General features: G+C 35.7%; 2 protein-coding genes, 2 long non-coding RNA genes and 2 other non-coding genes across 6 annotated transcripts; 4 read left to right on the forward strand and 2 right to left on the reverse strand.

Moving 5' to 3' along the window:
- Window positions 1-22,631: 22,631 nt before the first annotated feature.
- Window positions 22,632-24,951, forward strand: LOC132638680 (protein VASCULATURE COMPLEXITY AND CONNECTIVITY-like). The gene is made up of 3 exons (XM_060355481.1): window positions 22,632-22,903; window positions 23,258-23,466; window positions 24,590-24,951. The coding sequence occupies exons 1-3, from the start codon at window positions 22,805-22,807 to the stop codon at window positions 24,765-24,767; spliced, it is 486 nt and encodes a 161-aa protein (XP_060211464.1). The 5' UTR covers window positions 22,632-22,804; the 3' UTR covers window positions 24,768-24,951.
- A 413-nt stretch (window positions 24,952-25,364) lies between these two features.
- On the forward strand, window positions 25,365-25,437 carry TRNAA-AGC (transfer RNA alanine (anticodon AGC)). The gene has a single exon. It is a non-coding gene; the product is annotated as a tRNA-Ala (tRNA).
- Window positions 25,438-30,022: 4,585 nt separating this feature from the next.
- Window positions 30,023-33,654, forward strand: LOC132636623 (uncharacterized). Its single transcript, XR_009581351.1, has 2 exons — window positions 30,023-30,545; window positions 31,417-33,654. It is a non-coding gene; the product is annotated as an uncharacterized LOC132636623 (long non-coding RNA).
- Window positions 33,655-44,837: 11,183 nt separating this feature from the next.
- Window positions 44,838-47,692, reverse strand: LOC132638681 (uncharacterized). The gene is made up of 3 exons (XR_009581851.1): window positions 47,510-47,692; window positions 46,523-46,572; window positions 44,838-45,150 (listed from the first exon to the last, which is right to left on the reverse strand). It is a non-coding gene; the product is annotated as an uncharacterized LOC132638681 (long non-coding RNA).
- Window positions 47,693-51,323: 3,631 nt separating this feature from the next.
- TRNAA-AGC (transfer RNA alanine (anticodon AGC)) lies at window positions 51,324-51,396 on the forward strand. Its single transcript has one exon. It is a non-coding gene; the product is annotated as a tRNA-Ala (tRNA).
- Window positions 51,397-53,825: 2,429 nt separating this feature from the next.
- LOC132638682 (uclacyanin 1) lies at window positions 53,826-55,340 on the reverse strand. The gene is made up of 2 exons (XM_060355482.1): window positions 55,114-55,340; window positions 53,826-54,479 (listed from the first exon to the last, which is right to left on the reverse strand). The coding sequence occupies exons 1-2, from the start codon at window positions 55,277-55,279 to the stop codon at window positions 53,965-53,967; spliced, it is 681 nt and encodes a 226-aa protein (XP_060211465.1). The 5' UTR covers window positions 55,280-55,340; the 3' UTR covers window positions 53,826-53,964.
- Between the last annotated feature and the right edge of the window lie 16,749 nt (window positions 55,341-72,089).

Below are 72,089 nucleotides of genomic sequence, written 5' to 3' on the forward strand. Positions count from 1 at the left end.
AAAGAAGATAATTCGTCTTATATTAATTGTTGTCTCTAGTTTCTTTGAAATAGGGTTCTAGATCACAATTTTTATCTAAGTTCTTGAATTGACTCCATTAGTATCATAATTAGCTTTAATCCACTAATTTTGAATACTAAGATCAATTAGGATTCTTAGCACCTAATCTAGAAATATGGGGATTTTATTCTCGAATTTCGCGTATCTTTAAATTCTGTCGTTAATCTTCTTATTTCGATTTCGCATTATTTTTTTGTTTTTATTCAAGTAACCAGATTCTTATAAAGATTCTTCACAGTCTACCCAAACAATACATGTGTAACACATTTGTGTTTGATATTGGATATGTTCCCTCTTCATCCTTGGAAATTTTTCTCTTAATTTGGTTAGCATAACCTCCACTAGTAGTAGACATTTGTAGTACATGAACACATCGTTCAGAGTTTTGAACCTTATTTTCCCCAACATAAAAGTGAAATACACTTCAGACCGCCCCAACTTTGCAACTGTATTATCCACATGGGCAAATAGTCTAGGCTCATCGCATCTGTGAAAGGGAAATTCTAGAATCTGTGGATTGGCTTTTTCTTCTTGCTTCCGAAAAAACATTTAATCCATTTAACTACTTCATGAACCTGTGTATCAGCTATGTCTCCTACAACAAGGGATGTGCCAATTTATGTAGAACTCCTTTACAACAACTGTTAATAAACCTTGTACTGATTCCCTTGTGCTACGAGTAGATTTAGCATACTTTGTTCCTCTATATAACCGTGAATTTAAAGCCTGCTAACAAATACTATCTTTATCTTGGGAGCAAGAAGAAATTATCTCTACTAAAATTTCTTTTGCCCATTCTAATGTAGCTCCAATAAAAGTTAACTCTCGAGTAATTTTAGCCATTAGAGAATTACTTTTCCCGCGTCCTTAATGTTCTTGACTGAGAAACTATAAGTAGTGTCATCATAACTTGTGATAGAATGCTCGTGAGTGTCAATCACGGGAAGAAAAGCTAGATGTTCTATGAGGCACGCAGCACCATGTTCTTCATCACATTCACATAAGACCCTGCCTTCACAATCAGCTTTAAATCTATCACCCTTTTTTTAAGGGAAAAGGTAAGAATCATTACTTTGTTATAAGGGAAAATATAAAGTTTTAAGTTTGCAACAAACATCTCATAGTTATGTTATTATTTATATTGGGGAGGGGTAATTCAAATTAATAAAATGCTAGCCATGTGCTTGCAATATATTACCTTAAATTTTGTTGTAAAGAACTTTATTTACTAATATGAAGATTTTATACTTTTGTTCTTTTTTTTTTTATTACAAACTTTCATATTTTTTAAGCAAAAATAAAATCATAATTTCATATTAAAAATACACTGGGGGCAAAAATTTTGAGGGCCTAAAGGAAAGACTTTACTAACTTTATTATTGAGTCACCCTCGTCGTAAATTTCCTGTTTAGAAAAAAGAATGGCAACTGGTGAGGTAGCGAGGCAGCAACACAACGGGCTAGAAAGCTTTACTAGTTCTATGACTTTATTATTAGTTTATTACAATGGACTTACTACTAAATTGGAAATATTATACTTCAGCTAGAAAGCCATTTTCAACATGTTAGCATTGTTATTGTTCATAATCTAATTTGATTAGCTATATAGAGTAGTACGACAATTTTAACTCATCTATATTTAAGAAATGAGTTCTTTATAATCTGAAGAGATACAGGATTCTCACTATGCATTTGACGTGATTTTGATATAAAACGAATTGATATAACATAACTGAGTATATTTAACATCATATATATATATATATACCGCGCATCTCCATCTATTTTTTGCACCTGATATTGAGCGATATTTTTTGTGGAGAAATAAATAACTCTTCCTTCTCATATCATGTGACTTACTTTTCTTTTTTAGTTTTTTGCAAAAGGAATGATCCATCTTTTGAAATAATTTATTTTTAGTATCCCCATTTACTCTTAGTTAGATATATAATGTGTGGTAGTTTAGATATGTAATGAGAACATTGGATAGTTAAAGGATGAAACTCGTAAAAGTTTTAAAGTTTAGGTGTGTTTTAACCTATTCACTCTTGCTAAATCACGTGGAAACTTTTCTACAATTCAAATTTTAGTTTGTCAGAATCAAACCTAAGAAAGAAAACAGTCACAAATTACCCCAACCTGCCCTCCTAAGGAGGAGCCGACTCAAAATCAGTGAGGCTCACCCTTAGGGGGGCGATAATCCTTTGATGGAAAAAGTGCTGAAAATTCAAAATAGAAAGTTTGTACTAATAATAGGGTATATTACAAATTTTGTATTCTTTTTTAAATAGGTGGAATATTTTTCGTAATATGTAAATACATAACTTCTATTTTTTTTTTAAAATAAAATAAAAAGCATCAATGTCGAAATTGCATTAACATTCAAGTGCAATTTCAATTGCAGTGCAGCATATTAAAGAGAGTAGTCAAAGAGAATTACAAATAAAGGTTGGGTGTGAAAAATCGAAATAGGAAGAGCATAAGTGCATAACAGTAATTGACCTGCGGGGTCGGGTTATATTTTTAACCCAGTTGGACCTATTTTGACCCAATACAGTCATGGGTCTAATTGGGTTCAACTCATTCTTACCCATTAGCTCTTGTGGTAAGAACCCAACCCATTTAAATTTGGAGGGGTTAGGCGGGTTACGCAACATTAGATTGTTTTTGGGGCAATTCTGCGAATTGCCATTCTTTTGGGGTGGTTTTTAAATTTTGCGTCTCATATTTGAAATCTTTAAGTTTTGCCCTTCGGCTAAACCCCATGGATTTCAGGTTCGAACCCCCACACAGTTAAAATTTTTAAAAAAAAATTCACAAGGCAGAGTTTAAATTCGCTATGCGCCCACCGGCATACACTTGTGAAGGATTACCAAAGTTATGCTGGACCCGGCATACTTATGCCTTATGGGCAGACTTGGCATAAGTATGCCGGGTCCGGCATAACTTTGATAATTCCTTCACAAGTTTATGACGGATCCGGCATAAAAGTTTGCCCATTAAAAGTATGCCCCCAACGGCATAAACTTGTTAAGGAATTACCAAACTTATGTCGGGACCTGCATAAATTCGGTAATTCCTTCACAAGTTTATACCGGGTCCAGCATCAAAGTTTGCCCATTAAAAGTATGCCCCCACCGAATGAGGGTACCTAGGAAGAATTTCATTGTCCTCCTTCCAATATTATTACAGAACTAAAGGCTTCATGGTAAAAACTTTGTGTGTGGCCTCTTCCACTCATCGTCATCCAAATGATGTCAACAATTATCATCGTGTTAATACTCATGAAAAACTAGGCTTAGATATAATGGAGCAAAATCACGACAACTACTCTTTTCTAACACTGCCCCATAATATATTAACAAGAGCAGTTATTGTCACACCCCATTTTCACCCGGAGGTTAAAATTAGAAGTACGACATATTGGAGATTCCTGTTTTGTTGTTTTTAAGGAGTCGCCACCTAATTATTTATGGTGAATTAGGACACCTAAAGTTTATTAAAGTTATGTTTAAAGTTAACTCTGTTTAAGGTCTGCGAAACTTAAGATTCTAGGTAAGGGTTCAATTAGTCTAAAGGGAAGGTATTATGCACCCTTTAAGACCCATTAACAATGGTTAACCGACCGGACTTATGATTAGTTAGGCTAAATGTAAATATAATATTATAGAAAAAGAAAGTAATTTTGTAAATATGGCTAAAGTTATAGATAAATATGTAAGAATACTATTTAAAATAGAACTTGTAAAAAATAATAATAATTTGTACAAAAGAGTATTTTTAATGCTATTTTGAAATACGACTTATAAACGTTGTTAAAATTTTAAACGAGAGTATAAATGTATTGTTTAAAATAATACTTGTGAAAAAGTAATAGTTGCATAAAAGAGTTTAGTCAAAAATGAACTAAAAGAAAGCGGGACATGTAACGTTTATATGTGGAGGAAATGACAAAAATTTAAAAGAGTTATTTAATAAAGTTTTAAAAGTTGTTCTAGATAAATATGTATTTCAATATGTTGGAAAAGGATTAAAGTGAAAAGCTATTCGTTAAAACTAATTTGCTTTTTATTTCTTAAAATAAGCTAACGTTAGTGTAAGATTTGTGATGTTTTAAACTTCTAAGATAGTAAGAGTGAGTCATGATTCCTTTTGCTCAAAATATGTAGTCGCTATTTTTGAAAATCAATTGAAATAACGATATAGGTATTATAAGTAGTTTTATCATAAAAAAGTGGAAATGAAATTTATGGAGTTAATCGTTGGTTCTCCTTAAATTAACTACCCATGACTTCTAAAACTATCCATACTAATTTCCTACAATTCATCTAAGCTAAGGAAAAACAAAGTAAAAGGAAGTGTTAGTCAAACAATCAAATACATTGAGATAATAGAATGGCGGAAATAGAACGGATTTCAAATGGGTTTGTCCCATTTTGGGATGTTGCCGCCTGCTATTGTTGCTATGGGTTTCAGCTTCACCACTGTCGTATTAGACTCCGTTTACGCACAAAAGAATGCTGGACTAAGCCATGTCCAGTAGGCAATAGATGAAGATTGTGTGAGCAATGCAGGTTGTGGCCTTGAGTCCTAATAGAGGGACTCCTTGCGGCTCCATACGCCATGTGAACAAAGAAAATAAAACAGGAAAAAGCATTAGAGAAGCAATCTGATCGTCAAACACGAAAAAGAAAAATGTAAACTAAAGCAAATTAAGACTGATATGAGTCTTCAACTACCACATATATGTACTGACAATACGTAAACAGGCAGAAAGTCGAGCAGTTTCTTCTCATCCAAGTCGAAACAAACATTCTGCAAGAAAAAGCATACCATTCCAATTCGTGCAATGTCCTCACGTGCACAAACAGATTCAAATTTACCAAGAAACAATCATATAGAATGCGATTAATTTATTTGCTATTTAGGGAACATCACATGACTTTATTTCTTTTGACCTATCCAGATGATAACACACAAAGCAAACTTAATTTTCTCTAAAACAGCCCCAAACACGTATTAAGCTATGCTACAAACATGTACCTTTTGCAAGATTCATAAACATTCTTGTGATAAGGAACAAAGAAAACTCAAGCCACGAATTCGTTATATTCTTTACTACAACAATGAAACAAAGAATAACTGTCTAAATACCAATCTTCCATTTTTTTACAGGTGAAGAAGTTGAAGGTTGCAGACAAACAGGACAGCATTCAGTAGCCTAGTTCACACGATCTAAACAATTTATGTGTTATCGAAGAAATTGTTCTAAAGAATCGACGAGCATCCATAAGTTCGTGTCCAGATCTTGACCTCTAAGGAAATATTTAGACCCGTAAATTCATATTCTTCACATGGAAATTGTATTGTATAATCTGTTTTCATAATTTCGCGTATAGACAGGACTGACCAGGTAGGAACATGCGAGGATGCAAAACAGATTTGATTAATCTTTATTTCACAAAGCAAAAGAAAACACTAAGATTTAATCATCATTTCTTAGTTCACATTTTATAATCAGTTTCTCACTTATCATGAAAATGTAAAGAGGGAAACAAAGCATTGATTCACAGTCATAAGTTCATAACACAGACAGGCAGAGTAGCAGTTGACTGAAAAAAAAAAAGATCTCGACATGTCATTTCCAGCTTAGATTATGATCACAATTACAACAACCAAGCCAAATGATGTGTCTTTTATTAAAATTGAATCAGGCTAAGTGTAGTATAATTCTTCAGCCAAGATTGGCAAAGGTAAGTAGATTGGCAACCATATCAAACATGATGCAAACAAAGTAGGATAATGTCTTCACACAGTAAGGATGCAAAGGTAAATACTCTCAGGTATGGGGAGGCACAGCACATTCATGCAGGCAATACAGGGGTAAAGTTTTGGTCATAGCATGCATGATCAGATGCAGGTCACAATACTAAACAAGTTGAGATACCTTGGAGGCCATGTGGTTACACAGAACAAGCATATAGAGTGTTTTAGCTAGGACAAGAAGCAGGGGAGGAGAGAACACATAGGGAAACAAGTTAAAGAAAAATAGAAAATAAGCAGGAATGCAGAAATCAGAAGGAAACAGTGACACAAAGTGTTCTGGGTATGCAGCAGCCATGATGAAGAAAGCATGTAGGCTACAGTATATTTGAAGGGCAGGAATTATGGAAGACAAGAAGAAAGTAAAAGCTAGAGAATAGTGCACTTAGACAAACAAACCAAAAAACTTACACATATTATGATAACAAGAGACATAAATGCATTGACCTTTACTAACTGAAAGGGTCTTAACTGGTGTCCTTAGATTAGAGTTAAAATATTTACATTCTAAATTCGAGTAGCATCAAAATAATGTTATGAAAACAAATCAAAAGAAAAGCATATTAGAAAGGATTATGACTTCAACTAAACGCGAAAGTTAATGAAAGACTCACACCAAACTAACAAGGCCCAAAGGTTTATACCAAACAAGTGATTCACTTCACAACAACTATCTCAAACAGAGCATTTAAAATTATAAAGAGCCCTGTTAGGTAAAGAAAGTCCCTACAGCACAATTTATAAAACATTGAGAGTTCTAAGTTCTACATATTTAAGAAGTTCACAGAAGCCATTTAAGAGATAGGCTACGAATGATATACACAATATTCAGAAATAAAAGCCAGCAGAAGCAGTTATATGTGCAAGATCTCCTTGACAAGTTTAACAGGTACAGAGAAGGGTTTCCTAATCAAATTTTAAAGAATGCTATGCTATGGAGAATAGGAAACCAACAATTAAGTCAAGATTCTTTGGCAAAGGGGGGGAAATAACGAGCAGTCTATTTAACTGAAGACAAGAACAGACTCAAATGTAAACAGAAATGCGAAGCTAAATACGTATGCATTCGAAGGCTAAATCACATTACCTAACAGCCCACACTTTGAATATCTTTTCAAACTAAGTCATTTATGAACAGATGGAAAGAACACTAAAAGCTATAAATGATTCATGCTTCCAAATTTGCATACCAAAACTGCGTCATACTAATATGCTTATAAAATCAAATCGACCAAACCATGTCGCACTTTAAACAAATAGCAAGCAAAGCTAAAATTTAATTGAAATTATCTAGATGGCAGCAGAACTCTGAAATTTAAATAAGCAGAAAGCAACAGCAAACCTAGTACATGATTTCTAAAAAAATGAATTCAGTCCAAATGATGCAGGTGTCGACAAAAGCAAAGCTCATGTCTACTTTCACAATACACCAATATAACAGATATTCGATATCAACACAAGCACCACATATATGACATTAACACATTCCGAAGGCATGATTTTTACACTAGAAACTCTAATTTCATTTCAAACAGACAGATTCCTCGGTGAAAGAAAAAAAAAGAAAAATGTTAAAGCTTAGGATTCACCGACCTTTTGTGGGTGCAGTGAAGTGGGTATGAGTCTCGGATTCGTACTCGAACTCGAAGAAATCGATTAAAGTAACAAAGTTTCCAACCAAAAATTAGAGTAATCGTTGGCTGATCTTTTCCAGTAATCTTTGATGGTTAAAACTTATATTTGTAGGGTATTCGGCGGTTTCGGCTCCTTGTTCATTCCGGTTTTCGATCTTTTTTCTCCTCTTCTTATAGGATTGCGATTGTTTTTTTTTTAAAAAAATGGAAGGGGAGCGTATGAGAGAGAGGAAGCGGGGAACAGGCGTGGTGGGAGTGTCAGGGAAGATGGCAGAGGCGTGGGTGTGGGGAGAACGTGAGGAGAGAGACGAAGGCGTGGGGGGACAAGGAGATATGGAAGTGCAGAGAGAGAACGTGGACGTGAAAAAATGGAGATGGCGATGAAGGAAGGAGAAAGGGAGGCGGGTGAGATGGAGGAGAAAATTAGGGAAAAGGGAGAGGGAACATGGAGAGAGGACAGAGGAGGCGGAGAAGATGAGAGGAAAGAAAGGGGGAGAGAGCAGCGGCGGTGATGAAGTTTTTTTAGGGAAAGGAGTGAAATGGGTTAGTTTTAGGGTAAAGGAGAAGAGGAAAAGAAGTGGACCGGGTCGGGCAAAGGTATGGGCTGGACTGAAATTAAAATGGTAGTGGGCTGGTCCGTTTGGGCTGAAAATGTGGGTTGTTTATTTGGGTAGGAAAATAATATTGTATTTGTATTTCGGGTCATTAATTTGGCTGAAAATTGTTGATCCTTCCTCCGCTATTTTAATTATTTTCGGGCTTCTAATTTAATAACTAGTACAATATTTATTATGTGAAGACAATTAATAATTAATATGTAGAAAAATAAAGATTTTACAAAGTGTTGTCTTGTAATTAATTTAACGAATCCGAACCTGAAACGAAAACGATGACTAACCGTCTAAAATTTGTGATAAAGTAATGCTCATAATGTTAAAAATAAAAGTAGTGATATTAACAGCAGTAGCAATAAAATATTATAAAAAAATAAAGTATTTAGCTCGTCAGTAAATTTAGAAAGCCTGAGTAAATTAAAATAAAGGAGGGACAAAATTGGGTGTCAACAGTTATAATATATCCAATACAGGAAATGTAGCAAAGAAAGTCTTTAGGCCACATTGACACAAAAACCACTTGAATTTTAATAGAGCATTTTGATGTCACAACATCTGTAAAAAGTTGACATGAGATCTCAAAGTTATGTCGGACCCGACATAAACTTATGAAGGAATTACCAAAGTTATGTCGGACCCGACATACTTATACCAAGTCTGCCCATAAGGCATGAGTATGCCGGGTCCGGCATAACTTTGGTAATTCCTTCATAAGTGTATGCCGGTTCCGGCATACACGCGATCCAAACCTTGCCTTGCAGTTTTCCTTTTTAATTTATGCTTGAGCGGGGGTTCGAACTCAGAACCTCATGATTTCTGCGTGAACGCTCAGTGTTGCAATGCGAAGGACAAAAATTAAAGACCAGCAATATGAGAGGCATAATTTAAAGACCACAAATATGAGGGGCAAAATTTAAAGACCACCCCAAAAGAAGGGCAATCCGCGCAAAAAAATTTTGTTTTTGCCACCCCTAATTCCCTTATATCAATAGAAGTTGAATATAGATCCATTTATCAAGTAAGTTTCATTATTATGATTTTAATTGCGAACATGGCTAAATTGTATGGATTCTCCAAGATGCTCGTCAGTTAATCGAGTGAGGGTAGTCACGGGCGGAACTAAAGTGTCGGATGCGAGTTTTTTTTTTCTAAGTTGCAATTGCGCCATATAGTAGAGCTGGGCATAAAACACCGAAAACCAAATTACCGAACCAAACCTGGGATTTCGGTAATTCGATATTCGGTATTTTGGTTTTCGGTTCGGTTTTCGGTAATAAACTTTAAAAAAATCGGTATTCGGTTTCGGATTCGGTATGCAATAAAAATACCGTTCGGTAATTCGCTACTACCAATACCGAATTACCGAAATACAGACTAAATAAAGGCTCATTAATTTAGTCCAGCCCAATCCTAATCCCATTACAATAGCATTTAGCAATTACCCATTGCCATCAGTTCAGTCCATTATGGCAAATCTTTCGTTCCCTACTCCCAGCGTCATTAACAATTAGCAATCGTGGGACCATCAGACGATAGGATCAGTAGGAGTGAGGAATTTCATCCTCTGTAAGAAGCAAAAACAGCTACCGATGACAGAAGGGCGGGCACATGGGATTTCTCATAATGGAAAAGGAGGCTGGAAGGCTTGGCTAACTAAGTCCTTTAACTTCAAAATTTATCCCCATTGAATCACTTCCGTGTGTCTTTGTTAATTGTGGTTCCATCAAGCCTGTAATCAAAAAATGTGTGTATATGAAGGCTTCAACCTAATCAATTTCTTGTTTGACACCTTAAGCAGTGAAGTTCCTGTGATGTAATACAGTGGACTTCGACTTCAATATGGTATTATCGAATACCGTACCGAACCGAAGTTTGATTTACCTATTAACGAATTACCGAAATGAAGTTTGAAAGTTCGATATTTGGTATCTATTTTCAATTACCGATTATCGAATTATCGATCCCGAACTTCAAAAATACCGAACTGAATACCGAACGCCCACCCTTACCATATAGTAGCGTCTCCCATTTATTATATCAAAAAGCGGATGTGGATTTCAATAGAACGTTATATATGCCTTAAGAAATTTATTCTATATGTACGAATTATTCATTTAGAACCGAGTAACTCAAATTACTTAAAATCCAAACCCATACAGTACTTCAAATACTGGTTCTGTTTCTTAGAGTAGTCTTGATTAAAATGCTTAGACAAACGAGTGAGATTTGTTCCATTTGTAGACTACCTCTACTACCAACGGATTCATTGAATTAGATTCAAGTAACTCGAAAGGTTAGTGAGAACACTATTGATTCTCCTAAAAAGACAAAAATAAATAAATTAAACCATGAGTTTTCTGACACATTTGGATCTCTCGTTCTCTAACTAGTACTAACTACGTATTAACTCTTACTAATACCTTGTAGGTATGTGAAACAGGGGTGATTTTTTTCAGCGTCACCACTGCTCGGCAGTTAACGTCACAGCCAACTTCAGCCTTCGTACACACACTTACTTTTGACACTTAGATTTAATTTCGGGTCAAACACAATGAAAGGAACACACAACGTTTACAGGCAATGTCCAACCTTTTTATTATCTCTCAGATATACAAAAGGACTCACGAATATGGAGGCTTACAAAACTGAATCATGCCTTAGCCAAATTCTGTCTACTTTACGACCCTACCAGGAGCAGTTACAAGGGGAGGGGCGTGCATGGCATGTGCCAGCAGTTACATTGGGATAATGGCATACAGATTCTAGGCCTAGTATTTCGTCCATGTGGGCAAAGCCTTCAAAAATCGACCTTAACCGTCGCACATGCCGCGCACACTGCGTAACCGACGTATGTGTCGTGCGCATGGGCCTTCTACATGTGTCGAGCGCATGCCTCGCTCATGTGCCTCGAGCGTGCCTTAGCCTGATTTTCGCCTCATAGCTTCGCCCAACACTTAGAATATTTTTCGCCCATCTTCATGCCAATGTCATGCCAACACCATGCCAACCCTTTACCTTGCCCATTTGCCTTGGCCCCAGCCAGCCCATGTAAATGCCTATGTCTGCCTGTGCCAACCTACTGCCTGCACGCATGCCCGTCTGGTGCCATGCGCCTGTCCGTGCCACTGACATTCGTCAAGCTGCTTTGCCAACACCCAAACACCTTGACTTAGCTGCACACAATGCCATAGGCATGCAACCCCGCACATTGCCTTCAACCATCATATAGGCCCATGTCAAGGGGCAATGTACAAGCCCTTGACACTGCCCTCGCCCGCATGCGTCTAAGTCCGAACTTTGGGGTCTAACACCTTGTACTAACTACGTATTAACTCTTACTAATACCTTGTAGGTATGCCTCAACTCAGGGTCTTCCAGCAATATGTTATCAAGTACCTGTATTTCATGAAGAATAATGGAATTAATTTGGTGATCATTGGTAGGAAATTTATAGTCTTTCGCAATCTCTAATGGTTGATAATTGTTGTCTCGAATGACGCCCCCTAACCCTCCTTTCCCCGGATTTTTCAGAGCCGAGCCATCAATATTGAGTTTGTAGTGATCATGTTTCAGAGATCCGCACTTGACATTAATTGTGATAGTATCCGTTTCCTTTCTGTTGGCATTGGTAAGCCAATAGAATATCATATAGCGGTCAACACGTTGTGACAAAAATGTTTCTTAACAGATAATGGTCAAAAACACACTTTAAGTATCAACATTTTGTGAGGTTTCTATCTGAACTATTAGGTGTTTGTGTTTTCTACTTAAACTATCACCAACTATTCATCAAAACACACGTCGACTAGTACATGATGATGTGTGGTGTACATTTTTTTCTGTTTGTTTAAAAATGGCGTCAAATGACACTCCACACATATGATTAAAGGAATTAATTGGAAATTAAGAAAATTTAAGAGATAATGGTCGGGAACACATATGAAGATACTAGTTGAGGTTTGGTTTGATAAATATATAGTTGGTGATAGTTCAGATAGGAAACGCAAACACTTAATAGTTCAGGTGTGTTTTGATAAATAGTTGGTGATATTTCAGGTGGATAACGCAAACACCTGATAGTCCAAATAAAAAACTCACAAAAAAGTAATACTTCAACTGCGTTTTTTACCATTATCTCTTTTTTTATTACTCCATTTCTAAATTGATTTTTATTTCTGGTTAACCAAAAATTTCAAAGGGCAAAAGACATGATGTCCGCCCGCCCATTGTAAAACGTTGTTGTCAGGGTACTAATTTTATTTTTCAACAACTTAACTCTAGTTCTAAAACGTTGCCTACACTATAATTTCTTTGGTTATCTAAAATCTGCTTGAAACCTTGTTTGAGCCCGCACCTTCAAGATGGCAACTATTAATAGTTATAGACGGATACTAAATTTAAACTCTGTAATTTCAACTTTTAAGGTTTTTAAGATTAAACTTATTACTCGTTCATATCTAATTTTAGTTATGTTGCAATTTTAATAAATTTTTATATATAAATTATGCATCACGTGAAAAGTACATAGTCACCTAAACCCGGTAATTAAAGCTACACTTACGGTCCTAACATAACATGTTTTTCTCATTCCTTTTATTACTATCAAACATGTTATGTTAGGACCGGATGCTAGCTTTAATTACCGGGTTTAGGTGACTATGTACTTTTTACGTGATGCATAATTTATATATAAAAATTTATTAAAATTGCAACATAACTAAAGTTAGATATGAACTAGTAATAAGTTCAAATTTAAACACCTTAAAGTTGAAATCACAGAGTTTAAATTTACTATCAAAAGTTCTATGTGTTATTATGATTTTGCTAATAATATTCATTAATGTTTCCTTACATTGCTCTACTTAATACACATCAAAATATTAAATTTAGAGCCCGTGTCTAATGCAATATTGTCAAATAAAATGAAACATATAGAGTATATTGGAAGAGGCAATTCGCAGGAATGCCCTTATTTTGGAGTGGTCTTTAATTTTTGGCTTTCATTAGAACCCCATGGTTTCGGGTTCGAATCCCCCCCCCCCCCCCCTCCCTCAATCAAAAATTAAAAAAAAAAAATCGCAAGACAGAAGTTTAGATTCGTAAGACAGAGTGTTACTCAAAACTTAAAGTAAAGTTAAAACTCTACCGTAAGGCAGAATTTCAGGCAAAATTATGCTTTAAGATAGTTTTGAAGGTAAAATTCTGCCTTGCGAAATTCCTTCTTTTTTTTACTGAGCTGGAATTCGAACCCAGAATCTCAAGATATTTGGCGAAGGGTAAAAATTAAAGACCACCAATTTGAGGGGGAAAATTAAAGACCACCCCAAAAGAAGGGCAATCCGCGCCAAAATGAAAGGTAATATGGTTCCGCATTTTAGAGCCCGTGTGTAATGCAATATTGTCAAATTGATTTAATTGTTTCTCTGCGCATTATTATTATTGGGCCCGTGCTTGCACATGCACTAGCTACCTAGTTACATAATAAACAGACCAGATAACGAATCTAAGGTATATGTAAGATCCCAATAAATTACGACACTTTTTCAAAATTTACACTAAAGTCAGATTTTTAATAGGGAAAATGGGTAAATATACCTCGCTATTTTAGTTTATTTGTCAACTTTGTTCTTCCATTAGTCAAATTAGTCCCCCCAAGAAAAAAGAAATGCGGTACAGGTTGTGATCACACGCTGGACACAACTCCGTCATTCTTATGCTTCAGCTTAAACGGGACAAAAGTAGCTAGCTGGCACACTAGGGAGTCCTCAAAGGATGAGTCCATACACTTGCTAGCTAAGACCGGCAAAATATATACATACACTCCTGAGCAAATAGAAACCTCAAATCGGTTAAAATTAACCATTTAACTAAAATTACTCGTGTCCCATAAGTTAGACCTGACCCGACCCGACCCAAAAACCATCATTTTAAACTGCCTGACTGTTTTCTTTCTTGTTTCATAGCTACTTAACTTTCCCTAGCAATCTAACAATCACCTTTCGTAGCTTGATACTGGAGGCCTTCCACAGAAATTTCTAAAGGCACGTGAGAATTGGTTAACCAAGATGTCATGAAGTACCCAAACAGCTGAAAGGATTAGGAGAAAGAAATATTATCTTCTTCACAAATTAATCAAACTCTGTGATTTTTCCTTCACACAAGGCATTATGAGGTTGTGAACAAGAGAACATTGGAGGAGAGCAACGTTGATTTAATATTTTCTTTATTTTCTGAATGCTATTCCATTTTAATTGTTCAATTTGTTATTTCTTAATTTCATTGTACTTTATCAAAGTTCCAAGTGTTTTTAGGTGACATTTCACGTCAAGGGCTTTTAACTTGTTAACAACTCGATTCGGTTCTAAATGTGAAATAGATCATTTCTGCACAGTTTCAGTTTGTCAAGATGTAGTATTACGACAAAAATGGCGACTGCATTCTAATATTTGGTTTCTTATTGCAGAGTGACAACATCAAAGTAAGTGAGCGAAGGATCCAGCTAGATGCATCCTTAAACCACAAGTTATTTTTTGGGTAGGGTCGGATCTAATTTACGGGGCATGAGTAATTTTAGTTAAATGATTAATTTGGACTGATTTGAGAATTAGGGCATAAGTGTATATTTTGGCTAGCGGAGGAATATATTTGACTACTTTGACTAACAGAATATAGGGATATATGTGACCCTTTCCCCTTTTTAATACTCCCTATGTTTCAATTTATGTGAAGTTTTTTATTATTTGGGGAGTCTACGAGGTGGTTCATTGATCGCGCTTTCCTTATATTTTTTCTAAATTATTTTCATGACTCATAGTAATTTTAATGTAGTTTCTAAATATATAAATTTTATTTTTATAAATTTGAAAAATTTATGTCAAAATTTAAGATCAAAGTTATATAGATTGACCTTCATACTCTGAAAAGATTCACATAAATGGAAACGGAGGAAATATTACACAACAGCAAATTTACTGCCACCGGATATCGTCAGGCTGAATTCATTTGTAGCATGAAAGTCTAGGATTACGGCCCCCCATTCACACTCCATTAAATGCCAAATAAAATGAGAAAAGATGTCGCTAGCATGTTGTAATGTCTAGTACCGTCAGTAACTAGTTCTTGAGTTGCATGGAAGCTTGTAACTTTTAATATTAATGGTTTGATGTTTAAAATTCACTGAATCGATTAATTTAAATTTGCGCATCATATAAGGCTCATTTAAAGGAGGAAAACTCCCTATCAGCAGAACATTTTTATTCTGGAAAAAAATTATTAGTATCGGATGTTTACACGAAATGATCAATGGATACATGAAATGTGTTTAAACATACATGTACACTTATCAATTAATCGTGGTCAGTTAACGTATATTATCATTTAAATAAATCACTTAATCATGGTAAGTTGAATTGGTATGGTGTAAGCACCAGGTCCGAATAAGCATTTACCATAGGAGGTTTCAAGATTTTAAATTTATGGGCACCGAACCATAACTTTTTTCGTTTACTGGATCTGAATAAATTATTCATACATATTAGGTGAATCTTTTACTATTAGAAACATAAGGTTTGAGTCAAAGATACTGATTATCCCAAACTCGTACATAACCTCTATTATGGATCTGTCCATTGTATATTTACTCTTCATTCTTAGAGTTAAACTTGAAACATTTAATTAAGGATAAAAATCTTATTCATTTTACCACATTCTTTAATCATCCATGAAGCCTTTATCTTCGCGGGTGTAATTACTTGAGAAATTGCACTTCTTAATTAGAGACAACATGCAATCTTCTGAAATTGAACCAGCACTTAAAGATAGTAAGATGTTAGGAGCTAAAATAAAACAAATTCACACTTCTATTTTTCTTCCTTTTTACTGGGGACACGTAGGGGTGTTCATGGTTCGGTTTGGGTCGGTTATTGATTAAAACCATAACCAAATCAATTTAGTCAGTTTTTAAATGTCTAAAACCATAACCAAACCAAATAAAATAATAACCACCGGTTTGGTTGGATTTTTCAGTTTATGACTAGCAGCCATGAGACTTATCAGTAAAACATTAAAAAATTGAAAAAGACATGTCTTTTTTTTTTGTTCAACCGATATCTTTTATTTATCGTTTAAGGTGGAACATACATTATAGAAATATTTTCTCTATTAGTGATAGTGTCATACTCAAGTTACCCAACGTTGCTAAACTATTACATATAGAGCTAAAAACTAATTAAGTAGTGGTTGCACTATTTTTGTCATCTTAATACACATACCTGGAAATAAAGTAGAGCATAGGAGCTTTTAGTTGTTGTTACAAACATACATATTAATTAAACATAAAGACTACCTAAAATTAAAATGAAAATATATGAAATAAAAAAACTTTGTGTAATGATCCCAAACTTTGGGGCAATACTTGCATTTTGTCCTCAATTCTCCCATTTATTAAAAACACTTTTTGTAATGATCCCAAACTTCAGATGTTTTTCTATCATTATCCCCAAGGCTAGACTCTCGACTACAAAGAGTTGTTCTTTTCTGCCTTTTAGGAGGATTACCCACGGAAGAAGTATTAGGGCATTACCATGTGCTTGAGTTGCAGCAAATGCTGATGTTACTGAAGTATCTTCTATATGAACCTCCAAATCTACACCCTCTGTCCTTTTCATATGAAAAATATTAGAAGTTTAGGACCCATTCAGACAAGAAAAAAGAAAGGTATAATTCGGGGGGGAAAAAAAGAAACAACCTAAAATCAAATGGCTGACAAAGAAAGGCTAAAAATTTAAGTTAAAGACATTACACTCTAACGTGAGCTTATGTTAGTAGGTTTACACTTAACACTTAAAGAGTTAAAAGACTTAAAGACATGGGCTTGGATATATTCTTAAAAACATGAGCCTTAAACAATCATGTGAAATAAGTAGACCAAAAATCAAATTAATGATTAAAAAGTATAAAATATTTATAATTATTTATGAAAAAATAATATTATACATATAAATAATTATAAACTTTATGTATATAATTTATCGGTTTGGTTCGGTTCGGTTATTTATTCGGTTATTTTTTAATATAATCATAACCAAACCAAATATTATCGGTTTTAAAATTTAAAATCAAATCAAACCAAACCAAACTAAATGTCAATTTTTTTATTCGATTTAATTAAATTTTCGATTTGATTTTGATTTTAACCAAAATCGTGATCAGCCCTAGGGACATGTACTATTATCGAAGCTGCCGAGATGTGGGTCACACTGCAATTTGCAATTTGGACACCATTATAGTTTCACTTGAAATATTCTTCAAATTAGTTTCTCAACTTTGAATTCTTTATGTCAATTGAAAATGAAATAACCAATGAAATGTTGAAACGAACATTAATTTGCAAACACTATTTTAGTATTTTCAAATAATTCTATTTTCTCTCTGTCAATTTATGTGATATAGTTTGAGTTGACACCATTATTTTAAAAGGCAGTGTCAGGACTCGCCCCGGGGCTCGCCTCGGGGCAGGGCAGTGGCAAAACGCCCTGGGGCTAACGTGCAGGGCTTAGTTCCTATGAGGCTTACGCCCTAAGCGCCCAACCGTACGCCCTAAACACGCCCAACGCCCAGGGCTCACCTAACAGTTCTTACACAAATTATATTTTAAATTCCTTAATTAAAATCATTCACCCTCATAATTGTTTAACAAAATAATGATATTTAATAGTTTTTCATCTATAGAAATAGAAGATTGGGTGTAACTCATTTAACAAGTTGTAGTATTGGATATTTACTATTTGAGAACGTCGTGAGGGTGAATATCACTTAATTTTTTTTTAAAAAAAACACATAGCGGAATTGTACATTTTCACTTGTCATTGGTCATAAGTCCTATGTATCAGAATTATCATATAATTTTATTTTTTGTTCATGAAGAAGTTATGTTTTAATTGTAATATTGATAAATTTTATTGATTATTTGCTTATAGGGAGATAAAATGAATAGTATGATAGTAATAGTGTTTTAAGAAACTGTGTTTTTTTCCGTGTTTGAAAGTTAAAATGTTAGAATTGTTTTGCATTTCATAATAGCTTTTATTTCATTGTATTGTTTATACTTGTAAAATTATGTTATATATAATTACAAGTTATAAGAGTGTGTAATGGATTGCTTTGATCATTTTTTTTGTGAGGATCAAGCTCGCGCGCGCGCTCACACACACACACACATAGACATACATACATACATATATATATATATATATTTTTTTTTTATTATTATTATTATTTTTTATTTTCATTTATTTACAGTTTTCTTTTATTTTTTATGTAATTTTACCTATTTAAAAATATTTATTGTAATTATATTATTTTAAGAAATACTAAAAATTAAATACCCATGGGGCTTACGCCCCGTGCCTCGAGGCTTATGTAAAACGCCCCGCCTTACGCCCCCGCCTTTTAAAACACTGGTTGACACAAAATTATTAATAAAAAAATGAAGATATTTTCCTAATATATAAAAGAGTCCTGAAGCTGCTGACTAAACTTCAAAAGTGTTACCGCACTCGTATCGAATTCTCTAAAAATACACTACTTTTGAAGGATCCGACAGCACCCGATGACATTTTAGGAGAGTCAGAGTAACTTAGGCGGCTGAAGGTCGTCATGTATGCTTGCTGATGAGGGGTAATTTTGACATTTTTAAATTTTTGTGGTTAAAAGATATTGTACTTAGGTGTTATATGTGTGTACTTTTTCTTCATTTGACAATAAAGTGCATAAGTTACTTTGCTAAAAGATGGGTCCACACTAGAATTTCTACGCTACACGATGCATCTACAGCTTTTTCAAATGACTCTGTCAAAAAATGTGGGCCCCACCTTAAACTTTTATCTGCAGGTTTTACTTGTCCATCTCTCCACAAGTTTTTTAGTAAAAAATATCGTACATATGTAGCTTTTTAGTGTCTTAAATAAACAGAGAAAGGTGGGCAGGGATTCATTTTATCAACGGAAAAGACTCAAATATGCCATCGAACTATCAGAAATGGCTCATTTATGCCACTCGTTGAAAGTTTGGCTCAAATATGCCACTGCCGTTACCTTTTTGGCTCATCCATGCCATTATTCACTAACGGTGGTTTTAAAATACCAGATATGCCACGTGGCAAAAATTTATTGGTCCACGTCACTTAAATGAAAACCAGCCAAAAATAAATTCTAATTAAACCAACGGAAAAGGCTCAAATATGCCATCGAACTATCAGAAATGGCTCATTTATGTCACTCGTTGAAAGTTTGGCTCAAATATGCCACTGCCGTTACCTTTTTGACACTCCGCTTATTTATGCCACTGCTCAAATAGCTCAACTGTTTGCACCTTCATCATTGTTGGCCGTGTCCAAATTAAAGCACTATAAAATAATCGTTCAAACAAATAATTGTTGACAAACTTCTACATTTTCCAGTTACGACGAATTTTTAGAGCCACTTTGTGCCTTGTTATTTTCAAATTACGTTATACTGGTTGTTTACTTTTTAAAAAAAAAAAAAAAATCATATGATCATATGATTGAATCATTTTTTAATGTCATATAACTGAAGAAGGACATTTTTGAGTCATTTCGAATACATATAAGGACATTTTTGATCGGTGGAAGATAGGGCAAATTTGATCCAATAAATAAAAGGAGGACATTTTGAGTCATTTCTAATGTGTTAAGAACATTTTTTAAACCTTTTTCCGTAGGTAAAAAGTTATTATAGAGTGAAAAATATAACATAAAATTTGAATTCGATAATAAATTGATATTTATAGTGAGTTGTTATATAAAAATGATATTATAGCGAGGTCTGACTATATATATGAAGTACTAAATTTAGGAGTTTAAAATCAAGTAAAATTTTAATTACCTTATATATATCGTTCATAGATATATTTGAGCAATATAACATAATTGTAATCTCGTCAATGTTGATTTGTCAAAAAGCAAATTTAAAGTAATAAGGCTGATGAAATGATTGAAGATAAAATGCATTCTAAGTGGCACTCAAGCGTGTCAGTCTAGTGGTCAATGAAGCATGAGATCTCAGGTTCAAATTTTAGCAAAGGCAAAAATACTAGGTGATTTCTTTCCATCTGGCCGGACACCATGGTTGTAAAAAAAATGTATTCTAACTGAATTTTGTATTATTATTATTATTATTATTTTTATTATTATTATTATTATTATTATTATTATTATTATTATTATTATTATTATTATTATTATTATTATTATTATTATTATTATTATTATTTGAGTGTCAAAAAGGTAACGGCAGTGGCATATTTGAGCCAAACTTTCAACGAGTGGCATAAATGAGCCATTTCTGATAGTTCGATGGCATATTTGAGCCTTTTCCGTTGGTTTAATTAGGATTTATTTTGGCTGGTTTTCATTTAAGTGACGTGGACCAATAAATTTTTGCCACGTGGCATATCTGGTATTTTAAAACCACCGTTAGTGAATAATGGCATGGATGAGCCAAAAAGGTAACGGCAGTGGCATATTTGAGCCAAACTTTCAACGAGTGGCATAAATGAGCCATTTCTGATAGTTCGATGGCATATTTGAGCCTTTTCCGTTTTATCAAAATTATTTTTTTAACTAAGAAACGCCACTAGCTGTAATTTTGTGATCAAATTAATTAAATATGTTTACAATTTGATTGCAATGTTTAATATTCTAACAAGAAATTAAGATAAATATTACATTATCAAAAAGGCATATTCCAATGTATTAAGTTTCTAATTATGAAGCATCAAAATAGCCAAAATAATTTATTAGTAAAGACATAATTATGATAGTAGTTCAAGTGAAAATAAGGATAGAAGGAGTATTTTATATCACCTTTCCCATGTTATATGACACCATAGACTCATATAATTACCCTATATATGAGACATTCAGTTATAATAAATACCTAGAGATTGAATTGTATATTTGAAATTTTGTTAACAATTTTTGGAGTATGCACCGTGTTAATATTGTTTCTATGAATATTTTATGTAGTCCTTGTATTTCAAGTTATGCATATATGTGAAGTTTATTGATTTTCATGTTTTAATTTAGGAGTATGATTGTTCAAATGATGTTCTCGGATTAAAAAAAAGTAATTAAAGTTCAATTAGTTTTGAAATGTTAGTCAAGGTTTGATTAGCAGTTTAAAAAATGATTATTAACATATTTCTTTCAAAAATAATAATTAGAAATTTCATTATTTGAAATAAATAGATACACCATAACATAAATTGTTAAATCTCTGCTCTCAAAACTTATAATTTTTCACATGTAACTTTAAAAAAAAATCATACAATATGTCGAAAGATTCTTATAATTGCATAGAGATAAAATTATTAATATATGTTGATCCCCGGCATGAGTTTCGATATCTAGTGAGACATATATGATCTAAAAAGTCTAAAATTGATTATTTAACAATATAACATTTATTCTCTATTAGACATTAGACATATATTAAAAGGATAATTGTACTATCTCATAAACTCGATCGGGGTGAGGGAGTGTGTGGTTTTGAAGTTATGTCAGTATTAACTTCAAACTAAAGGACATTTTTTTGTCACTCACCGATTTACCTTTTTGACTGTGATTGATGACTTTCGCCACACAATTTCTTAGCTGGTTTAGAGCCAACTTTTCTTGGTTCCCCACTAAAAGGAATCCTAGATAAGATAAAAGAAAAGTGGACGAAAAGGCCAAACCGAAACTAGAATCATATGGACAAATTTCCCTAGAATTAATCAGCTATCATCGAATTGTCTCCTATAAAGCTATAAATATCCAATGTACGGGTACTGATTCTGTAGGATCACTAATTATAAAAAAATTGTTCGCATCCAGTATTCTACGATTAAACCTCTCTAGGAAAACATGTTTGTCAGAATATTTTTGATTACTACAGTTGAATATTGTTATAGAAAATATATAACATAACATTAAAAGATAGTTTTAAAAAACATTTAATCGTTATAGTGAAATGTTACATTATTATTGAGACATCTGACAGTACTAATCTACTAATTACTAAATGAAACGATACATATCTTCGGACACACTTTTATCACTATAAATCATAGGTAATTAGTACTTCCTCCGTTTACTTTTATTTGTCAGTATTCTAAAAATAAATTTTTATTTTTAGTTATCATTTTTAGCATATTAAGAGAAGATAATTTTTTTTCTATTTTATCCATAGTAATAATTATTCACTTCAAATTATTTTTCAAATCTAATAAAAATATGCATTAATTAATAAGAGTATATTGGTAAATTATTTACTCTATTTATTATTTCTTAAATAGCATGAAAAATTTAAAGTGAACAAGTAAATGTCATCTTAATTTGTGACTCAACTATAGTGATCAATATAATTTGATGTAGGGCCGGGGACGGATAGTTTTTTTTTTTTTTTTCCTTTAACCTAACTTAAAATCGTTTCTCAATTACGCTCGCTACTTGTAGTGTAGTCTGTAGGCCATCTCATTTAACTATCCACCTTGTGCTATCTTTTGCTTTTACATTTTTTCACACGAGAGACATAGAGTGGAGGGCTGGTTATTGAAAACCTTAGTCAGTTTATTTCTTCTTCCTCTTGGAAGGATCTTTGAAGTTCAAGAAAAAATGGCAAAGATTTTTGGGATATTTGCATGCTTAGTTATTGTGGCTTTAGATGCTGTAGCTGGGCTTCTTGGAATTAAAGCTGAAGCAGCTCAAAACCAGGTAATATCTCATGGCAATCTCATTATTGTACCAAAAATTGCAACACTAGGAAAAAAAATATAGTGAGGCTTCCTTCTACTTCTACCTACAAGTTCGGCAAAATTCAATAGTGTTGGTCCAAGTCCTGTATTTTTGCTTAAAAGTACACTTAATATGTAAAAATAATTTACAAAGAACTTAGTAAGCTAGTACTTTTTAAAAAATTCAAATTCATAAGCTCAAAGTATTTTTTACGAATTCGGCAGAATTCAATAGCTTTTTATAAAAATGAAATCATTTATCTTATTATATGTCAAACTCGTGTTTATGACAGAACTTAATCAAATTCTTTCTTTATCTTTTGTGGTATTGAAGGAAAAACACTTGAAGCTATGGTTTTTCGAGTGTAAAGAGCCAAGCCATGATGCATTTATTCTAGGTTTAGCTGCTGCTGGTCTTCTATTAGCTGCTCATATTCTTGCTAACCTTGTTGGAGGTTGCAACTACTGTTACTGCACTGGTGATGACATTCAAAAAGCACCTCCAAGTAGACAATTATCACTTGCTTGTCTTCTTTTCACATGGTACGTGATTAATTAGTTGTTCAATCTTTCATTTCGAAAATCAAACTTGAATGTGACGGACTTTCTCACTTTTTGTTTTACATTTTTTTAAATTTTAGCAGTTCCATATTAAACTTTCTCTATTGCTCATAATTTCACATGTGGTGATTAATTTTATCAGTTATTAGGAAAGTCACAATTTTTTATTTTATTTTATTATAAAAAAATTAAAAAATATTATTATCTCATTAAGATTACTGAACTATGTGTTGATTGTCCAGAAATACAACTCATCGGAAAATCAATTTTTCTTCACCGAAAAATGAAACGGCAACAACTTTTTCTTTTTAAAAAATATTCAAGTGTAAATTTAACTTGTATTGTCTCGTTCCTGATTTCTCCAGGCTAAAATATTTAAGTAAATCTAAAGTTATATGTTTTGTATCAAGATTATTTTCGATTTTTTTTTTAAAAAAAATCGATAAAATCGAATAACCCGAAAAATTCGAAGTTGAAAAATCCGAATTTCTTGGTTTGATTTGATGTATAAATTTAAAAATTTGACACAATTAATTTGATTTGATATTTAAAAAATTCGAATCAATCCGATCCAGTTACACCCCTACCGCCAACTAATTAAAAGTCAGACACTATAGAGACCTTTTACCTCTTCGAGCCCCACACTACATTGGGGATGGGATAAAGGAACTTGCTCTAATCAAGATGTTTTACCGTGATTTGAGGCAATTGCTGGTATAACCCAAAATTGAGAAAACAAAAAGTAAAGATATTACTACTCTCTAATTCATTTTAATGGATGTGAAAATTAAAAATTATACTATCATTACGGATCAAAAAGAAAAGCAAGACACATTTTAAAATGAGAGTAAAAACATGTAATAGTAAAACCATTTATGGGGAGGACGTAATTGACATGCTAAGTTCAGTTGAGATTTCAACCGATTACCAAAGGGTTCACTCAATGGGGAGAATAGGTCGACTGCCAATCACGTCCCAGTCCATTTTAGGGGCGTGACACATATAGGTGAGGAAACGTAATTGTCTTATATCTTCGTTTTCGTTAAGTAATATGAGTCTATATCATGATGATTTGCTAATGTGTTTGAATTACTGGGTTGATCAGGATCATAATGGCAGTAGGAATGGGAATGCTTGTTATTGGGACAATGGCAAACAACAAATCAAGAGCTTCATGTGGATTATCACATCATCATTTCTTCTCAATTGGTGGAGTTTTGTGTTTTGCGCATGCCATCTTTTCCATAGCATTCTATGCCACATCTACTGTCACACTTGCATAGTGTCACATTTTCCTAATTTAGTTTACTTTACAACGCTTTTTATTTTATTTTACTTCCGTTTTTATTTGTTTGATCTTTAAAAGATTGGTGATGTATGTGCTGATAACTATCGCTTTACATCAAAGTTGTAAGAATTAGTTTTGGAGACGATGACTGATCCAGGGCGTTTGTTTGATGTTTTAAACTAATGGCAATTGCATAATTATTTTTTGAGCAGCATATTGCATGTCTATGTCTATGTGCAGGGGAGGAGGTAAAACTATAACTACGGGTTCGTCCGAATCCATTAATATTTTCTCAAACAATTCTTTTGTATTAATAAATTTGTTAAATATGTACACACATAAAATTTAGAATCCAGTTATTAGTACTGAAGTCGTACGTAGTTCTAAAATTCAGAACTCATAAAATTGAAATTAACTCTTGCTCTGCCTCCACCCCTGCATGTGTGTTACCCATCGTACAAGTGTGAGTTAATTTCACGTACGATTAATGAACTTTATCCACTAAATATATAGTACTAAAGTCATACAATTATTTTTTGTTTATATTATAGTAATTGAATGTTATCTATTATAATAGTAAAATAACTAATAGGGGGATGTAGCTCAGATGGTAGAGCGCTCGCTTAGCATGCGAGAGTTACGGGGATCGATACCCCGCATCTCCACTTCTTTGTCTGTTATTTTTTTTCTGTTATGAATAGATTTCTCTTTGTGGAGAAATAAATTACTCCTCCTCATTTTATTTATGTGACCCTTTATTCTCATAGTTTGTTACATTTTTTGATACAATCTAACTTAAATATTCTCATTTTATTCTTAATTAGATTCTTTATAACTATATATTATTTATGTTTTGTTCTAGACCATGCATTTCAACTTCTTGTTTTTTTTTTCCTTAAAAATTGTTCCATATCAAATTGTGACACACAAACTAAATAAATTGAGACGGATAGAGTACAAATTTTGTGAGGTTTGATGACCTACTTACACTCTCAGATTGCTGAAGAAATCTATACACTGAGTTTTTATGTTTGCTTTCATTAAGAAATAATGCTCAATAATGTGAAACATCGGGCAATCAAGTCCTTGAACGAAAAATCTTGCCTTAAAAAGCTGAGGTGGATATACAGTGCAATAAAGAAGTTTCATTATGTAAACAAGTTATCTGATGTTTGTTTCAGACTAATGAATGCAAAACATGTCGTTAATTTGTAAATTTTAACGCTAATGGTAAGGTCAGATAAGTGTTTTGGACTTTAATCATTCACTTAATATAAACTAGATTAAAATTACAAACACACTTTGCATCATAATATATGTTCAGGCAGTTAGCATGCATAATGCTAAAGAGTCCAACCCAAAATAACATATACAACAGAACATTCAAACTTGCGGGCCCAAATTAAAGTAATAATGACCAAGAGCTGCCGCCCAAACAGAGTTAAACAACAAAATAAAAGCAAAGCCCAATAACAAAACATAGAGAGAGGTAAGCCCAAACCTCTAAAAATACAGGGATTTGTGACTTTGGGCCCACTTGGATATATATTACCTTTATACTAAATATACGGGTTCGTATATACCAAAAATATACAGGCACTGCATATACCTAGTATATTTGGTTATATCATCTGTATATTCAACCTTTTTGTAAGCAAGAAATCAATATTTTTTCAGTTCAGAGGCAAGTACTACTCTATTTAGCTTATTGTTACCATTTAAAGGGATACAAAAGCAATTTCAAGACATAACACTAGTGATATACCTCATGTATGCCTTAATGTACAGATCCTTGTATCCCAAAGCCATACAAGGACTGTATATTTTAGATATACCTGAGTATATCCCCCACATATTCAGGTGTAGACTCTTATCTAGACATAAGCAGCATGATATTTCAGTTTATTAGACATATTTTATAAGGCTAAAACAGTATTTCACAAAACAAAAAAAAGGGGCACAATACTCAGCAATAATATCAATCAAAATATGTACACAAAGGATCCTTATTTAACATGGTAATGTACCAGATGCTTAGACATATAGGACCACATAGACATATCATGAGTTTTGACACAGCCAAACTGAATGCAAACAGCCCAAGAGGCAAAAAATCAGATTTTTCATGGTTTACTTTGACTACATGCATTAAGAATAGTTTTCCTTTGCTCACGGTGTGTCATGACCATAGAGAAACAACAAACATGAATTTTATACACAAGCAGTAGTAGTCATGCAGGGCATTCTTATTATTTTTTGGACTTAGACCAAACTTCACAAAAAAAAAAAAAAAAAAAAAGCATAGTAGGTTCATGATGTGATCAGGACAGGTTACATATTATTCATAGGAGTTAGAGGATGAAGAGCATGCTCAAGTATGCAAACAAAACACTAAGCTATCAAGTACTAAGCCTCAGACAAACAACACAGAGCTTTGGAGATCACATATTGAACCAAGCATACCACCTTTTAAGCTCATTACACATAAGATGCTAACTGATGAACAATAGGGATTAGATGCTCATTTGAAGTCCCAAACAAAGAGAAGCAGTGTACAAGATGCAGGGTACTCAAGCAACAATACATTTAAACAGGGGGTTGAGAAAGGTAACAAAAAAAATCTCCAAACTCCAACAAAACAGTGACACTGCATATGAAGTTCCTTTTAAACCAACAAAAAAGCATTTATCAAACTTAAGGATCTATATCACTTTTAACAAATTAGGCTCGTCATATTTTGCACAGTTTAACACATAGGTGAGTTCCTTATGCAATACTTTCAAAATTTAAACCAGCACATACTCTTTTTAAACATTACTTATCCAAACTAATGTGGGAAGATACCCCACTAGGCCTAGAGTTACTTAAGTCTCATTTTTTTTATAGCCTAGATATGAGTGTATGCAGTTTCAAGGGCATTAAACATGCTTATTCATTGTGTCTTATGAGTGATAAACTATTATTCAACAAATAGGTGAGACAATGTAACTAATCAACTTCACATAAACCAAAACAACAAACCAAACCAATTATACTTACTTATCAACTAACAGATCTCAAATTCTAACCTCTAAATCAGACACAGATTCCTTTGTATGAATAAAAAGATACATTATGCTTAACAGGATACCATAGTTATCTAGCTAAATCACATTAACTACTAAGAAACACAAATTTAAACCATACCAAATACATAATAGCTAGTTTCAGGAATTAAGTAAGTCATGCTAGCTTAAAACATCCCAAAACAAAACAATATCAAGATATCAGGTCATAAAACTCAAATAAATTCACAAACCAACATGATCAGACTAAAATGGAACATAATTGAACTACTACAATCCTAGATTAACACATGACTAACATCATAACTTACTTAAGCAACTAATAAATCTAAACCAACAAAAAAAACTAAGCATATATTACCTAAACAAACAAATACTAGCTTAACTAATCAAACTGAGCACATAAACATTTAAACTCTAAAAATATACAGAGAAAAGGAAGCATATTAACTTTTTCTTGTGCAGCCCTGATCGAGAATGAACTTGGATGGCCTCCTTTGCTCCTTACTCTCAATACTCAGCCACAAAAACAAGAAGAAACAATGATTTAAAACTTTAAATTGAATAATTAAAGGTCTCAGCAAAATGCTAAAACCCTAGGTAATTCAAGTTTTTGGTGAATGTGTATGATATTTGTTGACATCCCAATTTTGACCCTCCTTTCTGTTTAATTAATTTCACTATGCTTCTCAGTCGTGAAAATTCCCCAATAAATGATTTTGGAATATTTTCGCTAATTATTACACTATTTTTCGAGATATACTTCTCTAAAATTAAGAACACTTTTATTGTTTCTTAAAAATTACCAAACATCATAGTTTATAATTAAAAATTACTAAGCATCATACTTTATAATTAAAAATTACTAAACATCATACTTTATAATTAAAATGACTCAAAAATAATGTTGATATTTTTATATCAATATTGGTGTTGACATTTTTCCTTTAATCCTACTTATTACTATGTTAATCATCTTTTACTCTATTTTTAAACTAAATACGTATATTAAATTACTTGTATTGTAATTTATATAGGTGTATATTTTTTTGGGAATTATTTAGGACAAAGAAGCATATTTTAATTAATTGGTTGAAGTAAGAAGGGATATAATTCATCTACCTAAAACTTGGGTCAAATCCTATTCCTACTCTACAAAAAGCAGCAGCCCATAACACCCCCCCCTCCCCCCCCCCCCCCCCCCCCCCGCAAGCCCAATATCCAAATGCCCCGATCCGGCCCAAATCCACCTAAACTAAGCAACCCCTAACCCCCTGCTTGGATGGTGGTTTCCCGTGGTTCATTAATGTATGGTTTCTATGAAACCATGTTTGTTTTCATTGTTCTTAAAATTATGTGGTATGGTGTTCTAAACCTGTGGTTCATCCCATGGTTATATAACCATGAAAAGTCCCAATTGTTGTAACCACGGATTTGGTGGTTTTTTCGTGGTTACGTATTTCATTTCTCCATTATACCCATCCTCCACTATCCACCCCACCCCATCCCCACCCTACCACTCACCCCCACTCTACCCCCACTCTACCCCCACCCTCTACCCTACCCTACCACTCACCTCCACCCCACCCCACCCCTGTCACTCACCCCCACCCCCAACTATCCCACTGCTCTACCACCCCACCCACCACCCACTACGCCTCACCACTGCCCAACCCCACCCCACAACCACTCACCCCCGCCTTACCACCTACTACCCCCACCTTCATCCCACGACCACTCACCCCCGCCTTACTACCCACTACCCCCACCTTCATCCCACGACCACCCACCCTTCCACCATCCTCACCCACTACCCCTCACCACCACCCAACCCCATTCCTACAACCACTCACCCCCACCCTACACCCACTACCCCCACCCTCATCCCACAACGACCCACCTCACACGACCCACTCCACCCCCACCCACTACCTACTTATTTTTTAAAGTTCCTATTTTATTCTTTACCTGAGTTTTATTAATATATATAAACTAATTTCTAATTAAGAGTTAAGGATATTTTAGTAAACTTATAAGTTATTATACAGTACCATACAATCAAATCAAACAATACAAATGTTATTGAACCACAACAAACGATACAGTCTATCCAAACATTGTGTTCATTAATATAGTACAATACAATATAACACCATACTATACCATACCATACCATACTATACCATACCATACCATACTGTACATTAATTAAGCACGGGAAACAACCATCAAACAGAGGGTAAGTCCCTAAATCAGTAGCTATTTCATCTTCAACCAAACAAGAATCTAACCAAAACCAAACGACCCCTTCTTCTTCAACCAAAAGAAAATCTTAACCAAAATCAGCATCACCGCCGGTTCCACCGAAGGACCAGCGAATAAAAGCCAATTTCGGCATCGCTGACACCATCTCCCATCAACCCCAGTCCCTTTTCAAGCAACAGAGCTTCGAACAACTCATCCAAGTCTAATCAGCCTCCCAAATCGAGAAGCACGCAAGGATCTTTGGGTTTCTAGGCCGATCTTCCAACAATCCATAGGGTAAAGGCTCGTTTCAGTCCGTTGGAGCCTAAAACCATGAAGAATCCACTAAATTCGGAGTCCCAACGAATTTGTAGCTTTCAAATACATCTGAAAAGCAAGGATTGCTTTAAGGGGATTCGGAGACTTGACGACGACACTAGCCTCAGTTCGCTGTCCTGGAAAAGGTTAGTGGTTGCCTTTGCTTTACTTTTGTTTTCGATTGTTAGGAGTATATATCGATGTAGCTGTTAAATAATTCTCCGCAGTTTTTCCTATTTGAGCTTGTTTTGCTGCCGTGTGTCTGAATCAGCACATAAAAGATAGCTAAGAATTCATGAAGGAACTATCGATTAAAGTGTAGAATATGGAGATGACTGTGTTGCTTGTTTGAATGTCATTTTAAATGCTTGTTAGATGACTGGTTCTACATAATCTGTATGATAAAGAAGATGCTTAGGTTATGTGTTTGAAACTGTTCTATAAGCCTTCCTCCGTCTTAAAGTTTGAGACTTAAACGAATATGGAAATTCTAGCGTAAGTTGATAACTGTTTGCAGCTGAAAATAACTGGCTACACCTCTATCTTTGTTGTAGGATTTTATGTATTCCATGAACCAGTTCTCTAGCCTTACTTTTTTAAAAAAAAAAAAAATCAACTGATGTAGAGGTTTGAAAAACAAAGGGCTGTTTGGCTCCCACTTTGTATGTTTAAAATTCTGTCTTTAAATTCGTAGAATAAAATGTAGTCGTTCTATTATTTTTATTGCTTGATCAGATTCTTCTTGTGTTAATCCGTTGGTTCTCTGTTTGCTATGATTTAGTATAATGAATTAACCACACTTAAGGAGAACATCTATTAATTTGTCAAAAATGTGAACGGCTATGTCGATCATTTACCTTCCTGTTTTTGCCATTTTTAACATTTAAAAGGTTAATGAGAGTCGAGGCACTACATATAAAACCATTGCTTTTTTTTTTGCGAAGAATGAATTCTGATTAGTTGCCGGATTAGATGATTGACCCGTTTAATGGCCTTACAGATTTTTTTTTTTTTCAGTCTTGGGAGATTGTTTCGCCATGTCCTACACTAAGAAAAAATCACTATAAAAAGAGGTCAGTAATAATGATGATTATATATGTCCTAGATTAGGTGTCTCTATGTCTACATTAAGTGACTCATTTCTTCAAAGATAGTGTCTATGTTTAAACTATGGTTTTCCTACATCTGGTTCTAAAATTCGACCTCAATTCATGTATGTTTAATTTGAGTCTAGTTTAATTCTACTTGTTGAGATTGCACTTTCTTCTTTAAACCTCCGCAGTGTTTCCCCTTTCTCTCTTCATTTTATACATATCCAACTATGTGGAAGCTTAAAGGATTTTTTTTTTTTGTTACTGTTCTGCATTAGCTGCACAGTGTGTCGAGTCAAGTCAGTGCATGACCCGTATCCGGCTTTAGTTGGTAAAAATGAAGACGTAGCCATGTCAAGTTGTTCTTGTTATTCGTTTAAATTTCTGTTTTAAGTACGTACCAGAATTTGTATGCTTAATATCTCCTCATAAAAAATCATGTTCATTGGGACTGCATTTTGTCTAATTTAATGTAGTGAATGTATTGTTGTTTGGAAAAGAAAAAAAGAAGACTAATAGGTACTAGTTAATTTTTTTTTTTTCCACTGATTTCATTTTCTTCAAACCTGTTTCATCTTAATCTTTTCTGAAGAACTAGTTATGCTTGCCTGAAAGAGTATCGCGATTTCGTTATGGATTAAACTTGTTGGTTGCTGATAAGGTTGATTCGCTGTTTCTAGTCCTCATCTGATTCTGCCAAGTAGAATAATTGGAACCTATTTGAGTAATTAAGTAGTATGGTTGTAGTTTCCAGTTATTTGGATATTAATCTAGTGAACATGCATGTCCGCACATAAGTTAAGTAATTGCTTTGTTTTGCCTGTTTGGGAACTGTCTATTAATGTGTTTACTTGAAAAGAACTAGAAATCATGACAGTGAATTATATTGTTTTCTTATATCATGAATGAAATATTAAGTTAACATAGTCCCTCTGTGATATCTCTAGTTAACACCTCTCAGGAGAATTAATTTTAGGAATTGGAGAATTCTTAAGTTTGTCTCTTAAAAAAATAAAAAAAAGTAATAAAAAAAAACTCTGCAAACTCCTACCTTTTTGTTTAATGGAATATTACCTAAAACTTGTGTTTCGTCCCAGAAATTTTAGCCTTTATAAAGAAGTGGTATATCTATTTCATAATAATATGAACTACAATTTTATTCGTATTGACATCTCTTCTCGGTTGGGGCTGTTGTATAACACCTGAAGGAAATCAATTTCCATACCTGTTTTGAGACTAGATTCTATTGGTAATTTGGATTTCTTTATGGATTATTATGGCCAAGTTTCCTAAAACTATTAAGAGTATACTTGTAGTTTGATTACTTGTGCACCCCGTTTCTTTTAAAAAGGATATGAGTTGATTGGAGTGTTTTACTTCGCTCTTAGAATACTTAAGAAAACTGAATTTGTTTTTTTTTTTTTTTTTTTTTACTTTGATGGCTTGACCTTTTGAATTCAAGAATACTGGGAATTGAAATAAAACCCAGGAGCAACTGGCTGTTGCGTCCAAGTTTCTTGTGTTAAATATGACCTTAGCTTGACTTCCTATTTGAAATTTGAATAAGTAGTATGTTACCCGTCTCCGAAGTACTTTTTTTTGGGAATATGAGAGTAATGTTTTGGAACTTAAATAAACCTTAATTTATCCAAAGGTTTTACTGCACTCCTAGTTGGAAAGTTTAACAGAAGCATTCGAATGTTGAGTAATAATTGGGGCTACATTGACCTTCTCTTAAAATGTGTTGTCTTGTTTTTTTTTGGGAACCTGAGTGGGGGACCTTGCCTATGTACTTATGTTATCTAGTTTTCTATTGGTTAAAGTTATATCAACTTCTTCTTATTAAAAACTTCTCCTAATCCTTTTCTCTTCTTTCTTTTGCATGAACACATTTGGGAGAATATTGGAGTTATGGTAACTCCAAGTTCAGCCCGGAGTTAGGAGTAAACATTCAAAGCGGTTTCATTCAAGTTAGCGATCCTACCTCGTCCACGTCTCGAGTCTCCGTCCTTCTTCCTCTTTTAAAATTTCACGCCTTCGTGTTGGTTTATATATGCTGTTTATATTATTTGGCTAACACCCTTATGAATTTGTTTTTTTTTTTTTTTTGTAGTTTTGTTGTGAACTCGTAACTTGACTTAAGTATGTTAGTAAGTTTAGTCATTATCTTCCCTACGCTCTTTTTTAGATATTGAACTTAGTGTATTTATTCGGATTAGGCGTATTAGAGTAATCACATAAATGATGTCTAACTTTTTTAGGATGTAAGAAAATCAGATTTTTTTTAAAGGTGAAACTGGAGACTTCTTTCAAAATAAAGAATTTGCTAACAATGTTTTTTTAAGTGTTTCAAGCAAGAGCTAGGCATATTCTATGCAAAGGCCCACACATGGATTTTTAGAAATAAGAAAAACACCGGTTTTAGAGGATTAAAAAACGAGAATTTCAGTGGCTCTAAATTTCGTTAAAAAGTGAGTTTTTGCACCTTAATGGATCTGGCCGAAATGTTTAAAGATAAAAATCCAAACACATCTTTATTTTTTCAAAATTCATTTCGTACTAACACTTTGAGCAGGCTTAGATATAATACAAGGACTCCTATTAGGGCCTAAGTATAGTGACCCAAATATTTTCAAGAACTATAAGGTATATACTCTACTTTATATGCAAAGATATTATTTTTCATGTATTCCTTTAATGATTTTTCTCATCACATGCACATATACATCTCGTAGTAACTATTTTCCTTTACCATGAGTATACCTATATAATATTTTCATAAACACGTATCATACCTATACTATCTTATTTTCATCAATTCCCTTAGTCGTCTTTTCATCATATGCATATATATAAGTATTATCATGTCATCAATAACTATTTTTAAGTAATCACCTACGATATACATGTCACATATATATTATTTTCTTTTAAAAAACATACATCTTCTTATCTTATATTTACACATACTTTTCTTATATAAAATACAACAACAATAACAACATACCCAGTGAAATCCCACAGTGTGGGGTCTGGGGAGGATAAAATATACGCATACCTTACCTCCATCTCGACAGATAGAGAGGCTGTTTTTGGAAGACCCTCGGCTCAAGAAAATAAATACTTTTCTTATATAAAATAAATATCATATATATTTTTTCCTCTACAGGCATTATCATTAACTACTTTTTATAAATGTGCTTTTCTTTACATAACATAGTCACCTTAAAATCCATTTTTTGAACAATTCTTTTTAAGAGAGTAGTTTCTTTTCTGCATTACTTTAAAAAATAGGTAATAATAAAATAAGAAATAATTAAATAACCCCCCTCTAGTGTCAATTAAACTAAGTTTAAAAACTGTCTTCGGATAAGCTCTGAGGGATGCTTAACACCTTCGCCTCGGGGTAAATAAAACCTTTACTTAGAATCTCATAGGTTTCAAAGACTAAAAATGGAGTTTTAAATTTTTTTACAAATGGTTTCCTAATATTTCCTAAATTAGGTGGCGACTCTGAAAATTTTCAAAACCAGAGGATACATAGTCATAAGTTGTGAACTAGTTTTAACCCGTTAAAAATAGGGCATAACAATATTCCATTTCCAACAATGTGATTTGGGGGTTCTATTTATAGTACCTTAAATTGCAACAAAAACCCTAATCTCACTGATGTGGAACAAGTCAAAATTTTAGACTTGTTCCTTACAATCAATCATCGTGTGGCTCAGATTAGGGGCAAAGAACAAATAAAGGGTCAAACTTTAGCCAACCCCAATGGATCCTCATGGTTATAATCGAACCAATGAGGTTTGAGGATTCAAAATCACCTCAAGACAAAAATCATTAAGAAAAACGTACTAGTTGACCGTTGATTTGCAGAAAAGTGAAAGAAAAAGCAAAGTAATACCTTGTTTGGGTCGGGTTTGGATGGTTTTAGTTGAGAAATGGCAGAGCAATAAATGCTCTTGCCATTCTTAAATACACAAAGACCACCACACCAATGCGGACCCCTTAATTTTGCCATTTCTGGCAACGTATGATGTTGGAGAGAGAAAGTGAGGCGAAGCGGCGCTAGGATTTCTGTTATGAAAACCATTGCCTTTCATTTTTTGGGGTCGTTTGGTTATGCAGTTGTTGCTGCTGTGTTTTGTTGGTGACGAGCTGGATCAGGTCTGGCCTTATTGGGCTGGACTCGGCTCAACATAATAATAATAATAAAAAAAAAGGGAGATAATATACACATATACACATGATATACATGTATACACATGTATATCTGTGTATATGCTTGTAAATATACGCGGGACAGCTTAAAATTATTTAACTAACCAGCCGTAATTTAAGAATCTAGTTAATCATACTCCTTAATCGTCATTAATCGTGATTAATTAGCCAATTAACCAAAATAAGGGCACGACTAATCAAGTAACGAGTCCAATTTTGCAATTACGATCCTAATTGAACTTAAACCATGGATTTGGCCATTTCAATTAGAGCCACATTTGGTTAAATCAAACAATTTAGGACTAAATTGCAATAATAAACTCAATTAGCACAAACCATGAAATTGGCTATTGCAATTAAGGCAAGAATTTACCAACAATTGACTATTTCAATTGTAGCCACAATTAGCCACACAATGAACAATTTATGGAATTAAACACTTGATTAATTATGATTGACTCCAATAAATTGTACAATTGCACATTAAACATGCAAAAATGGGAATTGAGGGGTAAAATCATTTATTCATTTAATTAATCATATTTCTTGAATTTTAACGGAGTAAAATGCTTGCTAATTGATTTTCTGATAAGTTTAACAATTAAATAAATAATTGTTTTAAATTATTTTTGATTAAGTTTAGTAAATGTTCCATATTAATTATAAAAACATGTAAATTAATTTCTAAATGATTTATAAATTCATTGAAGTTATTTTGCCAAATGAAATGGCAAAATATTATCGAAATAATTTTATAAAATCATTTAGACTTGTAGAAAAAATACTTTAACTCCGTTTGATATCCAAGGACTCTGGGTAATTAAAATAAATTATGGGAGATCAAAAAATAGGTGTCAACACCATGTGGCATCATAGAAGACTGAGTAGTGTTGGAATGAATCTTTCATCTATGATACCCTATTAGTATATGATATATATCAGGTTGGTATCATAGAGGATTGAGTGTTTTTCTTGAAGGAATGAATCAATCCTCTCTGGTACTCTGTCAGTATATGATATGTACCATGTAGGTATCATTGATGATTGCTTGGTATTTTTCTTGAAGGGATGAATCAATCTTCTATGATACTCTCTCGATATATGATATATACCAGGTTGGTATCATAGAGGATTGAGTGATTTTCTTGAAGGAATAAACTATCAGCCTTGTATGACACCCTATTAGTATATGATATATATCATTTGGGTAGCATAGTATACTGCAATAGTTTACTTCAACTGCTACTTATTTGATATACTATATGCGAGAATAAATTAGTTTTTTGAGATATATAAAAAAAATAATCAGGTGTCCTTTTTATTTATATAAAAAAAAAGAAAAAAAAATAAAGGAGCCAAAAGTGTGTAGAATTAGATTATGAAAAAAAAAGGAAAAAAAAATGAAAAATGAAATTAGAAAAGGAGAAGAAAAAAGGAAAATCACCGGAAATTAAAAAATAAGAATAAATAAAAATAGAAAAAAAAGTGAATGAATAGATTATGGAGATAAAAAGAAAAGAAATAATAAAATTAAAAAAGGAACAAGAAAAAAGAAGAAGAAAGAAAATAGAAAAAAAAAATGAAAAGAAAGGAGTTAGAATTAAATATGGAATCAATTATGGTAAAAAAGAAAATTAAAAAAGAGTATGATCCGGGAAGAAAAAAGAGAGGAGAAAAAAAATAAAAAAAAGAGAAAAAAGAAAAGGATAAAAGAAGATAAGGAGTAGAGAAATAAAAAAGAGACAATTACCTAAAAAAGCTACAATGGGTAGAAATGGTAAATAGTTTTGGGGTTATGAAAGTTAGGGAGGAGGGGGGTTTGGTTGGGGAGGGGGGGGGGGGGGGATGGAAGGGTAATTATTTTGTTTACAGCAGACATTGATGTTCTTTTCCCTTTTTTTCCTCATAAAAATCTAATATTTTTCAAGTGAAATGTTTATGTGTGAATTACTACGTTGTGTCATCTGTTTTGTATCTTGATATTTTGTTGTCTTATTTTTCTTGCAATCCTGCATTAACTACGCCCTTTTGAGGGGAGGGCCTATCGGAAACAGTCTCTCTACCCCGCAAAGGTAAGGTCTGTGTACATCCTACCCTTTTCAGACACCACTTGTGGGATTACACTGAGTATGTTGTTATTTTCAAGTGAAATGCATTTCCAGCACAACTTCAACTTTTATACCTTTTTTGTTTCTTTTAAATATCACTTAATTCATCTCCAAATGCCTACTTAAAATCTCTTTCATTTTGCTTCTTCATGCTCCGTTTCACAAATCCTAATTGACTGTCGGACTTGCACATACACCTACATATTTTTACTTCAAAATTATTCCTAATCACTCTAAACCTGATATCCGACCTTCTAATAATACCGTCCCGACAATTCTCAATAATTACATTCAACCCAAACTTTCAAAAATCAATAGACCTACTTATCTTTTTTGATAATAAAACTCAAAAAAGCCAACCAAACCAATTGAAATCAACCCTTCAAAAATAACAAGGAGCCTTCAATTTTCTACAACACATATTAAGAAGAAGGAAGAAGAGGAGATGGAAATGTTTTGGCCATCTGCCAATCTCTTTTAAAATGGGACTAGAAGTTAAATATGGATCCTTGAAAAGAATTGAAGGTTTTCATATCTTGAAACAAGAACAAAGATGATGTACCTGTTAGCAGCGGAGGTTTTGCACAAGATCACCACAAAAATTGCCCCAAATCTGACTTTGTCTCACTTGGAAACGGAGTACTTTTTCACGGACTAGATGCCTTTTACTTCTCTCTTTTCTTTAATGTGTGTTATTCTATTCTGTGTATCTCTGGAGAATGCTGGAGTATTTTTCATATATAAAAGAGGAGGTTATGTTTTTACGGTTGATAAAGTGAAAGAAACCAACACCAACACATTCCCATAATCTTATCCCACTATCACGTTTTTTTTTTGTGTTGGTAACTTCTTAAGGGAAGTTAATTTTCATCTTATCACTTCAGAATAAAAAACCGGGCCGGGTCAGTCCACATGTGCGACCTGCGATCCATAACCAATATCCAACATCTCCCACTTCGCACATGGTGGACTGGACTCAAATCAGTACCATGTCAATAACACACATAATTCATACTGACAAATAGTTCGTGCGACCTGCGAGCTTCAAGAGCTATAGCATTCCAAACCTATTAAGGTTGTACAAGAGCTCTACATAGAAATCCAATCACATACGGAAGGGATTCACTACTAACACAAGGATCTTATTACTCGCAATACGCCAGATATCATTCGCTACTCCAGTAGCTAATTATCCGATCCCTCGTCCTCTAAAGAGGTGAACTCGAGTTCATGTTTAACTTTATATCCACAATTACACTTGATACCGTATGGCAAGTGCAATGTCCGGCCTATGAATAGAAGTTAAATTAATAATTTTAATTGTCTTCCCTTTCTACTTGAATCTGTTTGTTTCAAATCAACTGCTTTCCTAGACATGCACTGCATTGCCGAATCACTCATGGCTATTAGTAACATGCTAAAGTAGCAACACTGATTGAAACTTCAAGAAACAGGCAAAGGTCAAAGGGTATTCCATTGAAAAGTTAATGTAACTTTTCGGGTCTCACACAATGAAGAAGCAAGGATCCATTCTCCATTAACCCATTGGTCGCTTAGCACACGTGGTATGAAACACGTGCTACGGTGTTCTCACCTTATATTGGCGCGTGTGTCTCATTCTTTTACTCATTCAACACCGTATAAATCTTGAACTAGACATCTCCAAAATGTCTAACCCGAGTTTCTCTCTTCAATGATCCTCAAATCCATCTTCTTAGAGAAACTCATATCTGTCTTACAAAACAAGTCATAACATGGTGGTGTAACTTATCTCTTCACGTTACTCAAAGTAAGAGGCGATTGCTCGTGTGAGAGAGCCAATCACACGACTTGTTCGACACACTTCATCAATAAAATTACATCATCACATGCATATAAGATATGAACACAAATTCAAGAGTCAAATGTTGATGAAAATATTTTAACAACCAAGTCATTATACAATACAAAAATATAATCATATCCTACGCAAACCTAGAGCCATAATATGTTTCTCAAATAGGTCTCTAGATATCGCCTTTGTAAAAGGATCAGCTATCATTTCTCGCGTAGGTATGTATTGTAAAGTTACTTCTCCACTTGCTACTATGTCTCTTACAAAGTTATACTTGATGTCAATGTGTTTGGTTTTGCTGTGATACGTAGGATCCTCTGTGTATGCAATAGCCGCTTGACTATCACAATGTAAAATCATTGATCCTTGAGATTCTTTGCTACGTCCAAATGCTCAAAGAATCTTTTTAACCAAACAGCTTCTTGTACTGCAGATGCACAAGCCACAAACTCAGCTTCCATAGTTGAAAGAGTCGTGCAAGTTTGTTTCTTACTTTTCCATGAAATAGCACCACCATTAAGTACGAAAGCATAACCGGATGTCGATTTTCTATCGTTCCGGTCACCACCCCAATCAGCATCTGTGTATCATCTCAAGTGTAAATCATTTCCACTATAACATAGTGAATAATCAACAGTTCCCTTCAGGTATCGGAAGATCCTCTTCACAGCTTTCCAATGATCTCTTCCAGGATTGGACTGATACTTGCTAACCAGACCTACAGCATAACAAATGTCCGGACGAGTACACATCATAGCGTACATCAAGCTCCCGACAGCACTAGAATATGGAACTCGAGACATGTCTTCCTTTTCTTTTTCAGTCTCTGGACACATTTCAAGGCTTAAAGTTTCACCTCTTGCTATTGGAGTATCCATGGGTTTGCAACTATTCATTCGGAAGCGTTCCAAAATTTTCCTTATATAAGTTTCTTGAGATAGACTCAAAACCTTCTTGGAACGATCTCTTTGGATCTTAACACCCAATATATAGTCTGCTTCACCCATGTCTTTCATGTCGAATGACTTTGAAAGCCATGACTTGATAGTTTTCACATACTCCAAATTATTTCCGGCTAATAAAATATCATCCACGTAAAGGGAAAGAATTACAAACATTCCATTGGACTTCTTCACATAGATGCAATGGTCTTCATCGATCATGGTCCAATCATATGAAATCACCTCTTTGTGAAATCTCAAATACCACTGCCTTGAAGATTGCTTCAGGCCATAAATAGATCTTTTTAATTTGCAAACTTTCTTTTCTTGGCCTTTAACGATGAAACCTATAGGTTGTTCCATGTAGATTTCCTTGTTTAATTCTCCATTGAGAAAATATGTCTTCACGTCCATTTGGTGTAACTCTAGATCCAAACGTGCAACAATAGCCAAAAGTAACCGAATTGAGGTAAACTTCACAACTGGTGAAAAGGTTTCCTCATAATCTATTCCAGCTTGTTGGGTAAAACCTTTTGAGACCGATCGTGCCTTGTATCTTTCTATTGACCCGTCCGCTTTACGTTTAACCTTGAGAACCCATTTGTTCCCAATGGCTCTACGCCCAGAAGGAAGGTCAACAAGATCCCAGACTTTGTTGGTTCTCATGGACTCCAATTCTTCTTTCATTGCTTTCATCTATTCATCTTTTCCAGGACTTGCCAAAGCCTCAGTCACAGAATTAGGCTCATCCAATTCTGTGGGAGACACCAGGAAAACGTAATCTTCAATCTCATAAGATCGTTTAGGTACACTTTTTTTGGTACTCTTACATTGTTGAAATTCAGATTCCTCTAAAGGATTTTGGGATTCAAAACTCCCACTTGGACCAGGAGACGATCCTTGATCTATTTGACTATTAAATATGTCCGAAGACATTATTTGATCATTTGAATTTAACATTTCGTAAAGAGGTTCTCTTTCTTTTATTTGGCCCTTTTTGGGAAAATCATTTTCTAAAAAAGTGATATCTCGTGATTCAATTTCAATTATACGTCCATCTTCTAATTCACCAATGAACACATACCCTTTGGAGTGTTCTGAGTATCTTATGAAGATACATTTCTTCCCTTTTGGACTCAGTTTTCCAAACTTACCAAAACGATCCTTTACATATGCAGCACAACCCCAAGGTCGTAGATCATTCAAGTTCGGTTTATGACCAGTCCATAACTCATAGAGAGTGGAAGTAACTGGTTTAGAAGGCACTTTATTTAGTATGTAGGCTGCAGTCAATAATACATCTCCCCAGAAGGAGATAGGTAAATTTGCCTGCGCCATCATAGATCTTATCATGTCCAATAATGTTCTATTCCTTCTTTCTGCTACACCATTCTGTTGAAGTGTGTAAGGAGTAGTTAACTGTCTCGTAATGCCTTTTTCATCACATAATTCTTCAAACTGTTTTGATAAATATTCACGGCCTCTATCGGTTCTTAAAGTCTTTATACTTTTATCTAATTGATTCTCAACTTCATTCATATATTTTCTAAAGCATTCAAGTGCTTCAGATTTATGAGAAATCAAATAGACATAACCAAAGCGCGTGAAATCATCAATAAATGTAATGAAATACAAAGCACCAGACCTTGCCCTCACATTCATTGGACCACAGATATCAGAATGGATTAATTGTAACGGGGAATCTGCTCTCTTAGCCTTCCCAAATGGTTTACGCGTAATCTTTCCGGCAAGACAATTTTCACACGTTGGCATTTTAATTTTGGAGAAAGGACCTAAATTCCCTTCCTTTGCCAATCTATTCATCCGGTCTTGTCGTATGTGACCTAATCTTGCATGCCATGTAATAATATCAACATCACTGTTACTAGAATGACATGTCATTACACAACGGTCAACATAATAGTCATAAGTTGAAGGATTATAATCTAAAACAATAAAACCATCATAACGAAGTCCAAAACCATAAAAAAACATTGTCTTGAGTAATTCTAACACCATTGCGACTAAACTTTAAATCGAAACCTAAATCTAGAAGAACAGACACAGATACCAAGTTACGTCGGATCTCTGGAGCATATAGGACGTCATCCAACATCAAAGTTCGGCCACCATGCAAGTCCATTTTGCAAGTGCCTATCCCTTTGACTTCAAGCTTTGCATTATTTCCTACATATATCCACCTTGATCTAGGTGAGACTCGACGAAACTCCACAAACGCTTCTCGATCACGACTCATATGGTCAGTGGCCCCTGAGTCTACAATCCACACAGGATAAGATTCAGTTAGTAAAACAGTGCTAGAAACATATGTAGCACTTAGAGATGCGTTTTGAAATGCTACCTTTTTCGGCTCGAAACACTCACGAGAAAAATGTCCTGGAACATGGCAGTTGTAGCATTTCATCTTACTCTTGTCTTTCTTCTTGAAAAACCATTTTCCCTTCTTGGGATTAGGCTTGTTCCTTTTCTTGGAAGGTCCTTCTCCGGTCTCCTTACCCTTTCCGTCATTTTTCCAATTCTTCTTGCGCTTGAAGCCAGAAGACTTTGTGCCACTTGATTCTGCCACATAGGCATTAGATACAGTTTTGGTAGCACCAAGACGCTCGTCTTCAAGCTCGACATGACGGGCAACATCAGAAAAAGTTTTGATGCTATCATTATGGGTTAAGTTAACCTTCAAGTGTTCCCAACTATTGGGAAGAGACCGGATCACTGCCTGAACCTGCTGCTCATCAGAGAGAACATGACCAACACTTTTGAGTTGAGCAATCATGTTAGACATCACCCTAAGGCGTTGCTTGACATTGTGATCATGACGCTTCTTGTAAGTGTCAAATTTGATAGTCAGCTGTCTAAGGCGGGTCACAGTGGTACCCCCATAAGTCTCTCGTAAGTGTGCCCACATAGCATGAGCAGTAGGGTATTCTTCACATTCGTGAATGAGATCATCAACGACAGAACTTACAATAATTCCACGTGCAATAGAATCTTTCTTTTTCCACGTATTGTAAGTTTCCAGATCTCTTCTGTGCTGAGCAGTGTTACCCTCTTCTGGGCGAACCAAAACATGGTTAATACCTTCTAGAACATCTTGCTCTTCTAGTACATACCACATTTTACGACTCCAGATGTCGTAATTCTCGCCATTCAGTTTTTCAGCTTTGTTTAAGTCAGCAATGATACTCTTAGATGTCATATCTGTTGATTGAGACAATTAAGCAAGTTCTTATTCATCAATACTTACTTTAATAAATTTATGCATGTGATATTCACACTCAAGCAATTAATTTCCATAAATGACTTCACATTTAGTATAAAATCGAAAGGTCACAAAGTTTCCAATCATCATCTACAGTCTAAATGTTTAATCAGAAATGGAAAAAAAAAAAACTTAGCGTGAAATTTATTTAATAACTTTCAATTAAGTCTCAACCTATTTAAAAATAAATAAATAAATAAATAAATGGAATATAAAAGAAATTTAAACAACATAACCATATATTAAAAAAAATTCACAATTTAAATTACAAGTTCATAATCTCCCACTCGAATTCAAGTTCTTGAACATACACCTCAAAAGGTTGACTTAGAAAGAAATCGTGATAAATATTAACTAAAATACCACTCCAAGGCTCTCGGAGGGAATCTACTAAAATTGCTAAAGCTTCCCAAATTCGAGATTTCAATAAAATTAGCCAGTTCTTCTCGTTGCAACCAAAAGAGTTCAATATGTTCAGGCACTGAAGCATTAGGAGACATCTTAAAAGCTTTAAACTCTTTAAATTTCTTCTCTCCTTCCCTTCGTATAGCCCTTTGATCCCTTAGTAGATTTTGGGTCGCCCTTGGAACATTATTCCTTATGACTTCACGTCCATGGAAATGTGTCCCACGACGACGTACTCTTCTATATTGTCTCCTTGTTCGATTTCGGGAACTCCCACTTGGAGTACTTCGAGCTTGTCCCTGTCCAGCCATGTCTGAAATGGGAACAATGAAACAATAAGAATAGACATACCATTCAATATGACAACACATGCCACATTACTCGTAGAAGACAAAATTACGTCAAGGATCATATACCAATAAAATGGCATGGCTATTAGGAGGTTAAAAAAAAAATTACTAAAACAGCAACCATTCTAGTCTTTAGTGTTACACCCCGATCCTACTAGGGTGTGATGGGCACCCGACCCCATATTCGGAGCCGAGCGAACCCGCTGACTCTTATTACACATATAAACTTGTGAATCAATTAAGAAACAAATACACAACAAGCTCTCCAATTTTTTTTTTTTTTATAAGTAAAGTCTATCATCATGTGGGACCCGTGACATGAAACATAATAACATATCGACTGGCGAAGACGTCTACAAAGCTGACACTCTATACCCACGACTCTGTCTGCAAAGTCTCTAACCTCGAACATAGCGTCATAGTACATATACTCTGACTTGGCAGCACTCCAGGACAAATGGAGCCTACCAACTCCGCTGGAACATCTTCTATGCTAACTTCGCATCCTTTGGGTGTACCTGCGCGGCATGAACGCAACCCCCGAAGAAGAGGGGTCAGTACGAGTAATGTACTGAGTATGTAAGGCATAAATTGTAACATAGTAAGAAATATGCGTATGAATAATAACTGCATGGAAACGTAGAACATATCATAGGATAAAAGAGTGACCTGTACATATGAGTGCCGCTGAGGGCGAGTACCATGCATGCTTGTCTTTCCTTTTGTAAAAATATTTATTTTTCATAGACATAGAAAATAGAACTTATATCATATCATGTCTTATCATATCGTATCGTATCGTATCGTATCGTATCGTATCATATCATATCGTGTCATGTCATAGCATATCATGTCATATCATGTCGTGTCATATCATAGCATATCATGTCATGTCATAGCACCGAACAATGTCGGCTCGCCCACATAGCGCCGAAATACGTCGGCTCGCCCATATATCTCGCGTCCGGGCATCCCGCGTCCGGGATGATAAGCCAACTGACCAGGTGGCAATGAAACATGTTTCCCTTCCCATTTCCCCCATGTATACCTTCCCCCCATCCCATGTTCATATACATATCTTATATACATATGTCATATAAGCATGCAAGAGAGCCCAAAGAAAAATCATGTAGCCATCAGAGTGACGTAAGGTCAGTGACCTCCGATTACATTATGGAACAATCGTGGTCGCTTTGTCTCACCTTGAAGGAACAAGTATTTTAAGGCGAGGCCACCAACGGAGAATAGCATTAGAAGTAAACATAGAATGAAATCATGGGCATCATAGACGTCAATTCATAGGCTTTGAAATCCTTAGAAAATAGTGTCATAGCTAGGAAATAGAAATAAGGTTCAAGAACTAGTTTATCACCTTCATTTTCACATTGAATCCTTAGCTTAGAAGTCTTAGTCATGGAATCATTTTGGTCATACTTATCATAGGCATATTCTCTTTTCTAACATCGTCGTTATCATTATCGTCATAGAAGTATTCTCGTTAGAATAGTTATAGTACTTGTCATTTGGTAACGGAATCAGGATCAAAGGTTTCCTTTGGATTCAACCTCAAGTAAGTCAAATAGAACTATAAGGAAAAATCCGGGAGCAACGGGCCCACCTCGGGCCGAATGAGGTAGCGTATACAATTTGCATATGTTACATGTCATGGCGTTACTTGTGAGGGTTTTAGGGTAGTCGGGTCCTATTTGTGCAAGTTCTAGATGTTTAGGCAATTTTTCAACATTTCATACAATATTTAATTCAATTCTACTGAATGAAAAAGGGGAAACTTTGGGTGCGGATTCCGGAGAATAGAATTGTCCCCGAGGGTTGTATCCAACTTATTACGTCTAAGACATGCCATAGAAGGAAGGGTGAAGTCTTACATACCTTTTCCGCTTCATACACGTCTCCAAAATCAAGTTTCAAGTTCGCCAAATCTACAATTTGGTCACAATTACCAAATGTTAATTGTAAGGCTTTAAGATTTCAATCTTAACCAATACTTGTCTACAAAAATTTGGGCAGCATCTCCCCTATAAATACACCATCCCCAAAATTCAACTTAGCCAATTTTTTTATCAACAACAATCCGGAAATTCAACCCGGCCAAACTATCAACACAATGACAACAACCATGACTACAAAACACAATATAACACAACTAGTCTTCTTTGCAACATAATGCAATAGCTTTCATTCCAACTTCACATTTCCAAACCAATCTCAATGTTTTTACATCCATTACTAATCAAGATCATTACAATATAATTCGGAAGCATTTCATATCATTTCTACAAAATATTCACAAGATATACAAAATATACAAACTTTCCACCAAAACCATAATCCATCCAAAACTTCTAATCTTCAATCTACATATTCATAACATATTTCCATCTTCCAATTTCATCAACCATAATCATAATTTGCACCTTAACAATTTCATTTTCATAATTACATAAATCTACCATAAAATCACAAAACTTCTCATAACCACTTAACAACCAATCTTTCATGCCAATATGGACTATTATCCTTCCAAATTCACCAATTAACATAATAATTCACATTTAAAACTCCACTTCCATAATTACATAAAAACTTCAATAAAATCACATAATTTCCTATAACTATTTCCAAAAAATTTCCATGCCAACTTGAACCATTTTCTTCCATTTCCAATATAAGGTCCATCACAACTACAACTAGAATACAACATAAAATTCAACTCATCTTATTCATACAACCTTACATACACATGTACACATGCAAACCCACTTTGTAAACTTCCATATTTCCATAAATTCTACTCATTTCTACATACTACAACATAAACCAACCTTCATAACATAATAAAAAGGAATTAATTCTTACCTTTTTCTACAATCTTCTTCACTTGACCAAGTTGTCAACTTGAAGAAACAAGTGCTCTTTCTTCCAAAATAATTACACCAAGTTGTAAAGGACCCTTGAATTAGTAGGAATACCACAAGAAAATAATTTTTGGGAGAAGATTTCAAAGGGACAAAAATTGGAGAGCATGGCCGTATGCCATGTCTCCTTTGCTCTTCATATTTTTGTTTTTCTCCCCTTCTAATGTTCTTGAAACTTCTATATGTTTCAAGACAACTAAATGACCCCTTTTATTTAATTATCACATGGAAATTAATTAGAATCCATGGGCTTGGGCCATTGTATGGCCGGCCACCCCTCTTTTGGGCCTAATTTTTCTCTTCATTTTCTTTTTTTGGGCCAACCCGGTTGGTCCCGAGTTGAGCCTAGCCCACTGACCTTTCGACCTTAAAACGTCCATATCTCCCTGTACCGACGTCACCTGGGAACCCACGACCTATGGTTGGAAAGCTAATTCAATTATCTACAACTTCTATTTCTTGGTATTTTTCCAAATGCCAAACTTATAATACCGTTTGTGCCCCTAGAAGTCAGATCACCCGAAAACGTTTTCTTAAAAATATTCGTTTGGAGGGCTTCCACTTTGATTTGGCCCAAGGGTCCTTCTTGAGTTGTGTTTAACTTCACATATGTGATTCATATGACTTGTCACATGTTCCAAAAAAAATCTTGACGTGTGGGCCCCACCCCATCTTACAAATAATCCGACGTTCAAAATACGGGATGTAACATTTAGCAACTTCATCGAATAAAGGAAATAATTTTATTATATTTAGGCAAGTTCTTTGCCCCTGATGTCACGTTAATGCCCGGTGATTTCTCAATAGTAGAAAACTCCTTACACTAATGTGTATTGAGAATATGACATGACTTTTCAAAAAAAACTTGTTGTATCTTTTACACAATTAAAGAAATACATTAATCAAGTGGACCACTAAGTCAAGAAATGACATTACTATTAAAGTGTGTCTCTGCAAATAGTACTAGTACAATAAAGTACTTTTCTTTTCCTTTTTTTTTTTTTTTTTTTTTTTTTTTTTTTCTGTTCATGTCATACTCAATAGACATATAGGCCTTAGTAATTCAATGGTAACCACACGTAATTCAATGACAACCACACATTTTACTTTCTGAACACTCACTTTTTCCATAAAGTGCTGCAACTTCACTCTTTTACAAAGTAAAGACCACAATTTGTTGAAGAACAACACTTTCTTTTTCACACCCAAACAAACAAAAAGGAAACACGGGAACCAATTTTAAAGCAATTTCTTTCTCTCTCTTTGTTTGTGATAGATTAGCAAAAAAAAATGCAACAATGATTCTTTTCTTAGCAAATCTGTTGTAGCGTTCTATTATATCGAAAGAAAAAAAAATAACAACGCAGATATTTCAAGAGAAAAAAAAATACTCAGACTGTGAACAATTAACAGTAGCTCTGATACCAATGAAGGTTTTCATATCTTGAAACAAGAACAAAGATGATGTACCTGTTAGCAGCGGAAGTTTTGCACAAGATCACTACAAAAATTGCCCCAAATCTGACTTCGTCTCACTTGGAAACGGAGTACTTTTTCACGAACTAGATGTCTTTTACTTCTCTCTTTTCTTTACTGTGTGTTATTCTATTCTGTGTATCTCTGGAGAATGATAGAGTATTTTTCATATATAAAAGAGGAGGTTATGTTTTTACGGTTGATAAAGTGAAAGAAACCAACACTAGCACATTCCCATAATCTTATCCCATTATCACATTTCTTTTTTTTTTGTGTTGGTAACTTTTCAAGGGAAGTTAATTTTCATCTTATCACTTCAGAATAAAAAACCGGGCCGGGTCAGTCCACATGTACGACCCGCGACCCATAACCAATATCCAACAAGAATATTCAATGAAATTCTTGTTTTTAGTCTTGCATGTTATAATGGACTTGCTGCGAAATTTAAAATTATACTTAATCTAGAAAGCTATTTTCAACTTGTTAGCTCTATATTCTTGAACTAATTTTATCACCAATTCTACTCATTGTTCATGTAATTTCAGTCCAGCTGCACCATGAATCTAAATATTTGAATCTGTACAAATGCTATTAATTTGGAACTTAATTAAGTACGTAGGAAAAGAATCCTTAATTTGAAAAAGTATTGGGTTCTTGACGTGAGCATATATATTGATTTGAAGAAGTTTATTAACTATTTTAATATATGCATCAGTGTTTTAAAAGGCGGGGGCGTAAGGCGGGGCGTTTTACATACGCCTCGAGGCACGGGGCGTAAGCCCCATGGGTATTTAATTTTTAGTATTTCTTAAAATAATATAATTACAATAAATATTTTTAAATAGGTAAAATTACATAAAAAAATAAAAGAAAACTGTAAATAAATGAAATATATATATATATATATATATATATATATATATATATATATATATATATATATATATATATATATATATGTATATGTGTGTGTGTGTGTGAGCGCGCGCGTGTGCTTGATCCTCACAAAAAAATTATCAAAGCCCATTATACACCGCTTATAACTTATAATTATATATAACATAATTTTACAAGTATAAACAATACAATGAAATAAAAGCTATTATGAAATGCAAAACAATTCTAACATTTTAACTTTCAAACACAAAAAAAAAAACACAGTTTCTTAAAACATTATTACTATCATACTATTCATTTTATCTCCCTATAAGCAAATAATCAATAAAATTTATCAATATTACAATTAAAACATAATTTCTTCATGAACAAAAAATAAAATTATATGATAATTCTGATACATAAGACTTATGACCAATGACAAGTGAAAATGTACAATTCCGCTATGTGTTTTTTTTTTTTTTTAAATAAGTGATATTCACCCTCACGAAGTTCTCAAATAGTAAATATCCAATACTACGACTTGTTATATGAGTTACACCCAATCTTCTATTTCTATAGATGAAAAACTATTAAGTATCATTATTTTGGTAAACAATTATGAGGTGAATGATTTTAATTAAGGAATTTAAAATATAATTTGTGTAAGAACTGTTAGGCGAGCCCTGGGCGTTGGGCGTTAGGCGTGTTTAAGGCGTACGGTTGGGCGCTTAGGGCGTAAGCCTCATAGGAACTAAGCCCTGCACGTTAGCCCCAGGGCGTTTTGCCACTGCCTTGCCTCGAGGCGAGCCCCGGGGTGAGTCCTGACACTGCCTTTTAAAACAATGATATGCATTCAATTAAGGGTCTGAGTCTCAGACATTCAAACAAAACTTCATTTCTAGTATGATACAAAATTCATGCTATCTAATCACAGAAAATAATGCAATCAACACGAAATAAACTTTTAAAGGGGTAGTTGGGGATGAACACTAAAATGAAGAAAGGTAATTTTGAGAGGAAATTTTAGGGAACGACCATGATGACCGAAATAGCAAAGTTTCTCACATTGATGAGCTTCAAGAAATAGTAAACGGTCTTTTCAATACACAAATATATAACTCCCCATGAATATAAATTGCACTCATATTCATTACCGTAATAACTGGGTTGGACGATAATAAAAAGTCATAGCAAATTTAGTAGCTACTTATAATTAAAAAAACAAGTAAGCGTAATTTCCTCTCAAACTTTGGTTTCATTTGGCTATTTTTTGGAGAGGAGTCAATTTATAGATCTAAGAAAGTGAACAAAATCCAAAAAAAAAAAAAAAAAAAAAAAAATCTACCCATAACATCTATGGCAAAGTCTATAAGCGAAGTTCAGTATTGTAAATATCAAAAGGGGATGTAGCTCAGATGGTAGAGCGCTCGCTTAGCGTGCGAGAGGTACGGGGATCGATACCCCGCATCTCCATTTTGTTTTTTTACTGTTTTTGATAGATTTCTTTTTGTGGACCAAAAATTACTCCCTCTATCCCATTTTGTGTGACCACTTTCCTTTTTCCTATCTTTAATGAGATGAATGTATAGTCAAATGCTAATGTTTATGATTTATTTTAGATCAAAGTTTCCAAAGTCTTTATTTTTCTAAAAACTCCATATTCAGTCAAACAATGCCACATAAATTGAAAGACATAGAGTGCTATTTTTGTAAGGTCGGTTGAAGACCTACTTACACTCGCAGTTTCTTGAAGACACAGTAATATACTCCCTCTGTCCCAATTTATTATGTGGCACACTTTCTTTTTAGTTTGTCCCAAAAAGAATGTCACATTTTTAGAGAAAAAAAATATAAATTTATCAGATGATTTACAGCCAAATAAATATCTAAGACTTGTTTTGGACCACAAATTTTAAAAGTCTTTCTTTTTTTATTAAATTTTGTGTCAAGTAAAATCGTGTCACATAAATTGGATCGGAGGGAATATATGCTAAGATTTGTGCTTGCGCGATGTCCTGCGCTTGTACTTAATCACGCTGTTTATTCTTCGGTTTTGCTAGCTAGGAAGAGATGAAAGAGTCTTGTTCAAGTGGTTAATTCTGATTATTGAACAAAATACGTAGAACCTTCTATGTTCATCCTTGATGAGTCTGTTTATATAACTTTACACTTTTATATATAACATCATTAGTAATAGAGAAGTTCGATATTGTAATCATATAATCCCTCAAGATACTATTTCACTATCGGTCACTCAGCAGTATTTAGCTTTGTAAGGTGGTCTTGGGTGATTCATATGGGATTCCACGTGCGCATTGCTATTAGGGCCAGAGCATAAGCTAGTAATGCTTTCACTATTGGATTTTCACCATCTTTGTTATTTATTCCACTTTTTCAAGAAATCAAGGGGTTGTGGAGACTTCTATATTTCCCTAGATTGTTGCTCTACCGAATAACTAGCAGGGGCGGCTCAAGCATATTTGGGGCCTAAAGTCATAACTTAATGGGAGGCCTTATATAAATAAAAAATCTTTAATATATATTTTGATTTAAACTTTAAAGCCTATTCTTGTAGTTTTTTGAGATGCAAATATATTAGTAATATATTTCTTATACTCGACTCATTCTAAAAATTCTTTTTCAATAGTTAATATAGTCAATCCATTTAATCTTTCTTGAGACATTATTGATCTTAGGGATAATTTTATCAATTTTAATTTTGAAAAAACATCTTTCCACTGAGCCAACTGTTATAGAATTGTTAACATTTTCATATAAGCAATATAAGCATTTGAAAAAGAATCTTGCTTTTATTTGATTTAGTATATCGATTAGAATATTATCTTCTATTTCTACGATTTCTCTTAACATTTTCAATTCATAAAATAAGTCTACACCATCAATATCGGGGTGAGTGAGTGAGTGACTACTCTCTTTTATAAAACATCAAGGATAAGACAATATTTTAAAATTCTTGTCACTAGTGATCTCGATTTTTTACCACCAAATAGCAAATCAAAAATATTTCCATACACTTCAATTTTTTTTGTTGTAAACTTTTGCTAACGGGATTATTAAGAAATAATACATCATACCAAATAAAAATTCAAAATTTTCAAATGCGTATGTTGCTAAACAATTAGCTTTACTTTTATTTTTTGGTTCCTAACTAACAACTACTAAGTTCAATAAAAGCATCTCTTATAGGTGGAGTTTAAAATGTTATTGCTTCAATACTTTCGATACGATTTTTCCTACGTGACAATGATTCAAGAATTGGAATTAACACGCTATTCACGATCAAAAATATTATTGTCAATAATTACTTTATTCACAGTTAAAAATTTATCTTTTCTTTTACGTGAAAAAGATTAATTTTCTACTATTAGTACTTAATATTTTTTTAAGAAAACTTATAAACCCACCATTACTAAAAATGGGGCCCTCCAAAATTGGGGGTGTAAAGCAGCTGCTTCATTAGCTTCACCTAAGAGCCGGCCATGCGAATAAGGAATTCGATAGTTTTGATTTCAGAAGAAAATTGCCAGCAATCGATTTTTTTTTTTGTTGTGTCACAAGTGCATATATATACCATGTGGCTGTATCAAAATTAGACATTTTGAACTAGAATTTCTCTCGGTCAAGATATCCAGGATTGAATAATATCAGAGACCAAATAGAATTGAAACAATAATATAAAAAAATAAAATAATGGATTATAATTATATAAAGAACATCATCATAACGACAACGCCAAATCCACGGTGGAACTAGCAATGAACCTAATTTTACTAGCTGATGATGGAGGAGATGATGTCGGTACAGAAACACCAGAATGAGGCAATGTAGGAACTTCCAACGGTTGTTGATCATGGATTAATACAAGAGGATTTTGCAGGAAAGTAAACAATGAACACGACTGGCTATTTATGTAAAGATCCATCAAAATTAGACAGTTTAAACAAGAATGCCTCTCAACCATGATTGAACAAATCCAATACAATATAGAATCGAAACAATAATTTTTAAAAAATCAACGAATTACATAAAGAACAACATCATAACAACAACACCAAATCCCATGGTGGAACTAGCAACGACACTAATTTTATCAGCAGATGAAGGTTGAGATGATGTTGGTACAGAATCATTATTAGGAGGCACTGAAGGAGCCTCAACAGTTATCGGAGACGGACTACTAGCATCAGGGGAAGTTGCAGGTGAGATTTTAGGTGCATTTTTTGGTGATGAAACAGGAGAGATTTTAGGTGCAATTTTTGGCGTTGGCGCCGAAGATTTAGGAGATGATGATGAAGCAGGGGATTTAGCAGGGGCTGATGTTGGTGGAGGAACTGTGGCAAGTGTGTTGACTTCAAGTTTCATACCTGAGGCACAATGCCCACCTGTTCCACATATGAAATATCTCTTGCCTGATGAAGATAGAGGAATGACAGTCATTCCTCCACCATTTGTTGATATTGCATTTGTTGTCTGGCAGGAATCATAATCAGCTTTTGTAACTTCAAGCACATCATGGTTTGGAGTATATGCAAAAACTGTCAAAGGAAAAAACAAAAGTTAGAAAACCTTAGTTTGATAATTGACCAAAAAGGGTTCATTGAATGTTAAATTGCTTCCACCTCTAAGATCAGAGGTTTGTGTCACATCTGAAGTAAGTAAACCAACATGCACGAAATAACCAGAGGGCTTTCGAGCTTTGTATATGGATTTTTTTTTTTTTTTTGTAAATCTAAATTAGTCAAGTCGCAATGTGAATACCAAACACGGGTAAATTTAAAAAAAAAAAAAAAAACACGCACAGTTGGTTCTTGGAGTGATAGAGAATAACAAAGACTAGTCATTTTTAAGAGAGAAATTTGATGAGGGTCGAGACAAGAATGTCAACCGCTCTTTAGTGCGAAGAAGGGTGGGTTTCAGAGAGGATTACGTCAACCAAAACTTTGACTATGAGAATGAGAGTTGACATCAACCTCACCTTGTTATCGGATAACAAAATAAATTTCACCTAACAACACTCCGCAGCCTGGCCCCCTAAGAAGGAGGCCAACCAAGAGCAAGAAACCCGACGCTATACTAAGAAATTCACGAATTATGTATAAATATTTGTCTATGAACTCAATTATTATTATAGTATTAACTTCAGATCCCTATAGAAATCCATGAACTTACTCAAACTATCACCAACTACGAAAGTTTCGGATGCAGCCCATGTTTTAAGATCAGCGCTCTGATCCCATCCACCATTAGGAGCTCCCACTGTGTGATTTGCAGCCACGGCCGAACCAAGAACCAAGGCTATGGTAGCCAAGCTCATTAATATTCTAACCATTGCCATTTTAATCACCAAAATGTTATAATTAGGATGACCAGATTGCTACAACACTTGTAAATTTGGCTATATTTTGAGAATTGGTGTCTTATTTATAGCAGAATTCTGCTATTTATATGTAGTTATATTGAAAGAGGACATAATAATTTGACTAAGATTATCGTATTTTATAATCCAAACGCGCCAATGACGGTGTTTTCTCAAATACACCATTTTCCTTTTCTCTCCGCGTCATTTTATCCTTTTATTTCTTAATTCGTTTTATATGGTGTAAAGGATATATACACAATTACATCACTTAATTATATGATAATTACCGATAAATTTTTATAATAAATATTAATTTGTGACCTCATATAAAATGATGGTGAACATGCTATTACATGGATACTACCAAAAAAAAAAAAATCTTTACACTACAATTTTTTTTTTACATTATCAGTGTATAGAGTATACGTTTTTACTTTTATTTTATGATTTGTGTTATTTTCTTGTAATTGCATTTATTTTTTCACGTACCAAAATTAATTAAGATTGACTCGGTAAGGGCATATTTGATTTGTATATTGGCTAAGAATCATTACACGTTATTGACTCCTAATCATGGTGTCAAATGTATGTGACACAAGAACATGCTAAAATGCGGTGCATTATTTATGTATTATGTACAAGGTTTTGTCAACACTTCATTCAGGTAAATAATCTGAGTGCGTTCTTAGCACATGTAATCAATTAACAAGTTGGTAAGTGTTAGACCCCCAAGTTCGGACATAGACGCATGCGGGCTAGGATGGTGTCAAGGGCTTGTACATTGCCCCTTGACATGAACCTATGTGGGTGTTGAAAGCAATGTGCGGGGTTGCATGCCTATGACATGGTGTGCAGCTAAGTCAAGGTGCTTGGGAGTTGGCAAAGCAGCTTGACGAATGTCAGTGGCACGGACAGGCGCATGGCACCAGACGGGCATGCGTGCAGGCAGTGGGTTGGCATCGGCAGACATGGGCATTGACATGGGCTGGCTGGGGCCAAGGCAGATGGGCACGACAAAGGGTTGGCATGGTGTTGGCACGACATTGGCATGAAGATGGGCTAAAAATATTCTAAGTGTTGGGCGAAGCTATGAGGCGAAAATTAGGCTAAGGCATGTGCGAGGCACATGAGCGAGGCAGGTGCACAGCACACGAGTGAGGCACGCGCGCGACACATGCAGGAGGGCCATGCGCGCGGCACATGCGTCGGTTAAGGAGTGTGCGCGGCATGTGCGACGATTATGCACGGTTTCTGAAAGCTTTTGCCCACATGGGCGAAATGTTAGGCTTGGAATGTTTGCCATGATCCCGAATGTAACTGCTGGCACATGCCATGCACGCCCCTCCCCTTGTAACTTCTTGTAACTGCCCCTGGCAGGTTTTGTATGTAGTCAAAATTTGGCTAAGGCATGGATCAGTTTTTGTAAGCCTCCAAATGCGTGAGTCCTTTTGTATATCTGAGAGATAATAAAAAGGTTGGGCGTTGCCCGTAAACTGTGTGTGTTCCTTTCATTGTGATTGACACGAAATTAAATCTAAGTGTTAAAAAGTGAGCGTGTGTGCGAAGGCTGAAGTTGGCTGTGACGCTGACTGCCGAGCAGTGGTGACGCTGAAAAAAATCACCCCTGTTTCAACTGGTATCAGAGCGTGGCTACGTTCGTGGCACGATGGCTGGCGGAAGTAGTACGTACAATGAACTGAGGGACAGAGTGGCTGCCCTAGAGGCGCTGGTGGGAATGGCTGAAAACGCCGATGATGTGACATCCATAATTAGTCGCATTCATGGCTTGAATACGGAACTTGCTCAGTTTCGTGAGATTATGACAACAAGAACGACGGGATATGATGAATTCCGTGAAGAAGCTTTGGTTCAGATCGAGGATCTGAAGAAGGCAAACGAAATTCTAAACTTGGAAGTGTAGTGCTGCGGAGGGCAATGGCTGCTGGTGCTAACGCAGGCCATGAAGCAGAGCGTTCCAAGGTAAAGATCCCTGAACCTAAGGCCTTTACTGGTTCAAGATCTGCAAAGGAACTGGAAAATTTCCTATGGGATATGGAGCGGTACTTCACAACTGCCCGTATTGCTGAAAATGACAAGTTAAGTATCACCACTATGTACTTGACTGGTGATGCGAAATTATGGTGGAGGACCAGGGATGCGGATGACATGAGTGCTGGTAGGCCAAGGATTGATACTTGGGCCAAGTTGAAGAAGGAAATGTGTGACCAGTTCCTTCCTAGCAATGCATCTTGGATTGCTAGGGATCGCTTGAAAAGATTGAGGCAAACAGGTTCTGTTCGTGACTATATCAAGGAATTTACTTCTTTGATGTTGGATATCCAAAATATGTCAGATGAAGATAAGTTGCACAACTTCATTTTTGGGATGCAAACATGGGCCCAAAACGAACTTAGGAGACAGAATGTGAAAGATCTCCCAAGTGCAATTGCAGCGGCAGATTCGTTGGTAGATTTTCGCTCAACACGTGTTCGATTTGAAATTCCTACTTCTTCTAAGTCCAAGAAAAAGACTGAAAAGAAGGGGGAGTGGAGGAAGGAAGGGCGGAAAGAAGGTGCTGACAAAGGAAAGGCTGTTGCGGACGCTGGAAATTTAAAGAACAAAAAAAATTCAGCGAGTGACAAAGGTTGCTGGACTTGTGGAGGGGCTCATTTGGCCAAGAATTGCCCAAATCGTGAAAGGGTGAATGTTATGCTTGCGGGGAATGCAAATGCGAACGAGGAAGGTGGTGTAGTTGCTGCTTTGGAAAACCCACTTGGTTTACTCTTGAACAATCATATTTCATTAGTGAACACGGCGGGGGAGTCATCTATAAATCCTCACATTGAGATGAAAGTTGACGATAAAGTGTTAGTGGCAATGGTGGATACTGGAGCTACTCACACTTTTATCGATGTCAAACTTGCTGCCAAATTCAGACTTAAATTGACAAAGAGCCCGAATTATATGAAAACTGTGAACCAGGTGGCCCAATTGATTGAGGGGATGGCATATGACGTGAGGGTACTTACTGGACCTTGGGCTGGAAAACACAGTTTGATGGTGATTCCGTTGGGAGATTTTGATATGATCCATGGAATCGATTTCTTGAGGAAGAATTGCTTCGTTCCAATGCCCCACTTGGACGGAGTGATGGTGATGCAAGAAAAGATGGCTGGATTTATAAAGGTTGTTCATCCATATGGCGAGGCAGAAAAATTGAGTAAGTACAAGAGTCCCATTATTTCTGCTATTTCTGTTGAGAAAGGTGAAGAAACTTTCCTTGCTGCTTTGGTTGAGATAAAACCTGATGTCAAGGTAGAGGTGCCTGATTGCGTGGCACACGTTTTGGGGGAATTTAAAGACGTTATGCCACCTGAACTCCCTAAAACGTTGCCACCAAGGAGGGATATTGATCATAAGATTGAGTTGCTGCCAGGTTCTGTTGCTCCTGCACAAGCTCCTTATCGTATGGCTCCTAAGGAGTTGGCTGAACTGCGGAAACAATTGAATGAGTTGCTAGATGCGGGTCTGATTCAGCCCTCAAAGGTTCCCTATGGTGCACCTGTTTTATTCCAAAAGAAACAAGATGGGTCGATGAGAATGTGTGTGGACTATCAGGCGCTGAACAAGGTGACTGTGAAGAACAAGTATCCTGTCCCATTGGTGCAGGACCTCATGGACAGATTGTGCAAGGCAAGCTGGTTCACCAAGCTAAACCTCAGGTCTGGTTATTGGCAAGTACGGATAGCAGAGGGTGATGAGTCGAAGACAACGTGTGTGACTAGATATGGCTTATATGAATTTCTTGTAATGCCGTTTGGGCTGACTAACGCCCCGGCTACTTTCTGTAATTTGATGAACAATGTTTTATTTGAGTACCTAGATGATTTTGTTGTGGTGTACTTAGATGACATTGTAATCTATAACTGCTCGTTGGAAGAACATGTAAGCCATTTGAAAATTGTACTGACTCGGTTGCGGGAGTACAAACTTTATGTGAAGATGGAGAAATGCGAGTTTGCTCAACAAGAAATCAAGTTTCTTGGGCACTTGGTCTGCCAGAACCAAGTAAGGATGGACCCAAAGAAGGTGCAGGCTATCGTTGATTGGCAGGCGCCGCGGAGTGTGAAGGACTTGAGATCGTTCCTTGGGTTGGCAAACTATTATCGCAAGTTCATTGCTGGGTATTCAAAGAAGGCTGTTGTTTTGACTGATTTGCTGAAAAAGAATGCGGTGTGGGCGTGGACTGAAAAATGTGATGGTGTATTCAACTTGTTGAAAGAGGCCATTGCTTCAGAACCCATACTAAGGCTGCCTGATTTTGAATTGCCTTTCGAAGTGCACACTGATGCTTCGGACAAGGCTGTGGGAGGCGTGTTGGTGCAAGAAGGTCACCCCGTGGCCTTTGAAAGCAGAAAGTTGAATGAAGCGGAACAGCGATACTCTACTCATGAGAAGGAGATGGTTGCTGTGGTGCATTGCTTGCAGACTTGGCGTGTATATTTGCTAGGGACAAAGTTTGTGGTGCGGACGGACAATGTTGCTAATACTTACTTTAAAACGCAACGCAAGCTGAGTCCCAAGCAGGCCCGTTGGCAAGAGTTCTTGGCTGAGTATGACTTCATGTGGGAGCATAAGCCGGGGAAACACAACCATGTTGCCGATGCTTTGAGTAGAAAAGAGGTATTTGCTGCTATATATTAAATTTCTCGGTTGGAGTATGATTTTATTGATAAGATTAGATTGTGTGCTGCAAATGATTCATTATACACTAAATTAATGAGTCAAGTTAAAGAGGGGATAGTGAGGAGGTATTGGATCGAGGACGATCTGCTCTATTTCAAAGGGGGGAGGATCGTGGTACCACAAGGTGGTGGATTGCGTAAAGAGTTAATGAAAGAGGCGCATGACACTACTTGGGCTGGACATCCGGGTGTTGAACGGATGTTGGAATTGCTGTCTAGAGTGTATTTCTGGTCAAAGATGAAAGATGATGTTGAAGCTTATGTGAAAACTTGTCTGGTTTGTCAACTAGATAAAACTGAGCGCAAGAAGGAAGCAGGTTTGCTGCAGCCTCTTCCTATTCCTGAAAGGCCTTGGATGTCTGTTTCGATGGACTTTATTGGTGGGTTTCCGAAGGTAAACGGTATGGCATCGGTCATGGTGGTGGTGGACAGGTTCTCAAAGTATGTTGTTTTTATTGCTGCCCCAGTTGTGTGTTCGTCGGATATTGCTGCAGAGTTGTTTTACAAAAATGTAGTTAAGTTCTTTGGTGTGCCAGCTGATATCATCAGTGATAGGGATACTCAGTTCACAGGTCGGTTTTGGACTGCTTTGTTTAATATGATGGGAACTGATTTGAAGTTTTCCACGGCGAACCATCCTCAAACTGATGGGCAAACAGAAAGAATTAATCACTTGTTGAAGGAATATCTGAGGCACTTTGTGACAGCAAGTCAGCGGAATTGGGTGGACTTATTGGACAGTGCACAATTTTGCTATAATTTGCACAAGTCGTCGGCCACGGAGATGAGCCCGTTTGAGTTAGTCCTAGGCAGATAGCCTATGACTCCGCTTGATGTTGCTAAGCAGAAAACTCAAGGGAAATGCCCTGCTGCCTATCGTTATGTGCGTGACAAACAGGAAGTGCTTGTAGAAGCGCAAGACAGTTTGCGCAAGGCCCAGAAACGGATGAAAAAGTATGCAGGCCAGCGTAGAAGAGTGTTGGAATTTAATGTTGGTGATAGGGTGCTGCTCAAGCTTACTCCCCAAATTTGGAAACAGATTACAAGTAAGTTTAGGCACCGCGGTTTAATCCCAAAATATGATGGTCCGTTTGAAGTAGTCCAGAAAGTTGGTGAAGTTGCTTATAGGTTGAAGCTGCCTGAAAGGTTGAAATTACACCCATCTTTCCATGTGAGCTTCCTGAAGCCTTATTATGAAGATGCTGATGATCCGGACAGGAACCAGTCAAAGAGAGCACCGGCTGTGGTGCGCACACAGTTTGATGCTGAAATTGAAAAGATATTGGATCACCGGGTGCTTGGTGTCAAGAAGAATAGGCGGTCAGAATTTCTGATTCAGTGGAAGGGTAAGCAAGAAGCTGATGCTACTTGGGAAAAGACAAAGTCGCTTTGGCAGTTCGACAAGTAATTGGAGGACTACTTGAAAACAGCCTCGACGAGGGCGTCGAGTGCAACTGGTGGGGGTGGTTTGTTAGACCCCCAAGTTCGGACATAGACGCATGCGGGCTAGGACGGTGTCAAGGGCTTGTACATTGCCCCTTGACATGAACCTATGTGGGTGTTGAAAGCAATGTGCGGGGTTGCATGCCTAAGGCATGGTGTGCAGCTAAGTCAAGGAGCTTGGGTGTTGGCAAAGCAGCTTGACGAATGTCAGTGGCACGGACAGGCGCATGGCACCAGACGGGCATGCGTGCAGGCAGTGGGTTGGCACCGGCAGACATGGGCATTGCATGGGCTGGCTGGGGCCAAGGCAGATGGGCACGACAAAGGGTTGGCATGGTGTTGGCACGACATTGGCATGAAGATGGGCTAAAAATATTCTAAGTGTTGGGCGAAGCTATGAGGCGAAAATCAGGCTAAGGCATGTGCGAGGCACATGAGCGAGGCAGGTGCACAGCACACGAGCGAGGCACGCGCGCGACACATGCAGAAGGGCCATGCGCGCGGCACATGCGTCGGTTAAGGAGTGTGCGCGGCATGTGCGACGGTTATGCACGGTTTCTGAAAGCTTTTGCCCACATGGGCGAAATGTTAGGCTTGGAATGTTTGCCATGATCCCCAATGTAACTGCTGGCACATGCCATGCACGCCCCTCCCCTTGTAACTGCCCCTGACAGGTTTTGTATGTAGTCAGAATTTGGCTAAGGCATGGATCAGTTTTTGTAAGCCTCCAAATTCGTGAGTCCTTTTGTATATCTGAGAGATAATAAAAAGGTTGGGTGTTGCCCGTAAACTGTGTGTGTTCCTTTTATTGTGATTGACACGAAATTAAATCTAAGTGTTAAAAAGTGAGTGTGTGTGCGAAGGCTGAAGTTGACTGTGACGCTGACTGCCGAGCAGTGGTGACGCTGAAAAAAATCACCCCTGTTTCAGTAAGTCTCTTAAAAAAACAGTGTTTTTTTGTTGTATCATAGTTCTGCAGAGATTAACTAGGTTTTTTTAATCTTTTTTCTAATGCAATTTGATTAAGAAGTCAAAGTTATCTTACACGATTTCACTAGATAGCTATTACCTATCACCGGCGCATCATGAGGTATCAAAAGTAATAACTTATCGTTTTACTCTGAAAGTGTAAAATAATTGTATGCTAGTTACCTCACGTTTTACCACTTTATCACAAATTTTAGCGCCCATTGCAACATTTTAAGCTAAATTATGTTATATATGTGTAGGAAACAAATTAATATACGTGGAATGGAGAAAAATGCGCAAAATGGAACGAAAGGGTAAAAGAAAAAGTGAAAAACAAATCCCGGAGCATTTGAACTTAGTAGGCGTTTGGCATGAAAATCAACTATTTTTTACTTTATTTGGAATTTTAAAGTTGGAGTTGACGATGAAGTTTTGTTTGTTTTTGGTTTGCAAAGAATACTTGGTTGATTGAATGTACTGAAAGTTGAAAAAGTGAAAACAAAGTTTTAAGTGTTTTCCAAATGTAAATACAACTTCAAGCTATATTTGAAATTTTCATGGCAACACGCTGATTTTCATATAAAGTGAAAAAGAATTCAGGAAAAAAAGTTAAAAATTCTCATGGCCAGGCGGTCCTAAACTTTGATATTCTATAATTTTTACCCGTTTCATTGACGGTTGGACCATATTATTGGCTGCGCTTATTTTCATTTAATATTCGAGTTGTTGTTGCAACTTTCATTTGTTTTTGACGTATCACAAATAAGCTTAACTCGGTAAGAGCAGACTAGATTTGTATATTCGTTTGAGTGCAATTACACGTTATTGACACTACAAAGTCCAATATATCAAAAGAACATGAATAGGGAATGGTTCACTCAGATAAAGAATCTGAAATATATTCTCAGTATATGTGATGAACAAGTTGAGAAAAAGCCTCTTCAATACATTTTTTTTTTTTTTTTTTTTGGTTCTATCATAGTTCTGCTTAAATTTAAAAAAAATCCTTTATCTTTTTCTGATTCAAATAAATTAAGAGGCTCGCATGATCGATATTTTGTCTAAATTGGATTGTAATGGCACTGATACCACTGCCTTACTGCATTTTATTTTCTCGCCTTCAATGTATAACTACTATGTTAAAGACCCTTCAAATCAGACAATGAGAAGAACGGTCACATTTTTGTACCGACTAGTTAATATATAAATATGTTTTCCATGGGATAAATTAAACAACAAAACGGCTTTCTGAGAATGAAAATAATTCAAATAATTAACTTATTAAAATTTGTAGGAGTGGTTGATATAACTTTGTTGACCAAGAAGCAATGCATACTTTTGGAGGCTGTCATATCGGTGGATGCACGTCCAAGTTCTAATTAGTGCTATTTATAAATTGACTATTTTGCTAAATAATGGAACTGTTCAAATGTTAATTTTTGATTTATGATAATAATTTTATATATTTATTGTTATCAATTTAATTGCCCTTTTTCCCTTTCAAAGGTCATGGCTGGATTTTGAACTAACCAACTCAAATTCATAAATCATAAGACCTACTCCAAACAGATAGAAAGATGATGCATTGATCATATAACAATTAAAATGTATACCAAACAAGGACCTAAGGGGCTGCATTCCTTTCTTCCAATTAAATTTTTTAGATCTTTTATTTGAACTTTTCCCTAAGTAGGCGTTTGGACATGAATGGTGTGATCCAACAAAAGTAGTATTTGATGTTGAAAATGGCATTTCGAAGTTTATTTTATGTTTGGATATACATATAACTTGAAAATAAATTATATTTTGTAAGTGATTTTTTTTTTTACTTGAAAAGCTGATCAAACCCAGAAAATGGTCAAAAGAATTTGATGATTCTGGCGAACCTCCATAAACTTGTAGTGTAAAGATTTCAACAATACATTGTTGCTTCAAAATTGATCCAAACTAGTTGAAATCATCTCTAAATGATTTCATATTTGATATTAAACGTTTTAATACCAATTCCAAACACTTTTCAATGATTAGATTCAAAACTGTAGGAAATTTTTTCCGTGTCTCCTTTCATTCCTTGAATTGGTTAATATACAAAATATTCTGACCTAAAATAGGAGATTACAAAATATACAAAATATTCTAACCTAAAATAGGAGATTACAAAATATTCTAACTAATATTTACATAATCTATCACACCCCGCAGTCGAAACGGGAGGTTTACGAACGCTTAGACTGTCTCGAAAATCTTCAAAAAGGACCCGAGGAAGACCTTTAGTGAAAATATCCACAATCTGATATCAGGACGGGACATGAAGAACACGAACCTGTCCCTGCGCAACCTTCTCACGCACAAAATGAATGTCCATCTCAATATGTTTGGTGCGTTGATGTTGCATCGGATTTCCTGAAAGATATATGGCACTCACATTGTCACAATATACCAACGTAGCCTTGCGAACCGGACAATGTAGTTCCAATAAAAGATTGCGAATCCAGCAAGACTCAGAAACAACATTAGCAACACCTCTATATTCCACTTCAACGCTAGACCGAGAAAGAGTAGGTTGTCTCTTTGACGACCAAGAAATCAAGTTGTCTCCCAAAAATACACAATACCCCAACGTAGAACGACGAGTATCCGGACATCCACCCCAATCTGCATCTGTGTATGAGACAAGGTCGGTGACTGAGGAGGGGTAGAGATGCAACCCATGGTCAAGAGTGCACTGAATGTAGCGCACAATTCGCTTAAGAGCATGCATATGATCGTCCCTCGGATCATGCATATGTAAGCACACCTATTGTACAACATAAGAAATATTTGGTCTCGTGAAAGTGAGATACTGAAGAGCACCTGCGAGACTACGATAATGAGTGGGATCCTCATAAGGAGCACCCGAAGTAGCACTGACCTTCGATTTTGTGTCAACCGGAGTGAGAGAGGGCTTGCAAGAAGACATACCAACGCGATCAATGATTTCCTCGGCATACTTCCGTTGAGAGAGGAACATCCCACCCTTGTGACGGGTCACAACAATGCCAAGAAAATAATTCAAAGGACCTAAATCCTTCATAGCAAATTCGGAACCAAGACGATCCATAATGGAACGACGGAGAGTGTCTGAGGATGCAGTGAGAATAATATCATCAACATATAGTAAAATGTATGCCATGTCAGTCCCCGTATGGTAGATGAACAAAGAATTATCGGACCTGCTATTTGAGAAACCAATGGAATACACAAAATCTGCAAATCGTTTATACCAAGCACATGGAGCCTGCTTAAGTCCATAGAGAGACTTATGCAATAGACAAACATAATCAGGATGTGTGCGATCCCGAAAACCCATAGCTTGATGCATATACACAGTTTCCTTGAGCACACCGTGAAGAAAAGCATTCTTTACATCCAGTTGATGTATAGGCCAATGCTTGGACAAAGATAGACTAAGAATAGTGCGGATAGTTGCCGGTTTCACCAACGGACTGAACGTCTCACCACAATCTATGCCAACCTGCTGAGTTTTGCCATCACCTACAAGTCGGGCTTTACGCCTTTCAAAATCACCATTAGACTTTTCTTTATGAGTAAAAATCCACATAGAATGAATAACATTAACATTAGGTGGACGGGGGGACCAACTCCTATGTCTTATTTTTAATAAGAGCATCAAATTCATCAGCCATAACCATTTTCCAATTCGAGTCACGAAGGGCGGTCACAAGGTTACGAGGGAGAGGGGATTTCATAACCATGGTATTCAAGTTAAACCTAGGTTTTGGCTTAAAAATACCATTTTGACTCCGGGTCACCATTCGGGGCGGATTGGTAGAGTGGGTGGCTGGGGTGATGTTTGTGCGGGTAAGGGAGATGGAGCCGACGGTTGTTGGCCCAAGGCAGAGGGGAGAGGGGTAGGCGCGGTAGGGGAGGCGGCTGCCAACGGAGGGGACTGGGCAGTACGTGCCACGGTGGGAGGGGGGCAGTCGGCTGGGTGACGGGTGCCACGGTGGGAGGGGTGGCAGTTGGCTGGGTCACGGGTGCAGCGAGGGGTGGGCTGGGCAGATTAACGAGATCATTAGCCATATGATGCAACCAAAATGGCGAAATCCCATCGTCCAAAAAATCATAAGTAGTTGAAGTGGGAGAATGTAAATTGGAAAATGGGAAAACGTTCTCATCAAAAATCACGTGACGAGAAATAATGATTTTGTTGGACGATAAATCATAACACTTATACCCCTTATGATTCGTAGGATACCCCAAAAAGACACACGGTGTAGACCGGGCTTGCAATTTGTGGATAGTCGGAGAAGGAAAGAGGGGATAGCATAAACACCCAAAAACCCGAAGATGAGAGTAAGATGGCTTTCTTTGATATAGCACTTAAAGAGGAGAAACATGACCCAATAATTTGCTTGGTAAAATATTAAGAAGATATATTGCCATTTGTAAGGCGTGATGCCAAAACGAAGGGGGGAGAGAGGCATGAGCAAGGAGAGTCCGAGTGATATTATTGATAGATCGGATTTTTCTTTCGGCTTTCTCATTTTGTGATGACGTATGTAGACAAGAAAGCCGAAAGGACATCCCATTAGACTCAGAAACTTTCCCGAATTGTCCATTATCATATTCCCTCCCATTATCACATTGGACATTTTTAATATGACGTTCAAATTGGGTATGAATGTGGGCTTTTAAAACCAAGAATTTCGCATAAACATCGGATTTCATAGCTAAAGGAAAAGTCCATAAAAACTTCAAAAAATCATCCAAAAAAAGAACATAATACCGATGACCCAATGAACTTAACACGGGAGAGGTCTACAAATCACTATGAATAATATCAAATGGCATTAAAGTTTTAGAAATAGAAGAATCAAACGGAAACTTAACATGTTTACCAAGAACGCAAGAACGACAATTACTAGAATGACTAGATTTATTACATTCAATGCTTTTATTACGCCTAAGACAAGCTAAAATAGAATTTCCCGGATGACCTAAACGAGCATGCTAAAAAAGAGAGGACAACGCCATAAAGGTTGATGGAGTGGTGGTTGGATATTTGATAGTGGTGATTGGATAAAGACCTCCCCGACTATCACACCACATTAGTGCCATCCCCGTCTGGAAGTCCTCCACAGAAAACCCATATGGATCAAATTCAACAGACACAGAATTATCAGTAGTAAATATCACACCCCTTTTTTGCGCCCCCGCGCTATAAACGCGAAAGTTTTTATTATTAAAGGGTTTTTCCATTTGAAGTGACGGTTTTGAAAAGGGATTATTTATTTACTCAGAGTCGCCACTTGGAATTGAGTTTTGGTGTTCCAAGTCACCTTATGAATCCCCATCAAAAGGAAATGACTCTTTTATTATTGGTCCGCGAAAACAAAAGACCGGGTAAGGAATTCTGTTGACCGGGGAGAAGGTGTTAGGCATTCCCCGAGTCCCGTGGTTCTAGCACGGTCGCTTTATCGACTTATACTTAGCTTAAACTATTTTTGGATAAATTATGTCACGAGCCTTGATTTGCTTGTACTTTTTATTGTTGAACTTTTATTAATCTTAATCCGGACGCGTAACCGCATTCCAGATCTTTTAAGTGTCTCAAAATAAGATGCGTAACCGCATTCTCAATCGAAACAGGATTAATTATTAAAACGAGTTTGGCCAAGGTACGTAACCGCATCCTTGAGTTGTTTAAGCGTCCGGATGCGTAACCGCATTCCGAATCTTTTAAGCGTCTCAAAGTAAGATGCATAACTGCACTCTTATTCGAAACACAATTAATTATTAAAACGAGTTCGGCCAAGGTGCGTAGCCGCATCCTTGAGTTATAAAAAAGATGTCTCGAAATAAGATGCGTAACCGCATTCTTAATCGAAACAAACGTCTTGAAACGTGCCTAAAGCTCATCTAGCGTTAAAGGCAATTATTTGTCTCTAAAATCCGAGACTTATTATTATTTTTCACTCTTTTGACAACGGGTCTTAAAGCGTGTTCACAACCTATCTCGCTCCCTTAAAATTATTTTTTCAACTCTTTTCTTTCAACTTTGCGACGGGATTTGAAATAAATTCGTATCTCATCTTGCTCGGGCTCTCAATTAATTAGTTAGGCCATTGAAAGTTAATAAAGGCTGAAGAAAAATTTAAAATCAAAGCAAATCAAAATAGGCAATCTATGAATGGAATCTAAAGAATATTATTGCCTAATATTTAATATCCAATCATGCAAACTCAAAGGGTCATTCTCAGAATATTAACACTCATTTGAAGGCACCGAAAAGTATACGATGCAAACAGTAAAATATTTTTATCCCTACTCAAACTTACTTGTTTCCACAAAACAAAGAAAACATGCTGGGAACCCAAGTCCCTCATATCAAGCCAAAAGAAACAAACCTATAACTAACTAAATAAACGAACACGATTTCTAAATATTAATCCACGTCGCATGTGTTTTCAACCATTTGCTCGCTTAAATCATAGATCAACAGAGAACGTTTTTAGTCTAAAAAAAGGATTCTTAATTTTTCATGTTTTCAGCCAACTCAACTCTTGCTTTTTAAATCTGAACTCTCATGCTAACTTTCAAATTAACAATGTAAAGAAATTATCAATCCACCTCAAAATGAAGCTAACATGCCAATACATTAAAGGTAGTACTCAAATTCAATTAGCAGTAATTACGGAATCTCAAAGAAATGCATTCATTCATGGTAAATTTAAAAGCAAAGGAGTAAACGATGGACCTTTAATGGAGTAAAACCTTCTTCGTTATATTAATAACGGACCCGAGCGTCGATTTACAGAGAAAAACAAAAGCACGCTGACCCAACTTGAAAATAGGGCTGTTCACCCGAGTTTGACGAACCTCACTGAACCCGAAACTGGTGGTTTGTCGGACTGTTTTGGCTGGGTATCAATGATGTTTTAAGGGCTATTTTTCAATGAGTTTATCGAGCTGTTTTCAGCTGGCTTTTGGAGCTTTTCAGTGGGTCCTTTGTGCGGTAAAAATGAGGTTCTACATAACTGTCTATGGTAGTGACCAAGACATGATCTTGTTTTATATTAAATGGTGAATGAGGAACGTGAGAGGAAGTTTTTCTTTTCTTCGAGTGAATTGCGGCTGTATATGGATGGAAAATCAGGTAGAGTCTCTAGGTTTCTATAATTAGATATTTATAGGGTGTCTAGGCTAGGGTTTTGAGTGTGTTATTCCTTTTTTGCTTTTCCCAAAATGCTCACATGAATAAAAATATCTTGAAGGATGAAAGGAATATTTCCTTCCCAAAATGAATTGTGCCTTTTTTGTGTGGATAGGGTGAAATTTTGACAAGTGGCGGGCCATTGGTTCCATTTTTTTTTTCTTTTCCATTAAAAGGATATATAAAATACCAAAATAAATATATTAATCAACTATTTTTAAACCAAAACTAAGAAAAAAATTTAAATAAATAGACTAAGTAAAAACCAAAAGATAGAATTAACTTAGAAAAACTAGATTAAAAGAAACCTATTTTTTGTAATTTTTCTTTCTTTTAAACACAAAACTTATGCCTTGAAAATAGCGAATATTTTTTGTCCTTTTTTTTTTCATTTTCACAAACAAACCTACTAAAAATGAAATAATAGTTAAAATCCAAGATTAGACTAAAAAGAAAAATTAATCAATAAGCCAATGAAAACATCCCGGGAGGGTAAAAAATTACGTGTCTACAGCATGTCCCTCTTTGGTTGGGGACGCGAAGCGTTCTCAGACAAAGACGTAGACAACGAGACAAATTTGGACCCGACCATTATTTGAAGGAAGAGAAAGGAGCAGCACAAAAATGTGACCTAGCCCTGGTCTTGGGCATCCTACATATCCCGGGTTATAAGGGAATCAGGTCACGTGTAGTTCAAAAGTAAGAAGGGAGATGAAACATATTGAGGTGAATAGTCGAGCGAGGTCCTGTCGAGGCTTCGGTACGCGGTCCTATTATTACTTCAAATGAAAGACAAAAGTGAAAAAGAAAATACAAGCACATGATCCTAGCTATGAAGCTTCTCTTGAATCTTGACCCAAATCTTCATGTTTTCCCAAGTGTGAAATAAACACTTCGATCTCGAATTGAACTTAAAAGTAAACTCCATGCTTCAGGCGGGGTCCTGATCTTGAAATTGAAAAGCAGTTGAATGTTGACCCTATTATTCAGGCGGGCTCCTGCTACTTCTAACTGAAAGTACACCCTATTCTTTAGGCGGGCTCCTGAACTTGAAATTGAAAGATGTCCCTATTATCCAGGCGGGTTCCTGAACTTGAAATTGAAAGGTGGCCCTATTCTCCAGGCGGGTTGCTGATCATCCCATTCTTCAGGCGGGTCCTGACTTGCTTCCATTCTTCAGGCGGGTCCTGACTTGTTCCCATTCTTCAGGCAGGTCCTGACTTGGTTCCCATTTTCAGGCGGGTCCTGACTTTCTTCCCATTTTTTAGGCGGGTCCTGACTTGCTTCCCATTTTTCAGGCGGGTCCTGACTTGCTTCCCATTCTTCAGGCGGGTCCTGACTTTTTTCCATTCTTCAGGCGGGTCCTGACTTTCTTCCCATTCTTCAGGCGGGTCCTGACTTCTTCCCATTCTTCATGCGGGTCCTGACTTCTTCCCATTCTTCATGCGGGTCCTGACTTCTTGCTTCCCATTCTTCAGGCGGGTCCTAACTTGCTTCCCATTCTTCAGGCGGGTCCTGACTTGCTTCCCATTCTTCAGGCGGGTCCTGACTTCTTCCCATTCTTCAGGCGGGTCCTGACTTGCTCCCATTCTTCAGGCGGGTCTTGACTTGCTTCCCATTCTTCAGGCGGGTCCTGACTTCTTCCCATTCTTCAGGCGGGTCCTGACTTTCTCCCATTCTTCAGGCGGGTCCTGACTTGCTTCCCATTTTTCAGGCGGGTCCTGACTTTCTTCCCATTCTTCAGGCGGGTCCTGACTTACTTCCCATTTTTCAGGCGGGTCCTGCAAATCATCAAAGACAAACAACACGAACAACATTTTCTGCCCCAGTTTGCACTAGGAAAATTTTTGTGAGTGTTAGCAAAATCATAAACTCTTTGTAAGATAATTCAATGATGTAAGTAAAATCAAACGCTCTAACTAGGAAGTGCGTCTCCTAGAGGTAAAACTGAAAATTCTAACTAGGAAGTGCATCTCCTAGGAGTAATGGTTCAATTTAGGAAGTGCGTCTCCTAAAAGAAAAACCTGAAAGACCCAAACTAAGAAGTGCGTCTCTTAGGGGTTAAAATTGAAAGACTCTGACTAGGAAGTGCGTCTCCTAGGGGTAATGGTTCAATTTAGGAAGTGCGTCTCTTAAAAGAAAAAACCTGAAAGACCCAAACTAAGAAGTGCGTCTCTTAGGGGTTAAAATCGAAAGACTCTAGCTAGGAAGTGCGTCTCCTAGGAGTAAAGGTTTGAATTAGGAAGTGCGTCTCCTAAAAGCAAAACCTGAGAAACCCAGACTAAGAAGTGCGTCTCTTAGGGGTTAAAATCGACAGACTCTGACTAGGAAGTGCGTCTCCTAGGAGTAAAGGTTCAATTTAGGAAGTGCGTCTCCTAAAAGAAAGAAAAAACCTGAAAGACCCAAACTAAGA

Source organism: Lycium barbarum, chromosome 4, assembly GCF_019175385.1.
Source record: "Lycium barbarum isolate Lr01 chromosome 4, ASM1917538v2, whole genome shotgun sequence".
Lineage (NCBI taxonomy): Eukaryota > Viridiplantae > Streptophyta > Magnoliopsida > Solanales > Solanaceae > Lycium > Lycium barbarum.

What these genes read in the sequence shown, in the direction of transcription:
- LOC132638682 (XM_060355482.1), bottom strand. Translation starts at nt 55,279, where the DNA reads ATGGCAATGGTTAGAATATTAATGAGCTTGGCTACCATAGCCTTGGTT. An exon ending in CGTAGTTGGTGATAGTTTGA is followed by an intron (nt 54,480 to 55,113) that starts GTAAGTTCATGG and finishes TTCCTTTGACAG; the next exon opens with TTTTTGCATATACTCCAAAC.
- LOC132638680 (XM_060355481.1), top strand. Translation starts at nt 22,805, where the DNA reads ATGGCAAAGATTTTTGGGATATTTGCATGCTTAGTTATTGTGGCTTTA. An exon ending in CTGAAGCAGCTCAAAACCAG is followed by an intron (nt 22,904 to 23,257) that starts GTAATATCTCAT and finishes GTGGTATTGAAG; the next exon opens with GAAAAACACTTGAAGCTATG. An exon ending in GCTTGTCTTCTTTTCACATG is followed by an intron (nt 23,467 to 24,589) that starts GTACGTGATTAA and finishes TGGGTTGATCAG; the next exon opens with GATCATAATGGCAGTAGGAA.